This window comes from Lutjanus erythropterus, chromosome 11 (assembly GCF_056507025.1).
Source record: "Lutjanus erythropterus isolate fLutEry1 chromosome 11, fLutEry1.hap2, whole genome shotgun sequence".
Taxonomy (NCBI): Eukaryota; Metazoa; Chordata; class Actinopteri; order Lutjaniformes; family Lutjanidae; genus Lutjanus; species Lutjanus erythropterus.
The window spans coordinates 31,302,840-31,374,928 of record NC_139327.1 but is presented as its reverse complement, the minus strand read 5'-3'; the positions used below and the strand labels follow the sequence as shown (position 1 = coordinate 31,374,928).

General features: G+C 39.8%; 1 protein-coding gene across 2 annotated transcripts; it reads right to left on the bottom strand.

The window, feature by feature from the left end:
- Window positions 1–41,594: 41,594 nt before the first annotated feature.
- macroh2a1 (macroH2A.1 histone) lies at window positions 41,595–66,295 on the bottom strand. 2 transcript variants are annotated; one of them, XM_084729956.1, is made up of 9 exons: window positions 65,951–66,295; window positions 63,474–63,674; window positions 62,911–63,017; window positions 62,525–62,716; window positions 60,787–60,891; window positions 55,249–55,348; window positions 49,590–49,679; window positions 43,847–44,021; window positions 41,595–43,153 (listed from the first exon to the last, which is right to left on the bottom strand). In XM_084729956.1, the coding sequence occupies exons 2-9, from the start codon at window positions 63,643–63,645 to the stop codon at window positions 42,988–42,990; spliced, it is 1,107 nt and encodes a 368-aa protein (XP_084586082.1). In that variant the 5' UTR covers window positions 63,646–63,674; window positions 65,951–66,295; the 3' UTR covers window positions 41,595–42,987. The 2 variants fall into 2 exon arrangements, with proteins under 2 accessions (XP_084586082.1, XP_084586083.1); XM_084729957.1 differs by lacking the exon at window positions 55,249–55,348 and adding an exon at window positions 52,970–53,060 and having other exon boundaries at window positions 65,951–66,290.
- Window positions 66,296–72,089: the final 5,794 nt, after the last annotated feature.

The window sequence follows — 72,089 nt, the reverse complement described above, 5'->3', positions numbered from 1 at the left end:
ATTGGTTGCTTCCTGAATATACAAATTCCACTCTGTTTCTTATTTAAAACAGATTCTGGACACATGCTTGGTAACAGCTGCTGCACTATCAGCACTGGATAATAAACCTGTGGTGAACTGGTGCCCCATCAAATATGCACAAATATGGAGAAAATGTTAACTAAAGGGGTTAATGTGATCACTTGCATGTGTGCACGTGCGTACGGTAGCTAATCTCGCAAACTACTGGACCGATCAACCCAGTTGTTTTTGTGCACATTCATGACTGTATGCTGGAAGACCTCTGCGATTCAGTTTTTTAAAGACTTTGAAAAACTTTTTTTTATGGCTCCACGCTGACGATGGCTGTGACCACAGACATTGTGTTTTTGGGTTGTCCCGCTCTTGTGAATGCCTTGAGGGAATTTCTTCAAACTTGACACAAATGACAACTTGGACTCATGGATGAAGTGACTAGATTTTAGCGGTCAAAGGTGAAATATCACTGTGACCTCGCATCCATCCCACCATCATTGAATGCAATATCTCAGGAATGCCTGGAGGGTATTTTTCTAAACATTAATTATGGCAAAATTATCACAAATGTCCAATAGGATTGCTGATCATGAAACTTAATTACATGTAAATGAATTACAAAATAAATGGAATTGTAAAGTAATTACAGTTACTGAAAAAATATGTCATTAAATTACAGTTACTAATCAAAATGTCTAGTTACCTGGACTCTATACACTGTACTTACAGCAAAGACCACAATGTCTTGGATTTAATTACAGACTAAATAATGATACAAAAGTTTGAACATTACTTTGATTACACCCAATACAACAGCACTTGTGCTTGAATACGGGACATTTTAAAGCAAATTTATCTAGAAGTAACTTTTTGTTATATTTGCTGAAACAGTAGTGAATCAGACAGATAATATGTGAAAGAAAATCAGGTTCCTCTGGCTCCTCCTAGTGCTCCAAATAACATTTGCAAGAATCCACTGCACTTTAAAAAAAAACAAAAAAAAAACGATCAGAGCCCGTTTCCAAACCAAAACTTCTATATTTGGCTACCTGGAAATGAGACTCAACAGTCAATACATCCTGAAATGTTCTGAGAAGGAGAGCCAACAATCAGCTATTTTTTTTTCCAGATTCACTTACCTCAGCTTTAATTGCTCTCCTTTTCTGTCTCTGCATCGTGACAATCAGGCAGATAAAAGCCTCTCATTCTCACCGATGACATGTGATGGATATCTGGCACTCAGCAGAAAAATAAAGAGCATTTTCTCACACAGCTCAGGACTCGTGCACAGACCTGTTAGAGCTGACTGTGCTGTTTTAGGCCACATTTGCACAGGATCAGAGAGCACATTTAACTATTTGTAGAGCAGATGCCACACGGAGGATCTCAAAAGAGGGGTAGAGATGAATCTGTGTGGTTTCTGTCTGAGACGTTTGGATCTGTGCCGCCAAAGAGATAATAATCTGATCTTTTGTTTCCTACACACCGAGCGATCTGTTTCATTTGTTTAGAGATGTCTAATTAAGTTAAATTACAAATTTACATTAAACTGCAATTTTTCGGTGCTTTCCAGCCTCAACACTGAGAATTGCCCCTGTGGTGCAAACATCATCTGAAACAAAGACTCAAATGAAAGTCTTCATTTACCAAGAAATCTTCTCTTCAGGTTCAAACATGTTTGATCTTCAGTCGAGGGTTGCAACTAATGATTATTTTCATTATCAATACATGCAGGCCTACCTTTTTTTTTTCTTTTTGATCTAGCAATTAATCATTTGGTCTTGTGAAAAATAACATCACAAGCTGTCATCAAAACTTGTTTTGACAGTACACTGACTTGTAATAGGGAGAATTTTGCCCCTGTTGTTCCCAATCTGCACCCCGATCACCCGTTCTTGCACAACTTTAAATTGGTTTGCCAACAGAGGTGAAAACTTTTACTTACTTACTTTTACTCCCTGCATTTTAAAACAAATATCTGTACTTTCTACTCCTTACATTTTCAAAACAAGCTTGTCACTTGTAGCTAGTTTTAATGTGTCTGAGGGGAATTAGTGATTTATTTTATTTTATTATTTCTTTTTTTTTTCCTAAATGAAAGGGACAATAACAGATGGATGGGACGTTACAAAATGGCGCAAAAGACGTAACAAGACGAAACAGATCGGAGTTGAGACCTGACCATGCAGAAAAGGTGAGGCTCAGTTAGCTTTGCACAGAAACAGAAATGTCCTTCAGAGCGTGATATTTTATCACTTTATGGTACTAAGTCTCACACCACCAACTATGTCACTGATTTGGTTTTGGTTCTGGTTTTCCCGCTGATGTCCTCCATCTGCTCTGTCTTGTCTCTGTGTGACTTATAGTTTCCTGATGGACAGATAGTTTTACTGATTGCTGAAGTAACCACTAACTGCTAACTGTAGCTGCCCTTAGCTCAGACATCATGGCAGAGGAAAAGAGACAAAAGTGGACACTGACAGAGGAAACTAAGAAGAGAAAAGAATGACTGAACAAGAAGAAAAGAGTCAATTAAATGCCGTCATTGCCAAGAGCTTCATGAATTAAAAAAAGGTTTGAGTTGGTGCATAGTTGTTGCACAACGCTATGATCATAAGTAATGCAATCATAACAAATGTATGTGTACAGCTGTCTATATTTACTCCAGGGGTGTATAAGTGAAATGCACTAAGAAACTAAGTGGGCGCCAATTTGTAAAAAATGCCAGTTCTTGCATAAAGTTGTTTTAAAACCCAAATATATTCAGTTTACTATCATACCAGACAAATAAAAACAGAAAATATTTTGATTTGTTATTATTTGAGAAGCTGGAAACACTTTTTTTGCCATTTTGCTTAAAAAATGACTTAAACTATTACATTATATATATCATATTTTATTGTATTATATTATAAAGATTAATTTCCTTTCAATCAACTACTAGTTTCAGCTCTACTTAATCATAACTGAAATAGGTTTATATCTGCAAGGTTTGTTTTGTCCTTGTCTTCCAATCCATCATCATCCAGTGCTGATTCATCTTTTATCACAATGAAAATAACATTTCTTTTTATCTCAGACATGGAGATCAAGTGAACTTTTTATATTAACGTTACAAATCCGAGAAATCTGCCCCCTCAGTGCCAAATAAAGACGTCAGTGGGTGATTTTACTGAAACTTTTAACCTCTGTGCATGAGGTGACACTTCCTTTCGTCCTGCGCTCCACGCCTGGTTTACACAAGCAGCTGCTGACAGTGGGTTGTTTCCTCCACGTTAACATGCAGATCAGATAAGAACAACAGTCCCGCCCTCACTGAGACTCTGGGAAACAGCAACTCACAAATCCATCCACTCAGACAATGACAGCAGGGGGAAGCCACAGCGTTACACAACGTCTACCAGCTCATCTTCAATTTGTGATGTGTCACTGTGACACAGCAGCTTCTGTTACAGAGATGATGCCAGATACTTCAGAAAATAAGCCAGTTATTGGAAGTTGCTTGTCATTTGATATATTAAAAATTCTGTTTTTAGAGGACATTCGAACTGACAAATCAACCTCAGTGACCTGATTAAATCCTGATCGAAGCGAGCGAGCATTTTCTTCTCTGTTCCACTTTAATCTCACAGAGTATCTGGCTGACAATCATAACCTTAGGCTGTGCAGTTCTCTTACATCACATTAAAGGATTTTTGGGTTCTGGTTCAAGTTTTAATCGGTTACCTTTGTGCTGCTGTTCAGAGCTGCCTGTGTGTAAAGTTTCCCCCTGCAGCTTTTATTAGTTTGAGTTTGGATGCGAGTCTCGGAACAAACAATTACAGACCTGCTCAACATACTGGGTCATCTGTAATGTCAGTGTTACATCATTTGAATTGCATGACGTATACACTTTACATTTCTGTCTTCTTAAGGCAAAATAACTTGAGTGGTAGCCTGGCATCACCAGACTAATTCAAATGAAAACATGAGCTCAGCAGACTCACCTGTTTTTTATGTTTCTCAACAAAAAATCAGATCTACAATTGAAAATAAATATCTACGATATCTTCTATCTTCTTGCCATCGCTCACTCTCTCGCTGGAGGTTCACCATTCTGCATTACCCTTATTTGACTGTTGTGTTTATTAGATTAAATATCTCAACAACTATTGGGTGGATTGGCCAGAAATTTGGTGCAGACGTCCATGCCCTTCTCATGACGATTTGTAAAAACTTTCATGATCTATTCACTTTCCTTCTTTGGTTTATGACTCGACCTGCAAAACAAAAGACGTTACCATCGGCCTCGGATGTGTTTTCTGCTAATTATAAAATGTTAGCATCATGGACGGTGAGCATAGAACGTGTAGAATAATGCAGTTGTTAAATTCAGGACCAGTTAATGTAGCTTTCGCTTCTGAATGCTAAATAATCAACTGCATTATTATGAAGTATCCGTCTTTAAAATCCCTTCAGAAAACACATTTGGTGTGCAACCAGAAGCCGTGTTTAGTTTATTTTGGCCATTTGTGGCTGTAATGTATTCCATAAATTTCCACTTGGTAAGTATATATACCTTAAACTTTGGAATAAAATTTTATTTAAGGACATAATTTATCTCTAAAAGATATCTGTGGGTAAGCCAAATCTAAAAGCATTACCTTGAAAAACACATTATCAGCGTTAGCGCTGAGCCACCAGCTTGAAATGACTTGAAAAAACATCTGACAGTGACATTATCTGATCAACAGTGAGAGGACCATGAAACACACAGATCAGATCTTAAAGCCTGTTACAGTGGCTTCAGGGCTCCAGATATTTGTTAAAAAAAACATTTTTCTGCACAGTATGGACACACACATACACACTTTCTCACACACACACACATTACAACATCCCATCTGTCACGTCAGAACAATGACACGTAACTCCAGCTCTTGTCTTTAGGTTTTTCAGACGGTGCTGCAGCCGGACGCCCCGGAGCGGTGTCTCCCCCTGACGCCACGCATGTCATACTAACATGTCACCCATGTCAGCTCCATTTTAACACCTTGAGGGTGTTATGGGCGGAAAAGCAGCAGTCCAGCTGACAGACAGCCTCCTCTGACCCGACTTTCACCGCTAACCTTCCTGTAAGAGGCTGTGATGCAGCAGCAAAGTATGGAGACGATGTGAACGCTGAGATTTGTTAACATGAGGTATGTACAAGTGTACAGTAGCTGTAGGCAGTCATGTGGAGGTATTACAAGAAAACAAATCAGATGATTGACCTCTGTGTCGGTGCATGTGTGCGTGCTACTTTATTTTTATTGCTGTTTTGCCTGTTGCTGCTGTACGCCTTACCTTTTTAATCCAGAGGGTCTTGGTGTTTGCCAAGCCGCCACTGTAAATAAAAATCTGTTCTTGAATAAAGGTAAAATAAAATAAGAAATTGGGATGCCTCAGGCTCCTACACGTAACTAGTTACTTGTAATTAAAATTACAAAATAAATTTGATTATTATCCATTACAGTTACTGGAAAAATATGTAATTAATGTTAATGTTAATCAAAATGTTGGTGATTACAAAAGGATTGCATCTGAATATTTTTATGTGGTTGCCTGGCAGAGATCTGCACTCAACTGAGTGACCTCTTCTGGTTGAAATGTTTCCATTTTTAGCAGGTTGCAGAGAGAAGTTGAGCGTGTGTCCTTTCTGCAGGAAGAGCACGGGATTGTTGGTTTAGAAAATGCAGGCTTTGTTGTATCTTTCATGACAAGCAAACACGCCGAATTTCATCACCGTCCAAACATGAGAGCAGGTTCCACACTGCACCGTGACGAGAGAAAACATCATCATCTGCCAACAGGAATCCACTCACACACACTCGTTTTCCCTCTTACAGATATTGTACAAATATCTCCAAATGGAACCGTTTTTTCATGAGGTATTAATGATTAAAGACCTCGTTCCTTGACACGTAGGTCATTAAATTGATCGATAACCAGCACTTGTAACCAGCCTGCTGACAAAAACGCAGGTTCCCCCTCGATTCGACGGCTGAGGCGTTTGTCGTGATGGTTTTCTCTCTGATAAGCACACAGCTTTGTGATCAGGCCGCTGCAGTTCCTGTCGCAACACAACGCCGGGCGGTAACCATTCACCAAGAGTCAACAACCCCCGAGACCCCTCGACAAACACAACGCACACAGGTATGCATATAAAACTACACACTGGAATGTCCTCAGAGAGACAGAGAGCAGGTGAATGCAGGTCGATCCTGAGTGAGGTTTTTATGCCAAACATGTGAAATAGAACAACAGCATTTAATTAGTCATGTTTTAACCCACTTTGTGGCTGTTGGTAGAACTCTTTTAAACTCTATTTTGAATTAGTGTTTATGTCATTCATTGAAAAAGGATAATTTTTGTTACTGATTCAATAGATGGCAACAAACAGGTGAATGGAGAGAACATAGGGAATAAAACTGGGTTTGTTAAAAACTGATTTAGATTTTTTACAGCACACTAGATGATGTATTATACAGTAAGTAATTTGTTGATTACTTACTAACATTTACTAACATTTTCTTTACATTGAGACCATTTGTGAAATCTATTTTAACAAAGAAATACATTAAATGTTTTGCAAAAAGAAACAAAGGAGTTAGATAATTGATCACAGGTCTGTAAATCTTACTAAACTGTTAATAAATAGATTTTTCTTAAAGGTCATACCATTCATTTAAAGCACCTGATTAATTAAAGAGTAGTCAGCTCCGCACTGAAAAGCAGTGTCTCACTGCCCTCTGTGGTTGAAGGTTTCAAAACTGTTTTATAATTTTTTTCCGACCCTGTAACCACACCCAGCATCATCAGTGTGACACACCCTGCAGTGCACCTTTACATCACCGCAGCAAGGTGAGGCACATAAAGAGAAAACTGTCATTTTGCATGAGGATAAACACCAAACAAAGGGATTTTTTTTTAGAAACTGCCAATTCAGAAGTAACTTAGGAACTATAGACCTTTGTAGTGGCGATGTTCTGATTATGTCACAGTGTTAACTTGAGGCAAAACAAAGGAAAAACTGTGGGAAAACACAAATTATCTCAGCGTAGTAGCCCACATAACCCAGTGTAAATGTCATCTTGTGTTACTGGACACCAGAATCTAAGAAGTAATGCCTCAAAATAAGTTTTAGCGCATATCTGCTGCCAATGCCAGTCAAAAAAATCTGAAGACAACTGTAGTTAAACGTGATAAGATGAAGGCTGGGAGACAAAATAAACAAAAAGAACTCACAGGACGTCAAGAAAGGAAATATTCTCACACTTATTTTCCTTTTTAAAAAATAACAAATCAATGACCCTGAAACTTTCTCCCTTTTACCAAACTAAGACAAGCTTTATTTGCCTTTTAAATTCTGTGACAGGCTTCAACTTGACAGACTAAAACAAAATAAAACTCACCAAAACATCTTGCTCAGTCCTTCCACTGGTGGAAGGAAATAAATCCATAATTTACCATGTTAGATGCTAAATCAGCCGGGCTGTTTTCCTTGCACTCATCCTCTGGCTCTGTGCAGCGCCTTGTCATTCTGCCGATCATTAAATTAGCAAAATAAGCAAGAGCAATAAAACAGGTGTTTCTCGTTAAACAAACCTCTCACTGTAATGTGAGAGATGTAGAATATGAGTCTGAGCCTGTTACTGGCAAAAACAAGCACAAGCAAATAAGCAAACCCTGCTGACAGCGTGACACCTGCCCTCCACTCTTCTCCGCTTCCATCAGAGTTAGTTTTGTTATTTGAGATGCCTGCAGAGACTCGATTTGTGAAGTTTGCAGCCTGTCATGCTGTTACATTGTTCTGTGTACAATGACTAGAGAACGAGAGCTAAAAACTTGTTTACCAATTAATTATTTCACCCTCTCTTGTCACTTAACCACCAGCGCAAGTGCACCAATACAGAAGTATAATTATGATTCCCCTAAATTTCTCACTGAAATGTTTTCGCTGTGCATTTTTGTGAGCTTTTCTCCACTTCATCCTGTTACTCTAATGCATACTGACTGACAAAAAAAGGAAAAATAACAATGGTCAGAGCAGCGCACTCTCTCCCAGAGACAGTCAGCAGTGTCATCTGTTTGCCTCCTAATGCCACAGCAAACAGCATGACGTTGAGGACAAAGCCTTCAGCACCTCCACACAGCACATTCAGCCCCGTTATTCATCAGTTAGGCTTTGTTAACCAAATATCACACACACATACTGTACATGGACGCTCACACACACAGATTCCATCACTGTGTTTCATCGCTGTTGCAGAAAATCAGCCCTCAGACATCAGTTTGTCTCGTCAGACGCCATGTGTTGTTAATAACAAGTTAATACACACTCAGATGAATACATCTGCAGATGGATTCCTCAGATTCTTTCCTCCTGTGTGTGTGTGTGTGTGTGTGTGTGTGTTGCAAAGTGTCAGTGATTACCCCGGTGTAATCAAATGTTGAAATTTGTCTTTAAAGCATCCCACTCCGTTCTCTGTCTCTGTGGGTCTGTCAGCGGCCCGAGAGGGATGAAACAAATCTTATAAATACGATCATTGAGGAAGGGAATGCACCTTAACAAGGTAACTCTAGAGGCCGCCTCGGCACAGCCAATGTGGACCAGCTGTGCAGACTAATCTGTTACCTTACAGGGGATTTGGGGCGACCACGTCAAGTTTAATTGAGCATTAATTACAAACAATTTCCCAACAAGATGAGTCTGCTGCGTGATTAGGGGGACCCTGATCTGGATTCACTGAGTCTGAGGCTCCTCTGGTTTTCTCTCTCTTTGGTCCCTCACACTCTGTCTTCCTGTTGGTCTTTTGCTGATCTCCGGTTATATTGAGGACTTAGGTCTCATTATGTTGTAGTTTTTATTTTTCAAAGCTAAAATTTGGAGATGTATTAGTGTTTAGATAGAGTTAAAAATAATGCTGGCAGTGTGGCACTGAAGATGTCCATCTTTGGTCTGGACTGAAATATCTGCACATTAACTCGATGGATCGCCATGAAATGTTGTACAGGCTTCATGGTGTCCCGAGGATGAATCCAAATGACTTTGGTGATGCCCTGACTTTCCTTTTAGCGCCACCATGAGGTTGATATTTCTCCATCACACTGAATTGTAATACCTTTGGTGATTCTTGCAAAACTAATGACAACTGTTATCTAACAGCATTAGCATGCTAACACGGTAAACTAAGATGGCATGGTGAACATTACATCAGTTTAAATTGATGCCATGTCATTGTTTTGATGCACCTTTAATCCAAAACTCTAATAGTCTGAAAAATGTCCCAAATACCCCTTTAACTTAACTTAACCATGATCTTTTCCAAACCTAATCAGACTGTAATGTTTCACTACATGTTTATTATTGTCTCTTGACACATAGATATGAACATGTCACGCTGCAGACACGTTATTAACCACCCAGCCAAATCTGAATGATTAAAAAAAATGCTAAGTATATAAAATTAAAATAATGAACTCTTCTGAAGCACTGTGTGTGTGTGTGTGTGTGTGTGTGTGTGTGTGTGTGTGTGTGTGTGTGTGTGTGTGTGTGTGTGTATGTGTGTGTGTGTGTGTGTGTGCGCTGCTGTCTCCGGTGTCAAACACCAGTACGACCTGAAAACGACCTGAAACATGGACTATCCGTCTAGCAGCTTTATTGTACATGTGTCAATAAAGCTACAGCGTTGTGTCTTTTAATTCACCAAGGTTATTGCACATATAAATTCTAGTGTTAAAGCACAACTAGAACCGTCTCACAGAGCTGCTAACATGGATGCAGTTTGGCTTTTGGTCTTATTCTTTCATTAGAGCAGCTCCAGTGTATAATAAGCAGCTCTTCTCTCCATTTTCTTTTTTTTTTCCCCATACCTTTCTTTATAACCTGTGCTTGTCACAAAATAGTTTTACTCACATTGATCAGCATCATGCTGCATTTTGCATTTTGGACTCTACTTTGTGACTTTACATTCAACTTTATTAACAGGGGGTTGTGAAAATTTGCGTCGGCTGTTAGTAAAGTTTAGTGAGGTCAAACTCTGGGTACTGTGCAGATTTACTTTTTAATTGATTGACAGTTTCATTCGGTCCAAATATTGGCTAGGATAAGCGCTGGTGTGACAGGAAGGAGAAAAGTTGGCTAGTTTTCTTGTTTATTTTATGTAACTTGTCATCATTTTTTGTCAAATCTTCAAAAACTTGGGAGAGGGGCTCAACTTATATTCAATCAGCTATTAAACATTTGTAAAACAAACTGTGGTCTGTGTTGTGTTATGACAGCCACATAGAAATCAGGTATCTACTCAATAATACACACACACACACACACACACACACACACACACACACACACTGTGAGCTCTTATCAGCCTGTTCTTCTCAGCTGAAGTGTTTGTTTCAAATACAGCACTTGACCCAGACCTCTGCTGTATAGTGTATGTGTGTGTTCCTTTTTCCATATGTGTGTCTTAAGCAGAGGAGTGTGTGTGTGTATTATGTGCACAGTCTTTACATACAGGAACAGTGTGTGCGTGTGTGCGTGCTGTATGTGTTTGTATACAATCTGTGTGTGTCTGTGTACATACTATAAACATTTCCAACTGATTATAAGTGTGTGTCATAGAGAGATTTATGACCTCTCACAGTTATATGATAAGACAATCGGACTGTAGTAGCGTCCTCACTGGATCCTGTGGACTCTGCTGTCTCTGCAGCAGCTGTGAGACACTGTCTGTCAGCAGCAGCTGCTCTTCTGTCCACTGCTGCTTCCTGTGGAACCTGCAGATGATCTGAAACACCTTCAGACATTAGCAGCTGATTTCAGACACCTGTTGGCAGCACTTAACAAACTCACACACACCGTCTCTGCAGCAGCAGTAGATTAAGGTCTTACACATACACAAAATAAATCCTTTGTTTTACAAAATATCCTCATATACACGAGGACACGAAAACAACGCTGAAACAAACCTGTAGGTGGTGATAAAGTCTACATCAGTGACACGAACATTATGAGTACGCGTAATGAGTTTATTTCTTTCAGTGGTGGTAACTTAAAAACACAAACGATAGTAGATAATTATTTATTTAGAGTTACCTGACACTTATTTCTTTACCCTTTATTTATTTAACACCGTTCTGGCACACAGCCTAGCAGCGCTAACCAAATATAGACAAACTGGTAGTCTGCCATTGTTGTTGTTTCACATGTCCACACAGATACGCAGAGTCCAACGTTTTTTAAAAAAATATGTTGTTGTTGTTGTTGTTGTTTTTGCAAATATTTTTAGTGACCCTGAAACTTATTTGCATGTGGACAGGAGACCAAGAGGTAGAGAAAAATATGTCCTAAAAAGTAGTCGGATACGTGGAGACCTCAGTCACATTTATCCTTTCCCAGACCTGACTTTAGGAATTATAGATAAGAGGACATTTTCAGTTTGCAATAAAAAAAAAAAAGAAGAAGAAGTAAAATTAATGACAAACTGTTTCTCAACACAACCCATTCTGTGTGTATTTATTGTGTTGAACACATTTCCTTCCTCATCAAACATATTCAGGTGATTTTTATGATTATTTGGAAACATGCATTTCTTCAGCATCAGGGCGCAGTCTTCCTCTTTTTTCGTATGTTTTGCTGGAATATTGCTCATTTTATTGGCATTACCGTCACCGTTTATCATCATTATTTGTCTTTGGAATAGCGTGACTTGCATGCATTCACATTCACTTCCTCTCGGGTGACAAAACAGGGACCATCAAAATGTTGCTCCTCTCTGCCAGTAGCGGTTAGTGCACCTTTGAGTTTGTACGTTATCTTCCTCAAGCCAGCTTTGTTACACTAGGTTTATTGTTTAGGGTTTTGATACTGGAGTTTGTGGTCTGTCTTTAGCTGCTTTATCATGAGCAGATGATAAGCTCCACCGCAGCACTTCCAACCGATGCCAATAAAGTGAGTCAACAACAATTTTCTCGAAGCATATAAATATTTCCACTCCTATATTGTACTGAAGCTGCAAGATGTAGTCAACATAAAGAAATATAAGGGCTGAATATCCACACTAGCCGCAAATGTTTTCAAAAACTTTGAACTTATTGATAATGTCACAATAGTGGAAGAAAAGACAAAAGAAGTTTAAAAATCACTACCCTCTTAGATCGCTTATTTTCATTACTTAAATGCTTTAAAATGCCTGCATTCATAAGCTAAATTCGATGAAGTGACCTGACTTAGTACAGGGTGGGAGGACAGGAGGGTTTGAGGAAATGAGAGGAGGATGAATGGATGGAGGCGCTGGATGAAGGAGAGTAGGGAGGGCAGAGGGAGGAAGGCAGTGTTGTTTTATCTTGACTGGCTCTGAGTGGTCGCCCCCTCAGTCAAATATACACGTCTGACCCCGACGCTTTCATCTGCGCTCGGAGAAAGAGACGGAGCCACGCTGCTGGCGGAGGATATACAGTGAAAAACAAGCTGTCCTCAGCTAAAACAGGCAGGGATGGCCGGCTGACACGAGAGAGGGGGGAAATGGGAGGGTGTCATAGTGTAAACACAACTCAATCCTCCGAGGCCATGATGTGAGGAGGGAAGTCAAACGGTGTTTCGTGTTGGGGTTTTTCTCTCTTCTCAGCTGGGCGGGAGCTGCATAGAGAGTTTAACATGGTCCTTTTTTGGATCACAGCACCAGCGGTGGTTAGATTTTCTCCGAGAGCGGTGGAATACCTCAGAATTAAGGTCACACCCAAGATGGAAAACTTAAACATGTCCTGTAGTGTTTTCTTCTAAACAAATAAAAGTTGTGTTTAAATTCTGTGTCACTCACCAAACCGCACTGATGTCTAACAAAAGTGTTGAATGCATTTCCTCATAAAACATGAAAGGCCAATTTTGTGAACGTTTTAATATTGTTTACGTCCATCGCAGTCTTTTTCTTGCCAGCCTTTGTTGGTGCATTGTTTCACTGCTTGGCTCATCATGACAACCTGCTGTACATCAGTGGAATAGTATGAAATGATCGGATGGAATGTATTATGGACATAGACTGTATAAAACCTGGATGTAGTCCCTGTAACATCACCTAGATGAGCCATCATGAAGCTCAGCTCTGGCTGTTGCCATCTTGGCATGACTCCACTCCAGTATCCTCCGGCTAATCTACAGCGGCTGAATGAAGCGGGCACCTAGTGGCTGTGACGTAGTGATGGAATCACTAGGATCAGTTCATTACAAAGATTTGTTCGAAAGATTTGTTCACCAAATTATTCAGCAGTCAAAGTGTTTGAGACAGAAGAGCTCAACTTAACTGAGAACGGATCATTTCAAGAGGTTTTGTTCCTTCGAACAAAACATTCATAAATGACACAACACCACTGTGACTGTACCTTCCAGTCACTCAAAGTAGTCACATCCTTAATTATGTATAACTTTAAGCCTTAATACCAGGCTGTAAACGTGTTTATTTCTGCTGTAAAGATGGGCATTTTAATATGGATGTCAATGGAGATTGATATTTATATTTATAATATAATTATTTATTCAGTTATTTAATCGTCGTTATCTGACACCTGTTTCTTTAGCTTTATTTATTTTACACCTCTCTGGCACACAGCCTCGCTGTGCTAAACAAACTAGCAGTCCTTCATGTTGTTGTCTTTCCATCTTCTCATTCGTTGTTTATGTAAGCTGCCTTGCTATGCATTGTGGTAGCAATGTGGTGCGTTTCAGGAGACGGGGTGTCATGCTGGCCACTACTCATTTACATAAAGTTGAGGTCTAGATGACTTTGATCCCTTTTGGCATTTCTGCAATAGCTTCATTTTTCAGGCCTCGATGTTGCTGCTTGATATCATGTCTCCTGCGTGTACACATCCATGTGTGTCCTCTTGTGTGTGCACGAGACAAACGAAATGGGAATCAGCTCATAAATAAAGGGCTGCATAGCGCTACTACGGGTAAAAAATCTCCACAGGTTACCTTTAACGGGAGAAGCATAGAAATGTTGAGACTCCATCCACCATCACACAAGACCCATGTGTATTCTTGTGCGTCTGTGTATGACCATGTGTTTGCATAGTAAAGAATACTGTATGTATTGAAATAAGGATGCCTTCACAAAATGACACTTACTGTGGAAGATGTAATCTGACCTGGAAGTGCTACTATTCAACCCCGTCTCCACGAAATTCAGTGAATATATTACTAACTTATTTTCCCAGTTACATTGTGGTGACGTTATAATCACAGGAAAACCAATGAAATATGTTGCCAGGCAACATTTTCTGACATGTTTAGTATCAACATGTTTCAACATGCCAAATACATTAATCAATAACATTTCCTCATCACATCAATAGAAAAAGTAATATGCAATATGCAGATCTCTATCCCAAATCACAGCAGAAAGACTGATTTCAGAGCGACTTGCAACAGGTGGAGCATCCCAACGTCCCAAAATGGCAGCATGTGAAGGATTTTCCTGCGACTGTTTAGACAGATCTTGTATTTTGCAACAAATAACTTCAAATGTTTGATAAAGGAATACTTAAAAAAGCGTCCCTGGACATTTTTTCATTTCTTAATCCTCAATGTACTGTTTTAATCTTCTTGGTTTTATTTTTCCAGAAAAGAAATCCTTCTTCTTGTCATACAGTAGCCTTTCTTTCTTTATGACAGCAGGTCTGTGGCTCAGAGGGTTTGGTTACAGACTGATGATGTTCACCAGAAACAGATTCATCTCAGAGCCACAGCCTGGGAGAAAGAGAGACAAAAACCCAAAGACAAATGACACACATGTTACATGGCTGAGATGGAGAGTCATTTCCCCATGTCTGACTGTCATACCATCTGCCCCTCTCCTGCCCTCCTCTCCTCCCATCATCCCTCAGTGTCATGTCATAGACTGAGCCAGAGCGAGGACGAAAAGATGATCTGAGGTCGAGACATCGCTGACATTCTCTCCTCGCCATGTGTTTCTGCTCATCAACATTTTTAGTCTTCGATCAATTTGATTTTTTTTTTCCTCCAACGCTCTGATTGTTTTCATGAATGTGTGCAAAGCGGTTTCACTTTGAAGTGGAAACTTCAATTGTAATAAGTTGCTGACATGAGACCATCTGCTCCTCCACCATGAGAACATACTTTTCCCAGTGACACGTCCCTCAGTCCCGGTTATGTTTCAGATGTATTTTCACGTAGACACTGGCAGCAACGGGGTCCTCGTGTGGTTTCATCTAAACCACAAACCAGCTGCTGAAGATGTGGCTTGTTCCCAGTTTTTTCACCAATAAATAAAGTTGTGATTTACTGATTTTTATTTCGTTATGTAGAGGAATCGGTTTAAATGAAAAGCTGTGAAAGTTTTGTGTTATCCTGCACTGGATCTCCGTCTGTCACAGAATTTGTGTAATATGAACATACTGTATACTGGGTTGAAAAAAAAAAGCCTCTACTTGTTTTCTGTAAAAGTGCTTTCAGCCACAGATGGGATGTGGCACTGGAGTTGGCAACGCTCGTCCATCATTTTGGTCCAGACTGAAATATCTCAATTATAAAATTGATTGTTATCAAATGTTTTTACAGACATTCATAAACTTTAGAGGATGTTCATACTGCAGGCAAATGTGGCCCAAATCTGTTTTTTTTTTTCCTTTTCTTCTTTTTGTTTCTCAAAAATGACTCATCAGATTTTTTCATGACAGTGCGAACAGCACCAAACACAGGAAATCTTTTCTTTTCAATTCTGAATTAGGCCACTTCCCTATGACCTCAGTGTGAACAGTCAGATCAGAATTCATGTAACGTTCATGCCTGAGGTGTTTTGCTCCAAGGATCTCGTAAAACAGGCGCAGACAGATGTAGCCCACGACATCCTGAATGTTTGGATGAAATCTGTTTCTGTGAAGCCATTCGTTACCTGCTCACGTGTTTGCTGACTTCTACTGACTTCAGTCGTCTCCATGTTTACTTTTGTACAATAGCGTGCTGTGTGTGAAGCCTTTGTTAATGTTATTTCGCGCAGGTCGGTTCAGGACTGTGACCAGTTCACACTGGAATCTGATCTTGGTCAAATTTTAAAGACGATGTGAGCAGACTTGAACAGTAAGGCTTGCAGGATGAATGGATCCTACGAGACTCAGATTTGAGTTTTTCAGTGAAGTCTTCAGAGAACTACTGGGTGAACTGCCATGACATTCGGTGCAGTCATTCATGTCCCCTGTCAGGGTTAATTGTAATAACTTTCCTAACTTTTTATACAGCACCATCATGAGGTCAAAATTTCTATACATCCAATACTTTGTTTTAAGGCTGAATACCTGTGAAATTCTCTTCAGTTTTAGCCGTGCTTTGTGTTTTGTGCTAATTAGCAAACGTTAGCATGCTAACACACCAAACTAAGAAGTTAGTTGTTTTTGCAATTGTCTCTAAAGTGGACAGTCAGAAGTGGACAGTCATACACCGCTGTGGCAACTAACATGTACAGATGATGCCACAAGTACAAAGTAATTCTCAGTTACCATCTTTGTTTATTTGTTTGTTTGTTTATTTGTCTAAAGCAATATAAAAGATTGGTGAACTATTTATGAAGCTAGTATCATGCTAGTATTAAGGCGGCTACAGGAGCTGCTGTCTGTTGTTGAATGTCTGTTATTTGTGTGTTTGTGTTTAATGGATGAGTGTTTGTGTTGTCGGGCTGCTAACAGGAGCGACAGCAGTGGACGGGCGGGCGGGCGGGCAGCTCTCTGGTTTCAGATTGATTCAGCTGCATGTTTCTGAGGATTAGAGCCAGTAGCCAGCCAGTCTAGACTGGTCTCCAGTTACACTGGACGCACACAATGACTGGGACGCAGACAGAGGGGACACCATGGACAATGCACTTAACGGGTGGAGGGGGTAGAGATCTGCATGTGTGTTTGAGTTAACAGAATATTTTTAATATATTTTAAGGATTTGCTGTTTTATTGTTTCATCTAGCTGTAAATTGAAGATTTTGAGGTTTTAAACTATTTATGTTTTTTTTTTTTTTTTTTTTTAAAGGCAATTTGAAGACATCAGCTTGGACTCTAGCAATTTGATTGTGGAATTTTTCATTATTTTATGACGTTTTATAGATGAAATGACTGACGAGATTAATCGATGATACAAATAATTGTGATGATAGGGCCTCGTTGCTGACTGGTCAACAAGGCTCTGAGTTTTCACGTTTTTGGACAACGCAATGTCACTTCCTGTCTCCACTAGTCCACGAATCATGTTGTTCCAGCATATGATGTGTAGACCACACTGAAAATTCCATGGAAGCCAACGTGATGCACTGACTATGACTCCTGATTGGCTTGTAGATGTCTTCAGGTTCAGGGCTCTTATCAAACGTGAGATGTGGGCGGGGTTGGACAACATACACTGAAAATCCAACAACTTCCTGTTTTATGGCAAAGCATCTAACATCTAACCAACTTAATTAAAAATGGCCAACTTCCTTTTGGGTTTGGACTATGGCTCCAAGAGGCTTTTTCACACATCTGAGTGTGACACATGTGCCCACCGATTTTCATGCATGTAGGTGAAACATGCAAACATCAATCGAAACCAATATCAGACATACATCTCAACCACATTAAAAGTTCATGCATTTGGAGAGTTTTCATGTTCAGTCCCTGATAAATGCAAAATTCCTTCAGTTTTGGGTCCTCGCACCGCCTTTAGGCCCCTATAATTAGATGCAGCAGTGGTATCAGTGTTTATCAAGGCAAGAGTGTGAAACAAGTTGTCGCTCATTAAGGCAGAATTTAATTAAATAGTTTGTCTGCTTTTCATTGCTTTTCTCCACATTGAGGACATCAAATGAACTCATTTCCCCCTGGACCTCTAAAAGTAATCATCTTAATGGGAATCAGTGATCCCTGCCTCTCCACACAACTACAACACTTCCATTAACTCTGATGAACTCGTCTCTAATAGCCATTATTTCCTTTCTAAAGCAGCTTCTCTCTTTGGTAGAGAATATAAAGCAAAAGCAGAAATAAACAGAGACAGACAAAGAAGAGACAGACAGACTCAAAGAAAGACAAGAGGCAGACATTAATAGAAAGACAAAGATTTTGCGTGTGCGTCTCCGTCAGTATCTGCTAACCCGGCAGCAAAAGGCCCAGATCTCCTCTGTAAGCTCCTAATTGTGTCTCATTGTTCTGATGGACTTTGAACTCAGAGGAGGAATAGATGACACTCAGGCCTGCTGTCTGCCCATGTGTGTGTGTGTGTGTGTGTGTGTGTGTGTGTGTGTGTGTGTGTGTGTGTGTGTGTGTGTGTGTGTGTGAGGCCTCAGGTCCTGTCTTCCTGAAGGTATAAAGGGAAAAGGCTTAAAGCGTCAAGACCCTGACACACCAAGCACGCAAACAAAGACATACATGTGTGGCCTGAGCTAAACCCTGTGTTAAAATACACACACACACACACAAATACACACAGCCATATGTTTACATATGCATCCAGGAACACACTTTTTTTTTTTTTTTGGTTCAGCCTCCACCCCAGCTGAAGACCACCAGGTTGGCTCCACCTGTCCATCTTCCTGGATAGATTTTCTCAGACATAATCCGTCTTCAGGGGTGTTTTCTTACCTCACTGGTGCTCATCTGTCTGACTGCGCTGAGATGTCTGTGCGACACATCTAAGCATCAAGATGAACGGGAGGATGATGTGGTAGTTTTGATCTTTTTTTTTTTTTGAGGTTCTAATTCGATTGATTGTTTTTAGAATACCAATTCTCGTGGAGTTTGAAAGATGTAGACTGTTACCAGGCGTGGAACAGCCTACGCAGACTATAAAGTTATATTCTGGAAATTGTAAAATTAGGGGGTTTTTGAGCTCAAACCCTAATAATCAGACTGAACTGTCAAATCGTTACGCTTCATTTCTATATTCCCTGACCAATCACCAGAGACCAAAGTCATTTTAAGTCAACACTGATGCATTTCCATGACAGCATCAGGGGTGGAATTAATTGATTACAAATACTCACTTATTTTTTTGGGATACTTGTACTTTTATGAGTAGATTTCCAAGTCTGTACTTTTACTCATACTTAAGTATTTATTACACTGTGTAATCTACTTCGTTATTTTTAAAATCATGGTTGAGTACTGAGTACAATTTGAAGTATTATCCAAACCTTTGATCTGCATTTTTGTAGTCGATCAGGTGATCTGATCACAAACGAGCCAATGAAAACCAGGAAATACAAATGAACAGAGACCAAATGCTGCAGCAGCACACATATGGAGCAGGGATGTTAATGATTAATCATCATCATTAAATTTAAAACGTATTAATCAATATTTAATCAGTAATCATGGCTGTAATTGCACCACATTATCATTGTTCTTTCAGGCATAAACCATTTGTTGAATTAGGAAACTTGAAGTTAGACTTTGCAGCCCCCTAGTCATGATGCATTGAACATCAGCGCTTAAAAAGTAACTAATACTCTGAGTAGTTTTTGAGATGAATACTTTGTACTTTTACTCAAGTATTTTTCTAGCACCAGTACTGCTAAATTTTAGCAATGTAGCAGAACTTGTACTTACACCATGATATTTCCCTAAACCTAATTTTGTTAAACCTAACCAAGGAGTCGTTGTACCTTTATTTTGAAAGTCTGCCCTTACCTTTGCATATTTATTATTACTAACTTGACCAGAGAACCCTGCATGTCCAAAACTGATGCTAGTTTGAATCATATGGCTTTAGGTGACTATGAACATGGTACAGCATGGACGACAATGGATGAAGAGTTTAATTTCTCTTGCAGTGGAACACAGACTTAAATATTAACATAAATAGAACGCTGTTGGATATTTTTTGAGGAGGGGTTATTCCTGCCTGCCGGTGTGTGTCATCAGTGTGTGTGAGGCCTGACACGTCTCAGGATGTCTGAGGATCAATGAGCTGACAGGTCACGACTTATGTGGCATCAGGGAAAAGCCGGGCTGAGATGTTCTGTATTGTAAAAGTCTTCTTTACCCACAGGCTTGGATTTATTTTTACACACCTGAGTGTAGATCCGGAAAAAAGCAGAGTTTGGCACCGATTAGGCTTTTTTGCTTTGTGTGAACGTCGTCTGTCTGCGTCTTAGTCGAGTCATCGGTGGAGAAAATCCTCATAGATGTCTTGGTTACAGTTTCTTGTGCTTGTGTGGTAAAATTTGAGCAGGTCAATCACTTTTGTGGCACGAAGCATGAATTTGTAAGAATATATACAATGATGTGGGCTATAATGATGTTCTGCTCAATAACTTGTCTCGTCATTAAAGCAACATTATGTAACTACCTTAAAATACCTTAAATTAACAGCTTAAATGTCATTTTGAGGGTCTTGCACTATTTAAGTCAAACATCACCAACTATTTTCGTGAAACTGGATCATACTTTATGGAGAAAATGTTTTTTGGTTTTGCTTCTGATGTCCTTTCAGCTGCTCTGCTCCCAGCTCTCTGTGATTTACAGTTTTCTGGTGTAGTAAACGGCTGCAAAATGTAGATGCTGTTAGCCAGTTAGCTCAGCTAGCCGCGCTGCCTGGACTTGTAGTTCAAAGTACCTGGGGAGCGTTAGCGCCGTCGTGCCAGAACTGGAGCCAGGCAAGTGCTTGATCTTTGACAGCGTCAGCTTACGTGGGTGTGTTTTTCCAGTAAGACTCATGTTTTAACACCTTTCTTCATCATCTGTGATGTAAAAACATCCAATTTTCACACAGTCAGAGAAAATTAAAGCGTGCCTCCTCCTATAGTTCATTGATAAATGAACTGCTGCAGCCACCATCCGGCATCACCTGCCCTTCACACCATGAGTTCAGGATTTATTTTGACCAAACCAGATCTGGCGATTGTTGCCACAGAGGAAAGATGAACCAAGATGTTTTTGGTGAGTTTTATTTTGTTTCTGTTGAATTTGAAGCTGATGATGATAATGTTGAAATTACAGTTTTTCACAGGGAGTCTGGTTATTTTGGCAACAGCAATAGAAGTGTTACCTCCCCTGCACACAACGCGTCACCTGCGTCACTCTTCTCCACTTCCATCGTGGTTAGTTTTGTGGTTTGTGGCAATTTAGAGAATCAGTTTGTAAATGTCATGCTGTTGCATTGCTCTGTGTAAAAAGATGCAGCTAAAAAACAAGAGTCGAACTTTATTTTGTGCCAGCTAATATAAAGATATATTTATTTCCTTAATTTAGTCATTGAAATGTTCTCCCTCTGAGTCTTTGTAAGCTTCTCTCTGTTTTATCCTTTTATCGACAGAGGGATCTCTGACTAATGATGTGAATCTTTAACTTTCAGGGCGCAGCCTTATTCAAGTATGACAAAAAACAGAATTTAAAGTCCAATTCATTGCCGGGATAAAAGCAATGAAGGTCAAAAACAGGAGTTCCTGTGGGATGATCTCGTAAGTTAGCATGTCTACACATAATTGTGTTTGTTGGTGTCTCTTACTGCCAGTAGACTTCGGATATTAACATGAAGGTGCCAGATTAAACAGCTTTGGCTCCAGATGAAGCCCATTACAGATTTGGTCGACTCTCTCATTTGGTCCATGTGGAGATAAATCTGACACCGCTTTAATGCCAATAATATTTTTTTCCATTGTGTTCACGCCGTTTAGTGGCTTTAACGATGGTGTAAGGCCATAAACACTGAGCACAGGCTGAGATGATCACACATCGCCCGCTGTTTGATCACAGGCGGTTGTTGTTTGCTTTTAAAACAGGTGTTGTTTACCCGCAAAGATGGTTGATCTATGAGATAATGTAAGGATGAAAACTCCATTATATAACACCGAACCTCCAGCATTAGCAGAAATCTGCTGTTATCTGCTGGATACCAAACCTCATCTGCCAATTTCATTACTTAACCTGCCACACAAACCACAAAATAACTGGTTACACACTGAGGGAAAACAGTAGCACATATTAATATAAATGTAACCACAGCTCATAAATTTTCCCCCGAGTAATAATAAACGTTTTCATCTCTCAACACCACGATATAATCTCTCAGTAAGTACCACTCTTCCTGCTTTTAAACCGCACAACAAGAAAGGATTAATATTTAGCTACAGTTCACCCTGCAAGAACAAGATAGAAAAACCCACATCACACCCTGCAGGAGTTCTGCAGGCACGTAAACCAGAAAGTGAAATATTACAATTTCTTGGAGTTTTTATCCTCTCTCCTCTCTCTCTCCTTAATAAAAAAACAACTCCAGTCAAATAGAAACTTATATTTGCATGGCATTGTTCAGATCTTATCAGATCTTAAATGCATGTGTAAATGTGTTAAACACCTCTTTTTTTTTAATTTCTACATATTTTCTTCACTTCAGTTCCCCACCTTTTCACACTGGTCAAATAAAGTTTTACTGGCTTGTGTCAGGTGTGAACTGGGACCTGATCCACACTGTTTTATATGGGGCATTGATGAGAGCCAGCAGGATTCAACTTTATAGACCATGCAACAGAAATTCTGGTGACGGGCAATACTGGTAACCCTTTCACCTCATGAGTCATTTGGTATTAGCCCATTCTCTTCAATCTGTGCACAAATAACACAACTTCAGACTTTAAAATTGTGTGTAGTGCATCTGCCAAGCATGCAGGTGATACGCCAATTCTTCCCATTAAAATAATGTCAGGTCACATGGTATAAAGAGTGACTAAGTCCATGTATGGAGGAGGTGGGGTTGAAGATGGGTCTTTCACCCAGGAGGCCAGTTTCATGTTACACAGCGTTACATGTATGACAAGACTTATTTAACTTACATCAGGTGCATTACTTAATGTAATGTAAACCAAAACATGATCTTTTCCCACATGTAACTGAGAATTTCCGTTGCATAAACCATTTCACAGCGTTAACCACACGTATATTTTTGTTCTTGTGACGACAAAGGTCACCTGACTATGGATCTGCTGTCCACGGAATTTAATGGAAAGGACAAGAATTGGAATTGCACTGCAAGAAGTTTAACATTGTGCAGTCTTGTTATTTGTGCGCAGATTGAAGAGACTGTGTTGTTTGGTTTTGGTGCTGCACCCAACTAAAGATTTTGGACCATTAGTTGTTACTTAAAGCCAATAGTCAGTTTGTTGTTGTTGCACTTTTATGATATTGATTTAATTAGTTAAATGTCACTAATTTGGTTCGGTGGCTAAGGGAGCTAATGGCGGTCCATGGTTAGCTACTTAAGCAACAAGTGAAGCTATCAGGATGCTCAAGAAAGCAACTCGTTAAATGACCTCGGTACTGTATTCCCTGTCGGTCCTGGAGGCTACGTTCGGTAGCGGTCCAGCTTCCTTCACTAACAGTTGCTGAAACGTTCACCCCGAGTTGAAGCTGAGCAGCCGGAGGACATCAGAGGGAGAACCAGAAAGCATTTCCTCCATAAAATATGATCCAGATTCACCCAAATCAGTGAAAAGAGTCATTAAACTACGTTTCTGTACAAGTTAAAAAGTTATAACGTCAGTTGTTGAAGCAGTCCACCATAAAATGTCTTATACATAATCTGCCGTCTAGCCAGCAGACCCTTATCCATGGTATTTTGGGAGAAAGAGAACAAAGTTTGAGGGGGCAAAAGTCTTGGAGGACACACTGATTTACGATACTGTTGCTAGCTAGCTTATTAGTCTTAGCCTTAACTCTGCACAACTAATATTTGAAGGTTGGTTGACAGCTGGATGTCATGAGGTTATTGGTTGAAACTGATCAATTCTGTCTTGTGTAATCTAGCATCATATTCTGTTTTACATTGAGAAAACTATTTTTTGATATAAAAATACAAAATAGATTGATTTTCGTGTTTTTGGCATGTCAGATAGGTGCACAATAGGACCAAGGATGTGATCTAAAAGGTTTAAAAAGACATTTTTCATTTCATTTCGACTTTAACTAAGCAATCTCAGCATGTCATCTAGCTAATCATAACAACAACCATTTCACTAATGGATCTATATGATGCTAACATGGTTGCCAGGGAGACCGGTGATGCAACTGAAAATCCCCTGTACCGTGGTCCACATTTATCTCCAGCTCCCCATCTGGTGCCATCTGACTCCTGGCCTCTGATGTCTCAGGAAATCAGCTGGATGAGGATGGCGGCGTCGGCGGCGGGGCTGCGTGGCTCAGAACGGCCCGAGCGGATTTAGGGTCACGCCCAGCGTTTGAAATGAACACCAGCCTAACACCAACCAAATGCTGATAGATGTAATCTGCAAATGGTCTCCAGCTTTTTGATAATATTCTACTTGGAAGAGGTAAACCTTTAATATTGTCTGTCTTCTGTCATAAAAACGATTTCATGGCGTGGGAACGATCCTGAATAAATAATGAAATTCCATTTCTTATGAGAATGAAATTTAATATGAAAAAAAAACACTGTTTATGTAACATATTTTATTCATTTTGTCAATAACACATTCAGATCAAGTAACACTTTAAGCTTATGTGAATTAGTTTACAACATAATGAAGAATTACTTTATAATTAAGTTATTATGGATAAGAAACCCTATCCTGGAAATGTTCCATGGTGCTCTGTTACATTACAGTATTTTAGACTTTTGTTCAGATTAATTTTACATATTTTGTATATGGTCAACACAGACTTTATTCAAATGAAATACCCATTGAAAAGGCAATGAAAAACATTAGTGTAATCTGACAACTATAGGCCTATTTTTGTCAAAACAAAACATTTATTTACTTTATTTAAATTTGTTGTTATTTTTTGTTTGTGCTTTTGAGTAGGACCTGATGAGTTGGTATAAAGTGTTTAAAGGCAGGGCCACACATCACGACTGTGGAGCTGGTTATGAATTGGGTGTGACGACTGATTTGACCATGATGTACCCGGTTTGTTCCAGTCCAGTCTGGGTCAGTCTGCAGATAAAATCATCAAGCCCAGTGTTTGATATGTAAATATTCTAAAGTCTTCAGGTCCGGTCACTGCCCAGTCGGACTCACAAAGAGTTTTTTTAAACTGTATTTGAATTGAAAAGGCCCAGATTAGAGGCGCATCACCGCTTCCCGGGAGTGACAGTTGCTAGGTGTGAATTCATGTGAATGAAATTTGGCCTTTTCAGCACAAATTGCATTGCATAGAAACAGTGTAAGTGTCTGGTTGTCATCTATGTTTGTTTTGGGACAAGAACATGTGACAGTTCACCCTTCCTAAGACCCTGAACAGTTTAGCAAGTTTAGCTAATCTACATTCATTGTTAGCTAACAGTAGCTAACTTAGGATGCAACTACTGTATATGTCACTTTTACAGTCAGGATGGGAATTTCGCAATAGTGGCAAAGTTTGGCATTAAGCTATCTATCCTGCAAGGCAAACTCAAGTGGCACTGGCCATCATCACCTCTCCAAAACCTTCCAAGTGGATCCGTCCATCCATGTAATGCCTGAGGTCAAGCGGGAAACAATCAAATGAAATTAAGACAGAAACAGCAGGGTCTGATTTGAAACACATTTAACACATTTATTATTAAAAAATAACTGATGCCAGTGTGGAGGATGGGACTGGGACTGGTCCAGATGAAAACTGCAGATTTTTGCTCTCAGTCCCTCCCCGGTGGTTTGTTTTTGTAAGTTTCCACTAGTCTTCAGGTGTGTCCTGGCTGAGCTTACGTAAACCATTCATGATTGTGTCAAGGGCATGTTATGCATTTCACCAAACCATATTTAAAAGGAATTATAATCGACCTCTATGTAAAAAAAAACAGTTTGTCATTGTTGTCAGTGTTTCATGTAGTGGTCACACCCTGTTACACACCCTGCTGAATACCTGGAATGAGCACAGCGGACACAGAAAACACACACTCACCTCACTGTGTTCGACCTGTGCAGGCTTCCACATGTATATGCATGAATACACACACACACACACACACACACACACATTGAAACACAGGTAAAGCAACATTCACGCACAGACAACCTGAGTCACGGCGCCAAAGCTCGCCCTGAGGTGCACCCTCACCCTCCCTCCACCCTTTAACCCCCGCACCCCCTCCTCCGTCTTCGTGGGTGGGGGACACCTTGGCGTCACCTGTCTCCTTCTAAAGGTGTCAAAGCACCGAGGTGAGAGCCCTCTCACGCCTCTGAAGAAGATTCGGATCCCAATTGGCCGGAGGCCGACCTCAGAAAGAAAGAAACAGGGAACGAAGAGGCTGCGGCGGCGAGTCCTCTTTCAAAACACCATCATGGAAACTTCACTTTTTTTTTTTTGCTTGTTTGTTGAAAGGCTGCCCAGCTGCTGCTACTACTTTCTTTTCCATGCTCTTATCTCTCCTACGCTTCTCCTTGTACCTCTTTCTTCTGTTCTCTTCTGGCCCTTCCTCTATGCCAAACCTCTATGCTTTGATACCCTTCATTTAGCGTGTCAGCAGCGATGACACATGGGCCCATTCATCCGCCCCTGTCTACTTTGTTAGAAGTGTATTCCAAATCAAGCAGCAACAAGCACGGCCTTTTGCTTCCCATTGAAAATTTTCTGCTTAATAAACCCTCCAGACATTCAACTGGCTGAATATTTGGCCTTTTCAAAAGGATTCCTTCGTGGAGATCCCTCACACACAAAGCAGGCGGGGAGTGTAATTTGCATGGTGTGTTTTCAGCGAGATCCCATCCTGTCAGGGGTGAAGGGTCCTTTATCTCCAGGGGTGTCTTGAGTGGCTCTCATGTCTACTTCAGAGCGTGCAGAGGCTCAAAGCCGAGCGACAGAGGAACGTCAGCGTGAGTGGCAGCGGAGTCGACGGCAACGGCTCGGACAAATCCCCCTCTATCTGGCCCAGAATCCTCCGGGGCTGCTCGTTGAGCTGCCGTGAATCACCTTGAGCTTAATGATTTGCAGATATACAGAGAGAGAAGGGGGGCTGGACACTCCGGGGCCAGAGTTTATCTCCTGGACCTGACCCTTTGATCTGGCCCTCAGATTAACCCCGCAGACAAAGAGACAGAGCCTGTGTGTGTGTGTGTGTGTGTGTGTGTGTGTAAGAAGTGACAAAGATCCTGTGCGCATATATCTCGTGTGTGAATATGAGCGTGTCTGGAGATGCTTGAGCCTTGAATAACCTCAGTCTAACCCTGAGACCCTGGCAAGACCAATAAAAGCAATTTACAGCTGTCCAGTGATGCATTACCTGACCTGTTGTCCTGTTCCCATGAGGAGAAACTCACCCGTCATTGTTGCTGTCCATCATTTAAACACCTAATCTGTAATTCAGCAATATTATTACACAAAGAGTCTGCCACATGTTGTTATTTTGGTTACACTGGCAGGGCAGATCCAGAGGAATATGTTGCATCTCAACTCGAACTTTGATGCACCTGTAATCACATCCAACACTGATGTCACAAGGTCCTGAAGTACACCTGTACATCAGCAAGCTGAGAAGTTTAAATCACTGGATGTCAGCGAATGGCAAGCTTTAAAGGGGGTGGTACATTTATCGTTTATCTTCAAATAAACAGTATTGTAAGCATCATACTTGCGGACAAAAACTTTTTTTTTAATTACAACAATATGACATTACAATATGACACCGTCAAAAACAAATGGCCAACATGCAAGAAAATTGTCATATTTTTATCCTAAACCTCTTTTATGGCTTTTGTCCATATTTTTCTCTGGCACAGGGGCAGTTCTGGGAGGGAACAACAGGGGTCAGTTTTGGAGAACTGTAGGGAATCTCCAGAGAGGCCAGGTAAGAATTCTTAAGTAGATTTCTGATTCATTCAAATTTCATGTTTCATGTTCAAAATATATAAATTAAAGAGGTGAGCATGGTCTCAAATCAACGGATTCAGACAAGCTGGTAACCAGTCCTGTTTACTGAAAGTGTGGCCCTATACTCACCAATGCTCAGCTTTCAGGAGAAGATGGATGTAGCTAAAACAGATGAGAAGCAGGTGAAGCTACTTCTGCCAATTTATCCAGAAAGTTATACTTCTTTGATAACTAGACTAACAAAGGAAGATACAGTGAGCCTGGCAAAACAGTATTAGCTGATAAAGGTGTCAAGCTGAAAGCTTGATATCTGTGAATTTGTGTTTCTAATGTACAGAGTGATACATAAAATACATTACTGTAACACAACATCACCATTCTGATGCGTCCACTTCTTCAGAATCAGTCTACGGCTTGAACATGTAGAGGAGGAGGAAGAGGAGGAGGAGGAAACACCAGTGAGTCACGCTGATTTAGCTCTGATGCAGACTCTTTTACTGGCATGAGGAGTTCAGAGTTTATGTTTCAAACTTCTGGGATTAAAACGTGAAACCATCTTCACTCTCGCTTGTCTCGCAGTGAGACATTGAGGAGCAGACCTCGCTCAGTTGTCTCGCTGTCAATGTTGTCTATCAACCAGAGGAGTAATGTAAGTGACTTTGTGAACGGGGTGGGGGACAAATCAGGCGTCTCTGATGAGTGCTGTGAGGCACACACACCGGTGCCTGCTGGCCAGTGCTTGCTAACTGTTAGCATGTTGCTCATTAGCTTAATAGCTGCCTGTGGAGTGAATAAACACACCTGCACAACATGAATAACTACAAATGTTTCCAGAATGATCAGGTGAATGAACTCTTACAAGTAACGTGAGGCGATTTGATGAGGAGAGTCGATGGTCAGCAGGTATGCAGTGCTGTAGGCGAGCTGAGCAGGGGTGGGAGTTAGGTATAGGGGTGGGGGTGGTGTGGAGAGGATAGGGACTTTTTGTATATTCATGAATCCTAGAATACTAAAAGAAGGCAAGGTGTAAAGCTATATATAAACTGTTTTAACAGGGCATTTGAACTTGTTTTTGAAAAAGAAAATTAGAAACAACTAAAGCAATTATAACATGAATAGAGGTGAACTTTAATACTTTTTACATTTGTTTTGAACATATGATTGTGTTTCAGTGAAGCGCTGTGAGGACGATCACCACAGAATGAGGCTGACCAAGTCACTGGAGCTGCCAGAGGCCACGGGTAATAAATTACTCATACTCTCCAGTGGATTCAATTACAGTCAGTCAACACTTTCTAGTGAAACTGGCTGATATTCATGGTATCCAGAGAATTAATCTCAATGTTTTTAGTGACCCCGCTGACCATTGCTGCACCATTATCCAACTAAAAGTTTTGAACTGAGCACATCGTTGTTGCCCAGAGAGAAACTCTTTCCAGTTCTGAAACTCATTGGCCTTTCCACAAGCACCACCAACAGGACAAAATGTCGACTTTGCACACAAATTTGATCTCTGCTTTCAAAGAGATAAACTAATGACCCCACGGCCTCTCCTGTAGCACCACCCTCAGGACGAACGCTACATCTTCGGTCCAAGTCCTAATAAGCCTCTACAAATAGCATAAACGTCATTATGTTTGTTCCAAACATCATGGTGTCTCAGGGTGTAATTGGATATCGGTCAGACTGTTGGTCTTGTTAAAACACAGTCAGTTACTCAAGTGTTTGGTTGCAAAATCCTCAAGTGTTTAAAACCTTTTCAAAAAAAAACCTGCCACAATTTCAAAACCAGCTGTGTGTCGAGAAAAGAACATTTGTTCATTTACCACATGAAAAACATCCATATATAAGGTTTTTTGTGATGTGAATACAGCTCTGGATTACATCTAAATGAGACGGTCATTAATGTAACCTGCTCAAACAAGTGCTAAAACTGAAAGGTTAAACTAATTTGCTCAATGAGGACGCCAGATTTGTCTTAACTGTGTATTAACATTTAAACCGTGTTAAAGTTTATGATCCTCAGATTGTTATCAAATGGGAATGTGAAGTAAAGTTTATTTTGGAAGATCCAACATCAAAACATGTTTTCTTTTAAATGATTCAGCGTATTTTAAAAGCATTTTATTGACCCTTTGGTTATAAAACTGCACCCATAAAAAAAAACAGTGAGGAAGTGCAGAGATACTACAACTGGATATACAAGGTCAGCGCTCTCCGACTAAAACTCAAAGGCTCAATGTCCTCCGTGGACATAACCGGTTTTTGCTTTATTCCACTGTAATGAAACTCTGTTCCGGTTTGACTCCTCACCAAACTGTGGATGAAGACACGGCAGGGACCACCCACCGCCGCTCGTGTATCTCACAGGAGCAGCACGCAGGCCGTGTTTGTCTGCTGGTGACAGATGAAAGAAAGACAGAAAGACAAAGAAAGAACGAAAGACGGAAAAACGTCTCCGCCGACTGATTTGAGATCGACGTTAGATGACTCATTTAAATTCGTAATTGAACGTGTCTGGCTTGGACTGTATTGTAAATTTCCTCTCCTGAAAGCCACATTATGCAACAGTTTCTGATACACCCTTCTTACCACAAAGACGAGCTGCATTACAGGACGGCTTCCTGTTCCAGCCAGAGATTCACTCTGCTTACCAAAATGAGATCCTGGTGTCTGACATGGCAGGACACGGATGATTAAGAGAGTCAAACAAGTTTTAGGACCGTTCTTGGTTTGTGAAACGTGTGAAACATTACAGACTGACTGTAATGGTCGGTGACTATCATACTGATGACTGATGATATATTGATGACTTACTAAGGAACTTTTTGCAAGAGGAAATCATTTAAATTCAAATCAAAATAGGTTGAGATGTTGGGCAGCATTTTTTTGTTTTTGTTTTTTTTTTGTCAGCGGTTATAAAAATGGTGTTCCTGTTTGAAATCAATTTCTATATTTGGCGCGTTCGTCAGCACAGATGCCACCTGACAAGCCAACGCTTCCTCATACCTGAACGACAGAAAAGGTCAACTGACAATGGCTCCCAAAACAACACGACAGGTGGAAAGTACTGGCGATTAGCACTCATATTAAAAATAACAATACCAGCACCAACACCACAACCCTTAAAGTGAAACCAATATCAACAGAGTGCTTCATTTGATACCTTTATTCCTACGTCATTTGACGTCCATCATGTGACTGGAATCATTCCTGAAATAATCCTTAAGCAGTTTAACCATTTATTTTATCAGACACCACAAGCGTGTATTAAATACAGCGCTCTCATCTTCACCACATCACAGACTGTATTTGTTGCAACTTTAGTGGGTCAAACACACGTTGCATTAAATTGATTTTGCAGTGATTGGCTGCTAGCAAAAAGATGCCACTGTGTATTTCCTGTAATTCAACCCAGCAGCCATCTACTGTTGGACTTCTTCTGTTTGATGAAAACTCTCAAGCCCCCCTTTAACCCTTTAGACCCGAGATGAAAGAGAATCCCAACCGACCCTTCGCTAAGCCCCACCCTCCTTAGTTACTGTTGCTAAGCCTGCCAAACTTTCCATTCTCAGACTACATTCATGCAGTTTACAGCAACCCACGTGAAGTCTCTGCTCGTGCCTGCATTGTATCGCCCTCTGCCCATACGTTCTTATTTTCTCCTTATTTTGTTGTGATCAGGACGCTTCACCAACAAATTTGACGTCCTGGGAATGAGACTCAACATTCACCTGTCTTTCTGATGCGTTTACAAACAGCAACTGATAAATCCTACTTATTCTACATTAAATGGCAAAGAAAATGCAGGTGTGCACACTTTGCTGCCATGATCACAATGAAAGTCCAATTATTTTTATTATTATTCCATTATTTTTTTTAACTTTTGTGCACTTCAGCATCATCTTGAGCTCTTCTTGCTCTGTTTCAGTCACAGTTGTGGAGCTACAGCAGTGGCATTATGCAGCTTTATAAACATGTATTTAAGAACAGGGATGCCTCCTTGTTTCATCATCCCTCCAAATCTCGACACAGCTCTGCCACTGAGAGACAGAGGCGACACTGACTCTCAGATCAGTAGTCTAAACACATATTACCGGCTTGTCATCGCTGCTCGGCCATAAGACTGGTGGCTCTAGTTAAGCCCCTCACACTGCGACGGGGCATCAGGGATCAGGACTGAATATTCTGAACCTCAGACTCTTGAGCCCCTGGGTGACACATCTCTGTCCTCTGGCTCCTCGCAGTGACTGACAGCTGTGCTGAGGCTTCATTATGGACAAGCAAAAGCCATATTTTAAACCATATTCACCATTTTCTTCGATGGGGCAGGGGTGACAGAGGAGGGGTTGTGGAGGGGGAGAGCAGGAAGGCAGGGAAAAGCTCCCCAGATGAAAATCCTAAATCAGCATGCCCTGCCGCTGCAGCTGAGGCCTAGGCGGGGATTGCATTTAATTTATTCTCCTAAGCCTGGGAATCAGGCCATCAAAAGGAACCAAACTATCAGGTTTCCTGCACTAAATGGCCCAACAGTGTGATGTGGCCAGCCCGGGATCCGACTTAACCCTTTCGAGGTGGCAGGCGAGCGTCAGAGGCAGCGGCCTTCCTCGTCGGACCGATTTACCTCCTGACACTCTGAGGCTGCGGGCATGGAGACACTCGGGCTCAGTGAGGACGTGTGGACTGAAGGTGACACGGTGAAAACGGGTGGCACTCCCTCCCAGTGTTGGTAGATGTTGGATATCCCGTCTTTAGCCTTGTTTAATGGTGGTGGATCATAGGATTAAGGGTCACAGGCTCATAGCACTGCAGCCTAACTTCCTTTTTAGTAACCTGTTGAAATGGCAGCCCAGTCTCTCTAGGAAATATGTTCACATTGGATCAATCTGCAGCATATTATGGCCAGCATTCAGTACCAGTGTATGAAGTACTGTTTTCTTAATGTAGTGAGGTAAGAGGGAACAGTGTGGAGGTCAGCGAGTTTGCATTCCAACCATAACTAGCAAAACCTTCCCTGTTACGCTGCGGAACACTAACCATATCCTAACCATAGTTTCTTTACAATAATCATTGCACCCAAAATCATATTCTATGCACTACATACTCAAAATATATACCATCATTCCACATACTTTAGTCTAAACATGTATCACATCACTTGTCAATTTGATAACCATGTTAACCCATGCCGCTGACAAATTAATTTAAAATTATGGCTAGCAAAGTCAAACCTCACTGACCATTAAAATGAAGTCTTATTGATCTTGTGCCAGTTGTTGTCGTCACTACTGCATTGCGGGATATTCGCCATTAATTTGAACTCTAATTAACGTGAAATGAGCAAAAATAAAACGGTCATTCTGACCCAGAATGGAAATTTCAAAGGAGGGCACTGCAGTTGTATTGCTCTAATACAACTAATTACAAATACTCAAATTACCATAATTAAGTAGTTTTCTGGGATACTAGATTTTCAAGTCTGTACTTTTACTTGTATTTAAGGATACATTACAAGATGTAATCTACTTAGTTACTCTTAAAATCATCAGTTGAGCACTGGGTACTATTTGATTTAATATGCAAAGCTTTCGTTTGCATTTAAGTAGCCAATCAGGTGATCCGATCACGAACGGACCGAAGAAAACAAAGACATACAAATGAAAAACAAAACAAAATGCTGCGGCAGCAAACGTTTGGAGTGAGGGTGTTAATGCTTAAGCATTAATTGATTAATTGCCATTAAGAATTTAACCAATTAAAAATGTATTCATGCACCTCATTTGACTGTGTTTAGTCTGGTGGAGCCATTTGTTGAATAAGAAAAACTTAGAGAAAACTTTGACTTAAAAATGACAAACAAAAACCAGACAAAAATTGGAATTGAGGAAAAAACATGTTTTGTATCCTATAAATTATTATTGATTAATCGATTGTTAGCATTTCCAGGAAAACACACAAAATTTGTAACCTTAGTTTGGAGAGGTGACAGTGACATCAACAGTTAAAAGTAACTAATACTCTACAGAGTACAGATTTTCAGATTGTCGGTAAATATATTACAGATTTCTCCTTTAACCACACTGTATCTGCCTTGTGCAGATATTGCGGAAGTAAGAACCTGAAAGCTTTCAAAGGTTTCAAATTGTATTTCTCTACGACATCACATATTCGTGGCTAAATAAACAATAATAAAACCTTCATAACAATGTAATAAATTTACAAAGCACTTTTTAGATCATTTAAAACATATTTCATAAAAAACTAGTTGACGAAAAACACAAGAAACCCAGTATAGAGCAAGATGCAGCAGATTAGCAGAAAACAAAAATAAAAGATTTTAAAAGATTAATTTCAAGAGACATGTTGAGAAATTGCTGCAGTCCCAGATGTGTTGATAGGGAAGGTTTTATTTATTTAGACTTTAACAGTGAGAAACTGCTTAATCAGGACTGCGTGGGTTTCAGGTTTCAGGTTTGACTGCAAGTGGCATCTTACGCAAACAGCAGACTCTGATTCATATCACAGACATCGGACTTTTCCAACAGATCTCTGCCGAGTTCAAACCGGTGAGAAGAGCAACGTCAGAAAATCAGTTGTAGTTAAATTCTGATTGAGGAGGATTTCACTGTCTTTTTTTTTTTTAAACATACTTGATGGTGATTGCGGTTTGGCAAAATCAGCCAAAATCAACGCTCTGTGTAGCAACGTGGTTGCAAAATGCAGAAGAAAAGGAAATTATGGGCCAAGAATCACAACTGCTTCAAAAATTCAGTTGACACATTCTCATAACCTGAGACTGAGACAGATGTTGATACATTACATTTGCTGTTGCTGTGGAGTCTCTGATGTTATAAAAAGGCTTTTAGTCGGGTCCTGAGGAGAACAGAGACAACTATAGCTACAGCTGCCTGTGGGAACCCCAGGTAAAGTGCTGCAGCTTTAGTTTTGATTGAGATTAGATTCACCCGTGATGCCGTGTTGGCAGGCGGCTGCGGAAAAGAGAAAAGCGAAATATGTGAGACGGAGGAGGTGAAAAGGGTTTACAGTTTTTCTCTATTTAATGATTTGACACAATTTGAATGTCCTAATTTGGTTAAACTGGGCTCATCCGGTTTATGAGTGACTTATTCTCGTTGAGTCAGGTCTAATTTGAGCCCAGATTCCACGGTTTCTCAAAATACCCAGTTTGGGTCACATGAGGTCAAATCCAATATTCTTTTGCTCATGTGTAAATCCATCTCTCAAGTCCTTGGAAATTATCGAATTTCCCGTTGCGACTTTGTTCTCGACCACATGAAACGCGGCTCTGACCAAAAAACAACCAAAGGCTACTGTTTAACCATCGCTGAGAAGCACAAAACGCCGACCGCGCTCGCAAATATACTTCACTGAGGCTTTATTTCCTGCTCAGCCTGAAAACCAGTTTCACTGCAGATGGGTTTAGGAGGATTTCATTAACTTATTCTAACATAAGGAGCAGTTTGGTGCGCTGGTTTCCCAAAGTGAGGTCTGCGGACCCTCGGGGGTCACTGTGGTGGTTAGAGGAGACATAAGCTGTGTCCCAATTCCACACAACATCTGAACATGTTGTGAGTATGTAGCCTGTTAATACTTAAAAAAGCAACCAAAAACAGCATCCCCACACCTCCACTGAACAAACTCAAAATGAAATATAGAAATTAGAATCACTTATTATTAATATACAACCCAAAAGACACATTTTTTGTAGCTCCACTCTTTCCTCAACCACACTGAACTCCCAGACTATCCAAAGAGCAGGCCACCATGTTAGACCAACATGGCCAACAACAAATCACCCGGTTCAGAAGAACTTCATAAACAGTACTGCTAACTCATATTCCCCCTCTTTAACAGACTGATCAATGAAATCAGATCACCAGGATCTATACCCCCACACATGAACTCAGAAACGTGACAACGACCCAACCCTCACCTCCAGCTGACAAGACTGACAAGCCTCATCAACTGTGACCTGAAAATAATATTTCCCAACAGATTAGAAACAGTCATACCTACAATAATCCATCCAGACAAAGATTCATAATAGACAAGACACTCACCACCGTCTATTCAACCTCATCAGTCTGTCTGGATGCAGAAAAGGCTTTTGATATGATTGAGAAATTTGGTTTTGGGGAGTCGTTCACTCGCTGCATCCATTATAACCAATAATTACTCTTCTCAATGCTTTTCACTGCAGCGGGACACAAGACAAGGATGCCCACTCTCTCCATTACTATTTACCATCTTCACTGAACCTCTCGCAGCTGCATTTGACAAATCAAATGTATACAAAGGTATACAAACAAATTATTTCCACCAAAAGGTTAGTTTATATGCAGATGACATGCTACTTAACCAACCTCTCAACAAGGCAACTGACAATTGAAACAATGTTTAAAAGAAAAAAATAACACATCAAACAGCCTGGAAACAAACCCACTGCTAAACCAAACCAGACTTATTAGCCACTCAGAAAAAACATTTTCAAAACTGTGCAAACTGCTTATAAAAAAAAACAGACAATAACCTCCTAAGACTGGGAGGACTGGGAAAAAGATCACCGACTCCTGGATACACATCTGCAATAACATCTTCTCAGCGTCCAGTAACCCCCAACTGCAAATTATTCAATACAAAATTTTACATAACGTGCATCTCACACTATAAATTGCACAACAATTGCAATTGCAATGCAAATTGAATGCACCATGATGCACAAGAGCTGCAAGGAGATGAAAAAGGAGGAGAGAGCAGACAAATGGATATATCTGCCTGTTTTTTAACATAGTTCTGTCTGCAGCGTAGCTCAGGTCATACACTTTTTACATCACGTCAACACTTGTCTCGAGTCTGCATCACACTTTTTTTTATCAGCTGACGTAGCGAGTCATGTCTCTCAGATGTGAACGACGTTCACATCCATCTTTAAACTGATCCATTTAGTTCACCTTTCACCAAAAACATGAGCATGTTCATGAACACGCACTCTTTTAGCGCCTTCATGCACAACACTGCTCAGCCCAGCATTGTGGGAAAACTAACCCCGCAAGAAAATCTCAGCAGCGTTGTTGGACTGATGGCAGATTGGACACCACAGTGACTCACTATCGCCTTTTACTTTTACTTACTTCAGTAGATATACCTACAAACAACACAATACAAGATGTCTCAAAGGCAAAACAAACTAACAAAAATCACATTCTGTTCATAATTTCAGCTAAGTTTTGAATGTTTTAAACTAAAACTTACATAATGCGCATTTAAAATCAAAATGTATTAGAAAAATTTGCTGCATCGTGCAAATGACGCAGGTTTTTGAGTGTTGGAAATGAAATTCTCCCCTTCAAAAATGCTACACTATCACTTTTTGATGCCAGTTTTCTGAAACACTGATAGTGATAAAGTTTTGAACTAACATGAACTCTTCTCGCGCTCTCGTGTTCGACAGCACTAAATGCCAACACTTCTGCTGGAAGAATAAATGTCCGACATGCGTAGCCGTCGTAAACAGGCTGTTGTTGTTATCAGGCTCCAGAGAGGACTGCGAACTATAAAGAACATAATATTACTTTGCTCTTATGAACACAGTGGAAAGCAGGGCAGATCTCTGATGACCAGCTCCTTACCCCTCATCTCCTCTCCTCCTTGATCTTCCCCCGCTGTTTGCTTTACTTTATTTTCTGTTTTTTCTCCCCCTCCCCCTGTAATTTTTTCGTGCAAAGAATAAAATTTCATCTGCGCGGGCTCTGGGAAAGGCGGCCCTCGGATTGGCCCTTGCCCGTACAGATGCTTTGAATTTACGGGGCTTTTCTGCCTCCGAGGAGAAGCGGGGAGGGATGGAGGGATGGATGGTGTGGTGTGGTGGAAGGAGAGGGATGGGAGGGGTTGAAGCGGAGGGGGGGGGGGGGCGAAACCTGCCTGTATTTCCTGGGGATTAGGCATCAGATGGGCGCCCTCAGAGGAGGTCTCAGGTCCCGGCCTCCCTGGATGGCTGGGAAACTGACCCCCATCTGACTCCGTGCTCTTGTTTGTGCCCTGCCAGCATGTAGCCTCAGGACGGGACCGAGGCCTGGACTCTGTCCCACGACCAGGACGCCTCTCCGTCTCCTGCACGGACGACTGAACCTGTCACATCTGTACCCTCTACAGGCTGCATACATTAAAGCCTACACTCTAAAGGTGCTAACTAGAACCATACAGGGTTCTTTGGCTTGTTCCCATAGCTAAACCCTTTTTGGCTCCTGGTAGAACCTTTTATAAACGTTCCACCTGGAACCCATTCAAGGGTTCAAGGGTGCTAACAAGAGCCAGTTTCTAGCAAGAACCCTTTCATGTTCCAAGGGTTACATTTAGTACCCACCCATGGAGTTCTACCTTGAAACATTTTAAAGTCCCAGGGTTATATCTAGAACCTACCCATGTGGGTGGGGGGTTCTATCAAGAACTTTTTTTTACCCCAAGGGTTTAATCAAGAACCCATCCAGGGGGTTCTACTGTGAACCATTTTATATCCCAAGGGTTTCATCTAGAACCTATTCTGGGGGTTCTGCTATGAATCCTTATATAAATCCAAGAATTTCATCTAGAACCCATCCAGGGGATTCTACCAAGAACCATTCCATATCCCAAGGGTTTCATCTAGAACCCACCCAGGGGGTTCTACCAAGAACCATTCTATATCCCAAGGGTTTAATCTAGAACCCACCCATGGGCTTCTACTGAGAACCCTTTTATATTCCAAGGGTTATATCTAGAACTGACCCTGGGGATTAGACAGGCCCATATGATCTAGAAACCAAGAACAATTTTATATTTCATGGAGTTCTCTCATAATCCCCTTGTCTTCTGAGGGTTCTAACCTTGTCTGGGAGTTCTATCCAGATCCTTTCCACCTTCTACTAAGAACCAAGGGTTCCATCTAGAGTTTCTATCTCTAAGGTACTGAAACATACTGGTGCCTTCATACAGAGTCTGAATTGTCCTTTAAGTCCATATGTGTGATTCACAACTTCATTTAGAAGTAATTTTCTGATTGTTCACCGAGTGTATTTTAAAAAAGGTTTACAGTAAGCGAAAGATGGTCTTCATGTCTCCTCCTGGTTCTGATTGGCTGTTTTCATTCAGGCTCAATTTCCACTCAGAGCAACGACAGTAACCACATTCTCTCACATTATTAGTCTCAGTTACTACAACCAGTATATAGTGACAGCTTCAGCAAATATGACAAAAAGTTATATTTTTAATAGAAGTTACTGAACTTTTAACAGGAGAAGGGATGTGAGCCATGTCTCCTGTGTCACACACTTCGCACAAGAACAAGAACGGTCATTATTCACATGACCACAACAGCTGATTATGTCAGGATGTATAAATACTTTATGTTTTAATGCAAGCTTTTCTAATTCTTCTTAAATTTCTGCAGGTTACAGACAGGAAACAGAATTCTTCACCATTTTCAGAAAAGGGAACTGGAATCTTACAAACAGGTACAGAGCAACATTTTCACATGTTCAACTTCAATACCAAAGCATGTTGAGTACTTGATAATTCACATGAGTACATGCTTGTAACCCTCCCGATCTTCCCGGGAGGCTCCTGTTTTTCATTGGCCTCTTCCTGTTTCCTCCCAGGATTAAAATTCTCCTGTATTTCTGAGAAATTTTCACACCTTTTTTTTCTTTTCTTTATAACAACCTGTCTCTGTATAAGCTCTGTGCGACTCTGAAAGTCCACTGTTTCCACCTGGACAGCAACAAAAGCTGCACCAAACCAGACTTCTAAAGAGGAATTCTTGCATCAAACAGGAGAGTTTTAAAGGATAGGGGCATGCATTTTTTTTTAACATCTGCTGTCTTGATTTTCTTTTAGGGGCAGGTGCAAAAACTAAATGAAACATTCCCTGGAGAAAACTTAACCCACTTGTATTTTGGATTCTGCTGCCATGAATATACATTATATACAGGGTTCCTACACATTTTCAATTTCAAAATTATACTTTTCAAGACTTTCCAGACTCAGCAGATTTTCACATTTTGAATCCTTAACCAATATGTCTGTCAAGAGCCTTTGGAAAATGTATGTTTACCTACTGTGGCCGTTGTCTCCTACACATAAAGTTTCACAAAAATCTCTGCCCAAGTGGTGCTACCTATACAGTTATTATTTTCTCTTTCGTCTCCCTATATATTTTGGTCTCAAGAACTGAAAGTTTGTCGAAAAAGGGTAAATAACTTAATTTTCATGACTTCCATGCAGTCTTATTTATTCGCTCTGTCCATGGAGACGATGATCAACCGTATCATATGGTTTCCTTATGCAGAAAAGATGAAGAGTACGTTTACTTTTGTGATAACTTCACCACTGAAAAACTTTCACAACAATATGGAGCAGCCAGCCAGTGGAGAAAAGCAGTAGTGTAGTCAGCTCGGGAGGTCAGGGGACATACGCCGCTGTAGACACGTTTTGGCTGTAAAAGTCAAGGTTTTATCACATACATTGATCTTAATTATTGCATATTTGAATGAGTTCGCCCTCCTGCAGTAACTTATTATAAAGGAGAATTAGGCTTCTTGTTTGTTTTAGCCCACTGTAAATAAATAACTATTAAAAACTACTACGATTCCTGACTGATCAGAACTTTTGTAATTAAGGAAAACTAAAACATGATTTGAGGCATCTGGCGTTAGTCAATGGCAAAAAAAAATACAATCGTATCGTAGGGCATTTTAAACTTTAACATTACAGTGTGAGGCCTTTCATTTTCCTCATGACAAATCCGTCTTACTCTGAAAACATCTCCTGCACTGGCTGCCTGATCCAAACACCATGAAAACACTGTTTGATCTGTTTAGTTTTAGAAATGAGGAATTTTATATTTTAGAAAACAGAATGGAGGTATTAGTCTGGAAACAAATATTTTTCCATACTGTTTTCTTTTTTTCTGTACTTATCCAGACCTGGAAATGACTGAAATCGAATTCCATACTTTTCCACACTGCGTAGGAACCCTGTATATACATTTTGACAGTTATTTATGATGTTACAGTATTTATATAATCCTACAAACGGACAGGAAAAGTTTGCATGCTTGCTTTCTGGGGTTCAATTTCCGTGCCGTTGAAAGTGGGATCAGGTGTGAGGAAGCTGTATGCAAAACAGATTGGAGGCTGGAAAATGGTTGGTTGGTTTCACAAATGTCATCGATGGGGAATTTGAAAGTTGTGTAACGACAGCCTATCCCATGTCTCTCTGCTCCATGCTCATCTTTAACCAATCCTAACATTGTGTGACCCTAAAAATCTATCAGAACTGATAGCTCATCAGAATGTCTTCACACTAATAGTCTGACTCTTTTCTCATTATGAGACCATTTGGTCCTCATGAGTTCAGTACAGAGACACACACACGCTCGTAGAGCTGGAGGTTGAGCTGGGGATCCCGAGGCTTTGAGTGAGGCTTTCTGTTAAATCAAATAAATGTTGCATGTCATCCTTCTGCCATTTGTTCTGCAACAAATGTGCTCACTTATTATTACATTTAATAGACACACTTCTGTCCTTTTACAATTGAACTTTCACACACACTCTCTCTTAATGTTATGAGGCCCACAGTTCCTAGCAGCATCCTCACGGCCAGTATGAAACAGACAGTGATCTCATAATTTAAAAAGGAGCAAAATGTTTTTTTTAAAGGTATTTTATTACCGGAGTGTGTACAGACCTTTAGTAGAATCATTGATTGTAGCAATTATTTAGAAAGCATTTTACATCTTTTTTTTTTCCATAAGAAAGTTAGGCTTTTGAAAAGTCCAAATGCAGCAGAGCAGTCGGTTTCCTCGTACTCGTCCCGTCAATCCAATCAAGTCAAATCCAACTCAAATCGACTCAAAGCGTCTGTGTGTGAAGAGGCCTGCTGCTGCGGCACAGAAAATGGCTGAGATGAAAAATCCAATTCTTGATTACAGGGAGCCATCTAGTGGCGGCTGAGTGAAAGAGCAAACTGAAAGTGACCGCAGAGAGCCTGTAATTCCAGCAAAAATGAGTACATTTTGTTTAATGGCTTAACAAAGACGAAACACACACACAAAAAACAATTACTTTTTTTTTTTTTGCTTGCAAATCACCTGCGCCTTTTAGAGTCAGTGTGAAAATTAAAATATAAAATAAAAATCTATGTTACAGTCCAATATTTTACTATAACATTTCAATAACAAATACTCCATCTATATAAACACTCATAGGAACACACAATATAAACCATTCGTGCCCTGCAAAAACCTCCAATCTCCACTTGTACCATTTTATGTCAGAAATTGTTTGTTATTTTTTTACTGTAAATGACGACCGACAGGTGTTCAGTTTACAGTCGTGATGTATAGTATATAATATATGGACATTTACATGACAAGTTAACTGATTTTTTTTTTTTTTCAACTGAAGTTTTTTGGAAATTCAAGGTCTCTGCAGCACACAAGGAAACAAAATTTCCTTTGCAACACAGGAATTTGCAACACACAACACAAAAACGAAAACTCAATCCATAGTTCTGTTATGTTAGTCTCCTAAAGACCAAAGTAGAGCAAACTGAACTTTTCTTTATGCTTCACCTTTTCATTATACAGTACTATTAACAACAGAGATGCTCCAAAACGCACAATCGATACCAAAAAATACACTGAATTAAGTGTCTGGTGTTTTTGAGATCAAAACAAAGAGGATAGCCGTTTTTACTGCCATTACATGCATAAACCCGTATTCATCGGACTTCTCTGGAAGCCTTGTAGGTAATTGAGGTGTAGCTCCTCTCATAACATCTTTTACCGTAAATACCATGAAAATTAAATCTTGAAGTGAGTCTTTTCACTTGTTGAATCTGTTTTGTGTGGCACCGTTTGTATTAAAAGACCGCAGAATGAACAGTGCACTTTTACATTTAAACGCCAGAGGTGAACAAGTAAATAAGAAATTAAAAACAATATAGGAAAAATACAAACATAATGCAAAAACAAGTTCCCGGCCTATAGAAAGATTCTTCTTTTTCTTCTCTTCATATTATTCATAACAAATCACTAATAAACACCTTCCTATTTCCTCGCAGGGAAAAAACAGAGTGAGGGGGAAAAAACAGGGAGAAGGAGGTGAAAACTCCAAACTCTTAGCTCGTCTCCAGCTTGGCCATTTCCTGCACGTAGATCCCGATGCTTTCGCTGTCAAACAGCACGAAGTAGACGGTCTTGATGGTGGAAGACATGGTGGCCACAAAGTAGCTGGAGATGGCCTTAAGGATCAGCTGGGCCGCCGTCTGCTTCGGGAAACCGTTCCTGACAGGAAAGAACACACTTAGTGAAATGTGGTCAAACGCTGGAGAGACTTGTCATCTTTTATTTACTTGATCGTAACTGTGGTAATCATTATTTCTGAGCTCAGCATACAAATATAGTTTATTTACTGGACAGTATTATGCTTAGTCTGAACTGGAGGACCAGCTCGGTTAACTGGGTATTTTTCTTTTTTTCTAAAATTGTTGGGATGTTGTGTAAAACGTAAATAAAAACAGAATAAAATGATTAAAAAAAATGCCTGCAAGAAAGTTGGCACAGGAGCATTTTTACCACTGTGATACATCACCTTTTCATTTAAGCATTTGGGAACTGAGGACACTACTTGTTGAAGTTTTTTAAAGTCAAGAATGCCACTCATGGTGTAATGAAGACATGAGAGAAGACATTTATCCAGTCAGGTTTCTTGGTCTGGAAGCAGGTTTACAAAGTGTTCATATTACCACACTTTTTAGCAAACGACTTCCAGTTTTGGACTAAACTAAAGCCAAAGTGAAAACACTCTCAGGATGATATATGGTACGCTGGTGATCTACAGGATGGGTCGCAGTCTGAACAACACAAAATCAACAGCATCTTGTTTTACAAGCACCAGGAGTGGGACAAAAACACCTCAAAATAAGGGACTGCATGACGCATCGTTTATCATTTGTGTTTCTTCCAGTGTTTTCTTACCTTCCGCTTCCGATGGATGGGAAGGCCACAGACTTGAGTTTCTTCTCGTCGGCCAGAGCCAGGCAGTTCTTCACCGTCTTGTCCAGCAGCTCCTCACACTTGTCGGAGCCCCAGCCTGGACTGTTACAGTGGATGACGTACTTAGCGGGCAGACCGAAGCCGGCAGTCAACACAGCTGAGGGATGGAGAGCAGAGAGGATGAGGAACGGTTAGTGAGGCGAGAAGGAAAGAGGACAGGACATAAAGATAAGGACAGAGCAGAGGAGGTGAGGGACCAGAAAGGAAACGTAATTCAGATAGAAAAGCAAAAAAAACGAAAGGCCGTATCTAGTGTCAATGTTTGGTTTGACCGTTTCGGTCGGCTGTAAAAACATGGCGGTGCAACATGACACCCTCCATGGCAGAGGACCCACTCCCTCTGCAGATATAAAGGGCTCAATCTAAGGTAACAAAAACAGAATGATTCAGGATGTTTTGCGAAATTAAATTATAACATCTACCAAAGTGTTGACAGTTTAAATACTCATAAACACAACAACACAAAATGAGACAAGAAACTGGATGACATTCATCTTCAACTGTCAGAAAAAACCATGCTGCCATTTCTAAACTTACAGCAAATAGAACTTCCTGGCACAACATTGAAAACAATAATAAAAGAATGATGTCTGTAGTCAGACACAGCTGCCCAGCTGCCATCTGCATTACTTAGCAAAATCCTTACCTCAAACCTACTTTTCTAAGACAAACTGTTGAGCATCATGTGCAAGTTTTGTTTAGTCAGACAGTGCGTGAACTTGTTCACCTGGATTTCCTCATCATGTCCATCGTCTACAGTCAAAAACTGCTTCATTAAACAGTTTTGTCAGAAGTCAAAACCCACAAGTTGAGTTTGGAGGCCTGAGATGCTAAAATAACACTTTGCCTTGTGGAAACTCTATGTAGCAAATCTCCAAGAGCTTAAAACAGTTTGGCCGGGGTATTACATCGAGGTGGGCTGGAGAAATCACTTCTCCAGAGCGCTGGAGAGGAGAAACTTAAAGGAGAACAGGAACAAGGATGAGAGGAAGAAGAGAGGAGGAATCAGAGAGAAGAAGAGAAGACAAGAGAACAGAGGAGTGGAACCAGCAGCTGTAGACAGTCAGGGTGCCTCAGCCAAAGCCCCTGAACTCTGTGAAGAGAGAAAGTCTCGTCAGAGTTTATTAGCCCACAGCGAACGTGTGACTGGACCCGAGTCAGAGCTGAAGACGAGCTGATTTCCAGATGGCACACAGAGAGAGGATGGAGAGACTTCACACAGCAGAGCAAGAGCCGCTCACACCACATGTGTGATCTGGTTGTGAGGTAAAGTGTGTGGATGTGGATGATGATGATGATGATGATGGGTTTTGTGGTGTTTTACGCTTTGGGAAGGAGGAACAGTGTGTGGTGGTGTTCGTGCACTGCACATCTGGAGATCAGCTGTCAATCAAACTATGAGGACAGCACTGCAACATTTCTGTTGTTTTTTGAGCTTCTGTAGACGACGTTCTTTACTGTCAAGTCAGCCATGTTCCTATAGCAGCTAATGACAACCTACTTCTTTTATTCCAAAAAACAAAACAAAAAGGTGATGTTCCTGCCGGAATTATGAATCTGATTACTTCTTATATGTGCAACAGAACTGTTTGTACAAAAGACCCACGAGGTGTCATTCTATATTTTTTCTTCCAGTTCCTTTCAGACCAGAGTGACAAAGTAATTGCTTCTTTTGTCCAGCCAACAGTCCAAAACCCAAAGACTCTTAATCTATTATCATAAAAGACAAAGAAAAGCAACAAATCCTGACATTAAAGAAGCTGAAAAAAGTAAATATTTGAAACAGTAAACATTTGCCATCAAATGGATGAAAATAGGGATCATTTTCTTTTGATCACCTAGAAAGATCTGGCTTCACAAATTATCTTTCTGCTACAGTGGAAAAGCACCAGTGTCGTGTCTTTTTCTTGTCTGGAGGTGAGCTCTGGCATAAAAATGGCAAAATCACAGCAGAAAAAAAGTTAACAGCTGCCAGCTTTTTAACGTTCACACCGTTTGCAACCCTGGTGCTAATTTGCCATTTTTAGCTTGTAGGTTGTTGGTGTTATTTAGGGACTTTGAATACAAGCGTCAAATAGCAGATGTAGATACAGACGAGGTTTTGGTTTATTCATCAGATTTGTTGACAATAAGAAAAATACAGAATGTCAGCACGTGTACCAATCAGCCAGTTATCAATCAACAAAGGTTTTGTATTAAGTGTGATGGGGGTGGTAGTTCCTCCCTGTCTTTTCCTTTTACCCAAACCTTTTGGGATGGTTTTCATTGAGAAATAATCATGAGGTGTGGTTCAGCTGTGTGTTGTGGAAATAACATCACTGTGATGTGCACACACATCCACTGGAGTTGTTAATCATGTGTCGAAGCTCAGGTGTGAAAGCGAGCAGCAGCTGAATGAGTATTACAGAGACACCAGCTTTAGGAAAGCTTCACTGATGACACACTTCAGCTTCCCCAGATCAAGGACTTTTCTTTGAAAACCGGCTTTTTTATTTCAGGATTCACCCAACACCGACTTTCACTGAACTGTAGAAACAAGATGGAGCTCAGCGCTCACAAGAGCAGGGACCAGCGCTGGCGAGGCCCGGTCCGAGGGAACTGCTGACTGTTAGCTGGCTACTAGGTAAGCTAACCCACATCCCAGATGTTTCTCTGTTCTTGGAAATCAGTCCAGTTTCCCTGTCCACACACTCTAGATTAGGGCTAGTATCACATACTTGTGAGTACCACAAAAATAAAATTTTTGAAGTTCTGCTCACGTGGCCTGCTACTCGACCTCAGCCTCTTTCTTCCCTGCACGTCAACACTGCAGTCCTCTACATCAGAAGAGCACAACACACAAAGTCCTTCACAACTTTTCTTGCAAAGCAACAAGTAAACAGGCCTAACAGGCAGTGAACAGACCAGGAATTCACACCGGTATTTATAACAAACACCATTTTCTGAATGGAATCAATAGATCCATTCATAGAGGGAAAGTAAATCTCTACAGAGTATTTGTGTCGAGCTCAACTTTGGTGAACTTTGGCACAGGAATTTGCGCTATTGATCAATTCTAAACCACAGTGAGAGTGTTGATCTTTGAAGGATCAGAGTCAAAAATAAAATTAATCCTGTTTCAGTAGCTTAACATCATTTATCCTTTTATAACCATATTTTACCTAATGAGAAGTAATTAATTAGTTAGTGTTAGTGTTTGGTCTATAAAATGCTAAAAAAAAAATGTCTGTGACAGTTACCTAAAGCCCAAGGTGATGTGATCAAATTTACTGATGAAACCTAAATTTATTGATGAATCTTAAGTTCTACCTCACGTTTAGAGTATTAAAGCTGTGGTAGGCAGTACTGTTTTGGCAACAATGGACAATAATTCCATTATAACTCTTCAGCATACTGTAAATCAACTGGTCTGAGAGAAAACTATTAAGACTTCTGTATCTCCTCTTGGCTCAGTTTTAGGAAATCTGGACTGTAACAGCAGACAAATTGATCACAGGTCATCTTAGCGTTCCTATTGGCTGTTCTACTTGTGCAGCTGTGCGTGCACGTTCCTTTGGAGAGACCCTGAATCAATGGCGGAAACTCCTGCAGGAAAAGATGCTGCAAAACTGAATTATCAGAAGGAGAATCTTAAGAAGAGTCCAGCTAAAGAGCAACATGCTCAGCTACTGTCCACGACCGCTTACGATTGCTCCTGTAAACTATTGCATGCTGTCGTCTGATAGGAGGGGCTCAGGACGGAGAAAATGAAACCTAACTGACGTCCTGGAGATGAGACTCAACAATCAATCAACTGATTTTAAGTCCTCTACCTACTGCAGCTTTAAGTTCAACTTGTTCTTGAATAACTTGGTGGATAACTCCGGTCCCTGCCTGGCCTCAGAATTGGGAAGTTTGTTGGCAAACTCCAGGTGAGCAAATACTTTTTACAAGTATTTTAAACATCCTGAAGAATTTGTTTGACGGCTGTTCTGAACCAGGTCTGGTCAGGATGACCGTTTGGCCGATCCAGATCCCCAGAATCCCTGACAGCCTCCACTGGCTCGAGGTTCAGTCACCTGGTAATCTATTTATGAGCTCCGCACAGAGACCGGGATTATGATGCTGAGCTAACTTGGCTGAATGTGAGACAGCGCGGTGGTGAGGGTGGGGAGTGTTTGAGAAAGTGAGTGTGAGTGATGAATAATGAGAGAGAGACAGATGGAGAAAGAATAAGACAAGGACAGAAAGACGGAGTGGAGACAAATGGACTGAAAGATAAAATAATCTGTAAGGGCTCAAATAATATGGCTCTCAGAAGACTGATGCCTTAAGTCGCCAAGAACAGACATTACGTGCCAATACTAAATGTCTTTGATCATTTTCTTGACAAAAATATCAAAGAGTCTCTTAAAAAAGTTAAATAATGAAAAGGGAACTCTGGCAACATTTAACCTTTAAGAAAAGACTGAATTAGTCAAATCTGTGTGTTCATGTCCAAAGGGCTGATCATTGCTGCAGTGTCCTGACATCATTTGCTGAGTGTAGAAGCAGACGCCAAAAGAACTCAGCCCTGTTTAGCTTGGTGTGTGTGTGAAGAGAGATTTACGGGACACACTGACATCACTGTCATAGGAGCCGGGTGGTGCTTGAGTAGATCAATACGCACTTTGTAACTCCTTCAATGATGACATTGGAAGAAAGTCATGAAACCTCAGTGTTTCTGGGGCAAAAACAAACAGAAAACTGCAGCGTTGCTATTTGTGATGTGAGCTGAGGTTTACCTTCACACTCAATAGGATACGGAAGTTTAACTATTGAAGCAAAGCGAAGGTATCTTCAAGAAGAATGCTCCCTGTGTTTCATTAGTGGCCCCACTTCTCCTCATTCACTCAGCCTTTAGCATGATGTAACAGCTTACGCTGCACAGAGGCCACTTGGAAAGCAGTGGGCAGGGGAGCTGCATCAGTTTATGACTGATAAAGTTCTGTTTTGTGATCAGTATCATGATTATCAGAGCCATTATTCCCGCAGGTTTATAATATCTTGCAAGACAAACATTTTTTCCCCATGCGCGAAATGTAAATAAATAAATTAGGGATTATATACATTTATACATCAGTAGGATTTGTCCGAGCTGTTCGTGAGGACACCAGAAAGACCAGGATGTCAAATACCAGTGTTTTTGGTTGGTAAAGCGTCCCAAGCACAATGTAATAATGAGGGGAAAAAAGTAAATATAAGCAGAGGGCAGTGTCTGTGCAGATACAGACACCACCGCACCCTTCTAGTGGATCATAAGTGATGATTGAAAGTTATGATGTTCATATGCATCTATACATTGTTTTTGGGGAAAGATTTGTGTATTATACCTTTAGTAAAGAAAATGTTTAAAGTCATCTTTTTTTTAATGTAATATGTATAATAACATCAGCCAATGCAGATTAATCAGTCAGACAATTATCTGGAATTCTGAGGTAATCAGTCTGTTGCTAATAAACAGTATTATTTGCATGTTGAATACAAGCAGGTCAAATTAAAATTGTTTGAACTTTGTGACATCTAATTTAAAGTCATGCCAGCAAAGCCTGTCTTGATGCAGGCTGATCCCAAACTTGGCAAAACCTTCTGGCTCCTCGGTCAGAAATGACAAACTCTGACGATATTATCTGTTCTGTGCACGTACCGCCAGCCACCTCCAGAGGGCCGTTTTTCTTCTTCAGCTCCTGCAGCGCTTCAGTGAACTCCTTCCCTCCCTTCTTTTCCAGGGCAGAGCCTGTAAATGAAACAGAGGATTGGAGTGATTACATCCTCACGTGGAGCCGACAGACAAACAGACAGACAGCACGAAAGAGCAGAGGTGATGTCATGCAGAAAGACAGGCGAGCAGGCAGACATGGAGACAAACAGACAGACAGGTAGGCAGGCAGGCAGACAACGATGCTGTCAATCATTTCACCTGGCTTCTCTCTGAACCTCTGAGCTCTCATGCAGAACACTGAGCCTCTGTTACTTTATTTGTGAGACTCAGGAAAAGTCTCATAAATGAAGCACAAAGTTTCAAAGCTGCTATCTGACAAGTGACTCATTGTGAGTAAGTTAAACTAATGTATTAAAGCCCCGGTCCGTAATTACTTCCCTCTGTCCTCACATAATGGCTTGTTTGCAGGGCGCTGAGAGTATTTTCTTTCACTCGCAAATTACAGAGTGAAGAGTTTGTTTAAAAAGGAAAAAGGGCTAACAGCGTGTTACAAATGAAAATGTAAAAGCATTGCCATGTTTGCACACACATTTGAAATAACACAGTGAAGGCAGCGATGTAAATTAAACCCTGGAGAGAAGGAATATACATTAAGAACTGAAGAAGCTACTGAAACCGTTTGTTTCCTACTTATTTTGATGGCTAAAGGAAGTTGATCCCGCTACTTCAGATTTACTCAGAGCTAAATAGAGAAGCCACAAAGAAAAACCTGAGAGGAGATTCAAATCTACCAGAGTCAGAGAAATCAATGTTCTAGCTACAATTTCATTAAAAACAGGCAGGAGAGAAAAATACAATAAGGTTAAGGTCAACCTCTTAAAGAAAGGTTAGTGGAATAAAGCTCTTCAATTTATTTAACAGCCAATACAAGCAGATAAAAAACAATATTTGTAGTTTAACAGCTTGTTGTATAGTCACTAAGAGTTACATTTATTTTCTTTTTTGATTCAAATGACAAGTGATCCAACACTCTGGAGCTTCAAGACATGAATATGTCAATCACAAATTTTGTGGATTTTTTTTCTTTCTAAGCAGCTGAAGTGACAGCACGGCCGAGGGGACGCAGGTCACAGGAAATGAACTGAGTCCCAGATCGTCCACACTTCAGCCGAGTGGAGCAAAGCAACGATGAGCAGCAGCATGATATCAGAATTACACTGACAGAGAGATACACTCATGTATGCATTACACGATGCATTCAACTGCTCCGTGTAGATCACATTTCTGTTAACGCTGCATCTTCCATACGACTAACAGCACCTCAATATTTGATGACGATTAAGAGTAACATATAGTAATGTGCAGCACACTGGTCATCGATACATCCCTGCTTTTTCACATCTTGTGAACATCATCATCATCATCATCATGTGAAAATAAATCTGCACAGACTTGAAAGTTGCTTGAAACAGAACCTTTACTGTGGTCACTTTGATGTTTCTGGTAAAGTTAGATAAGCATCGTGTAAATAATGCATGGGTCTGTCTCAGGAAGCAGGATTACTAAGTTTCTAGTTATCGGGTGTTCAGACTGAAAGGAGGCCGCATTGGTGAGGGCGTGTTGATTCAGGTACCACTAAGTCAACAGTGAACTACAATCCAGGAAGACCGGTTTAAGTGGCCGGTACAGATCCATTAGCTTGATGGCTCGTCAAACACAAAACCTCTGCCCAGCCTTTGTAATACTGAGACAGGATTATAAAACTCTGCAGCATTTATTTCATCTTTTGCCAATTGCAAGAAAACAGTAGAAATACTTTTGCCTTGTTAGCTGACAGGATGTCGCATGGTGGCAAAAGTTCAATGTCTTTAAACTTAAACAGCACCCCCACTGAGCTACTCTGTGTAAACAGATATCTGTATATGAATGCAGAATCAGTGAGCAAGAGACAAGGTTTTGGTATCAGAAGTGTTTTGGTTTCCATTTGCAGTCTGATTAATCTTGACAAATCATTTTAAAGCAGGCTTTGGTTGAATGCAGATATATTTTGTGGAGAGCAAAGGAGGTGAAACACTTTGAGTGAAATGCAATGTCAGAACCCATCACTAGCTTTTCATTATTGTTTGGTTGTTGTTGTTTTTTTTATTTATCTGCATTCAAATGCAATAGGGATGGCCCAATCCGATACTCAACATTTTAATAAGAAGCTGTAGTATTGCATAACTGAGTCATGTTGTAGGCTGCGCATTTCTTCCTTCATGGGAGTAGAATATTTGTTTCACAGGATGAGCATGGTGTTTTGGATGGCAGGTTAAGCAAAGTGCCTCCTTAAAAATGTATTATTAACACCTTAATTGCTCATCAGACATGATAAAGTGGTATCAAGCCATCCCTAATATGCAACAAACAATCCAGTCGTAGACATCATCCCTAAACTCCAACTCCATTCTTGCATCTAAAGTTGCCAGTTGGATTACAAACAATGACTGGCGCATGAAAAGGAAGTCTTGGCCGCATATCTGCTATCCAGACATCTGATGGCTACACCAGAAGCTCCAAAACATTGGCCGTTTCCCCAAGAGGCTAAATCGTCGACGAGAGGGCAGCTTCACAGATTCTGACATGGCCACTGAGCCAACGCTGTCAAATAAATGAGAGGGCTTCTTTTTCTTTTTCTTTTTTTTTTAAAGCAGTGCTGTTGTCTGTTCTTTCTGCTTCCATCCATGATGTTGATGTTCCAGTTTATCCAGCTAACTTCATCAATCCTGCTTTGAGAGACAGACCTCAGTTGCAAGCAAGAACTGTTTTGAAAACGCTTCATTTGTGGTGCAGAAAAATGCAAGAAAAATCAGCTGCCAACCAGCAGCCTTTTTTTTTAATGTGGTAAACGGCTCAATTCAAATAATCCTTTTCACAATGTCTACATTGAGATTGTCTTCTGGGTGAGGTTTATTGAAAACATAGCGTGTGACTGCAACGCTCTTTGGCAGCCGACTTTCTAATCTTGGAAACTGGAGTTTCCCACAAGCACTTAATTGCCTACATAAAATAGTCCCTGCTTGCACATTTCAAGCCTCTGCAAGTTAATTTTCACTCATGATACAATAATAGTTCTTTCAGTCAATGTTTCACCAAATTACACAAATACTACAATGAGGCATTAACAGTGAGAACGAGCAGGGAGTTGGGTTATGGGTTGAAAAGCTTTTCTTCAGGCTGGCTAAATAACAAAGCAGAATAAAAAGTGTGCTGATGCTGCTGCTGCTGCAATGTTTGTCCACAGACTGCAGTGAGGACTATCTGGAGTATGCAGACAGAGAGCAGACAGGCACTGGCGGTCTCCGCGGTGTCAATGGTTCCTTTACCTACTTCACCACCTGTATAGAGGGAGGAGTTGGTCGGGTGAACGACAGCGTCGCTCTCCACGATGGAAATGTCGGCTTGGACAACTTGCAACTACAGACGACAACAACGACAAACAACAGGCAAACAACATGGTGGTAAAAACACAGTGAGTGACCAGGAGCAACAAGATGTGACCAAAAAAGTAGAAAAAAAAAGGATGAGTGAGAAGAAAAAGAAGAAAAGAGACAAGTGAGCACGCTCCTTATTGGCTGAGGACATCACAGGAGACACGGTGGGTCACATTATGTGATTAGGAAGCAGGACTACACAGTTAGACAGATTTACTTCAAAGTAAATAAATAAATACTGTAAATTACCCCAAACTGTCTCTTCAACACACAAGATTACATTGCTTGAGTGCATTTTAAAATATTCCAGTTTTATTTCATAGTTTTTAAATTGTGAACATGAAAAAAACAAACATTTTTTCAATCTGTTTTCTGACTAAATGTGTCGTCCTGACTTCTTGGCTCATTAAAATGAGCAGAGACTTTTATGACTGCACTCCAGGCCACCGACCTCACAGTCAGGCTGCAGGGAGCAACTAACAAGAGGCTTTCTGTCAGTTTTTCTTTTGCAAATTGGTGTGTTATTTCATTCTAATAACCATCCTAAAAAGACAGTGAGAATCAAAAAGCTCTGGCAGCCATCTGAAAGGAGGACGACCTGGAATGAACCTCAACACATCTACATGATGGGAAGAGCAAGCAGGTTTGCTGCTCTGAGGAGCTTTGATAAAATCCTTGAATGTTTCCACAGAAATTCATGTCTTGCTGCTGGTAATTTTAATTCATGTATAATTTTCTACTGATCTGTAAGAGAAGACCCTTCTGATTTCTCAAAGAGGAGAAAAGGTCTTCACCAGGTTTTCCCACTGCGAGCAACAACACCAACAAATCCTTTCATTTCCTGTGAGATGACCAACCAGGAGTCATCAACAACCGCTCCTGAACAGAACAGACGGTTACAGATGAAGGTTTCCAGGTTGGCAGACATCAGTGGCAAATCATATAACTGTAATTTCACTGACGCACATTCAAAAATGATTCAGAGGCAGTACTCGGAGGACTGCTGCACCTTTCACAGAGGCTTTAAGTATCTGATTGAGCTTTTATTTACACTAAATCTGTCTTACTGAGATGTTTAGAAGGCCAAAATTTAAAGAAACAAAACTAATATTTGCCTATTAAAAGTTCTTTAACTGCATCAAACCTTAAGCTTGTTTTCAGCAAAAATATCAGTTGTTTCAAACGTTGGTTTAAACTGAGTTTCATTTAATTTCTCCTGGTATCCAAAATGTGTATTTCCTGCTACAAGAGGACACTGATCTCCATAGATGAATAAGATTAGGATAAACTTCCTTTTCTGAGTTTACAAGGAGCTCATCAAATAAAGGTTCCAGGAATAAACCGCTTTTCTGTTACTAAACATTATGACTTTTTTTCTTTCTTGGACAGATCTTAAGTGGAGGCAAAACATTTCTGTAAACATGATAGCTAGCCTGAAATGAGTGAATTAAGGATTTATTTTGACCAAACCAGAGTTGGTGATTTTTGGAACAGTAGGAAATCTGGCCAAGACGGTTTTGGTGAGTTTTATTTTTTTAGTTTGAATGAAGTGTGTTTTACAGAGTTAACATGGCAAATAAAGCTTGTATTAGTCCGGTAAAAGTGAGATCAGTAGTATTTTTCGGTTTAACGAAGAAAATAATTGAAATCGTCTGAGAGCAAAAGCTCGCACACATCCCCCAGCTTTCGACTTACCGTATTTAAACAAAGTTATCTTCCTTTTTTTCCACACACAACAGAAGGATGACATTTTTGCTTTATGTGGACTACTAATCTGAGGTGATTCCATTTTGCCTCCAGTCTGTTTTGTTTTGTTTCCTCTAAGTAAAAAGAACAACAAATGCATTTGCATTAGTATTTTTTATTTTAAGTCTGAACTGTTTTTCAATAGGCCAAATAAATGTGAAGAAATTTGTGATTTTTTTTTTCCCAGAGAACTTAAAATAAAGAGTTGTAGTGAAGCCAGACATAATTTAATCAATATCTCTTCCACTGTCCAACATCCTAAATGATCACAACGTTGCCCACAGTGTGAATGAAAAGACCTGGTGGAAGAAGCTACTTCAAATCAGTGGAGAAGTAGTCCAGCTGTTGAACATTCAAGGATTTTAAATCTCAAACCTCACTGGGACCAGCTAGGATGGAGGAAGCAGGGGACAAGGGGAGCTCACCTAGATCATCTTTAAGTTCAAGTTCAGCATTGGTGGGGTTGATGACCCCCTCCACGTCAAAGCCAGCCAAGTTACTGACCTCGCTGTGGATAAGGTTGAGCTGCGGAGGGGGAGGCAGCGAGGGGGGAGGCATGCCGAGGAGGAGGGAGAGCAAGAAGGAAGAAGCAAAGCCATTAAAACCAGATTCACACCACTGCTGACAGGGATACCTTGACTTTTTGATCATTTATAGATCTGCAAGTAAATGCAACATGTGTTTGTGTGCACTGACATGTATAATTTAATGCCTTCATGTAGACTGACAATCTTCAATCAATGTGCAGAGCCATATGAACAGGAGTATAAAATCACCTCCTGGACATATTTTACATAATAATGCCGAAATATCAACATTAATCAGCAGTGACTCAGACCTCTGGATCATCACTTTTATAAATATGTTTTGAAACTGTGACGACTCAAAGAATTCGAGAGAGGACAGCAGCCCTGCTGGTGCATTGATTGAGAAATGCTAAATTATTTACAATGTCAATGGAAACAGCCTGGATAATTAGGGCCACCCTGGTGAAACACAGACAAATGTCCACAAACAAGACGGATGGATACAATATGTGGAGGGTTGACAAATACGGCTCAATCGGTCATTTTGACTTGTGCTACTAATAACATAAACAACAGTTCTGTTCAATTCAAGTGCCCCGTTAAGTCCCAGAGCCTTGAAACTGATGCAGTTAAATAAAACCCATCCATCATTCACCTTATTACATCTGTGCTTTTCCTACTGTGACATGTCATTATTGTGATATGTCATTTTGTTTGCATCTAACAAACACTCCCGTTCAAAAGTTTGGAATCATCTGATACAAAAGTTTTGAGTTTGTCGTTTTGAGCTTGCAGAAAGTTCTCTTTACAAAGAAGGGTTTACAAAAAATTCTAGTTATGTACAAGGAGAGAGAAACACTGTACAGTGGTTCAACCAAGGGACAGAAAGAGGTAAAGATACCTCTGAGTGGGGCTGGGTGATTAGCTGAAAAATGAATACAACAAAATGTTTCATTGCAGTTGTTACTGGTAATTATTGACTGGGCACATCTTCTCACTCCATGCCATACTTGCCAACCTTCCCAATTTCCCTGGGAGGCCCACATTTTTCATTGCCCTCTCCTGGTTTCCTCCCAAGGTCACAATTCTTCTGCTTTTGTCCAGATTTATGAAATTTCCGCAGCTTTTTGTTGCTATGTAAAGGGGCACATTTTTTTCTAAGAGTAACCCAACTAACAGAGCCTTAGAAAAACATTTGTAAAATATTCACATTCTGAGCTAACGTAATCAAATTCAAAACTGAAGGCACCAGAATGCAGGAAACTAAGTCTATGAAGCTCAAATCTCCAAGGACAACCCTCAACTTTAGTTCCGAAATCCTCCATATTTCTGAGGTCTCAGTGTTGGCAAAGTGTGTTTCTCTTGACTGTTTCTCTTGTTGTGTCACGTCTCAGTGACACCTGTTAAATAACTGATTGGTTGCTTGTCATTCCAAGCACACTCCATTATCAAGGGACAGTTAATTATAAGCTTCCATGGCAGTTTGCTTTCAATGCATTTAAGCAAAACTTCTGAACATTATATTGAATAATTTTCTTACTACTGTTGATGAAGTGTCTGCTTCCAATACACCACATCACCATTTTCTTTTCTTGTCCAGGCCTAACTCTGAGCAACAGTTAAATAAGAATATAAAAAGTGACCAGTCATTGGTAACATAAATTAGAGAACTGTGCAGATTTAAAGAGGAACAGCTTCTTTACCAGTCCAACTGCATGTCATTCAGCATGATCTAGGGTCACTTATATACTTAATTATAGCAGGTGATTCCAAACTTTTGATCAGTGGTATATATATTCAAAGCAAGCTAAGACTGAAACATGTCAAAATGCCAAGGTATCCTTCTAAATGAAAGAATTATCAATGCACAGGCCAAACCCTATTAGTATCTCAGAGTCCAAAACTCATTAATCATCTCTTATACAAACACATTTAACCTCTAAGCATTTAATCTTGATAATAAAAGGCCCAAATTGTCACAAAATGAAGCAGTGAGAGTGAAAGCAGTGACAACAGAGCAGCAATTTAAAGCGTGTGACTGACTGAGGCGGGAAAAGCGCAGCTACGATAATTAAGTCTATAAAACAGAAACGGTCTCGTTTTTCTGTTCATGGGTTCATTATCTTAATCAGTGGGAGGTTAACTGCATTCATTTGATTAATTATCATCCACTGATTTGAGCAGCTGCTGTAATCTGTGGTCAGCGACAGAGTCGAGCACCGAGCCCTTTCACTAATGAAGAGGGTCGGACGACAGCAGACTACCGAGTGTTTAAAGTCAAATTTCACATGAATGCAAAGACATCTAGGGATGTGTATTAAAATAACCATGAGCCAAGACAGCGTGTGTAGAAACTCTAATATTCCAGCCTTAAGAAATAGGCAGAAAATGTCATTTTTAATGCATTTAACATGTTTTCTGACACTACAGCCTGCGAGGTTCAAATAAATTAATTAAAACAGCTAAAGATGACTAAGAGAGTGTCATTATGCTTTAAAGAAAGAATGTGTAAATAATTAATGCAGAATCAGAATGTGTGAGTTACTACATCATGTCAGGATAATTTGTCAGTATTACACAATATAGGAAATTAGTATTAGCATCTGCACGGTAGATCAAAGCATGAAGTGCCATTAGCAGCAGTTAAAGTCACAACTGAGCTGAACCGTTGAGCTCTGGAAGTAAATTTCCCACATTTGTTCCTCTACGGAGGGTATTTCATTTCTTTTTATTAGATGTTAACAGTGTCATAAGAGTTTTCGTGACTAGGAAGATTGTAAAGAAAACACACTCCAATCATTCCTATCCTAACTGTTCTATGTTGTACTACACTCACTGAGTGTTCAGCGCATATGTTGGTTTTAGGGTCATAGTTTGGCATGTTTTCAGTACATCAGGGCCACCAAAAATATACAGAAAATAACATATTCATTTAGAAAAAATTCAAACATACGACAGTGGCTCATTGTCCATAATTCTTGCTGTAACAGTTAACACACTTAACACTACAAATTTCTGTTCAACATGTGATAGAAGTAGATATAAATGGACAATTTGTAAAGTAATTGGGCACAGGGCATACCGAACCCAGGAAGCTGCATACCAAACCAAATCCTGAACGGTTCAGGACAAATACACATACCGTTACATCCCTAATAATATAATAATATATATTTTTAATTGCTTTTTTCAGCATAATGAGTGTGCACAAGAGCGCAAATCACAGCAAAATAACAATTACTATTAGCTATTAGCAGTGTTTAAAATGAGGGAACAGGGAATCAGTGACACTTCTTGCATCATCCTTGAGTCATTCATTTTCCTTCTCACAGTGTCGTTCCCCTGCCTTTCATGTTTTCAAACTCAAATCTATTTTTATAAACTTCTGATCTTCATGATCTTGTGATCTTGGAACTTGATCATTTAAAAAAAAAAAAAAACTCTGACAGGGCTTAGATGAGACTCCGGGCAAATTTACTTCCATGTCTCAGTTCAATAAAAAGGGTTAAAAAGAGGATTGTTTTTTATGCCCAGCAGGAGCAAAGCGAGGGGAGCTAACAGATCTAACAGCTCTACAGCAGACAAGCAGTTAACACAGCATTCATGCTGCTACTTTAAACACTTTAAACTTAGCGCGCTGCTCTGTTGTGTAGCAGTATAAGCTCATACATGAAGTCTGGTGAATCATAGCAGATTTGTTGGGAAGTACAGCACGGTGGAAACGTACATCTATAGAACAAAATATCACAAACAGATCTCTTTCTATAAAGCAGAGCAGGGGCCTCATTTATAAAACTGTGTGTAGGATTCACCTTAAAATGTGGACGAATCACAGGAAGTGCTTATGCACAAAAATATTCTGATTTATAAAACAGGGGCTAAGCACGTCCTACACTGGTTTCCCTTTTTAAATCGCGCGTGCAGCAACGTGGCGCACATTTTGCAAACATCATGAAACGCCCATAATTGCCTATAAATGGTCCATGAAACGCTCCAAGTTAATATTAATCCAAAGTGACTCCATGAAGGCGATCGTGGTAAACACAGACAGAAAGGCTAAAAATATATTTCACAGTCTGAATCAAAGTCTTGTTGTGCAGGTTAAGACAAGAAAAGATGTCAGAGTGGCAGCATGTGGCGAACGCTGTGAATGATTCTGCCTCACAAGGTCAGACAGCTGCAGAAATTAATTAAAAAAGAAGTCGTCCGACATAAAAGAAGCAAAAAAAATAGTTACAGGCAGTGTGTGTGAGTGTGTGTGTGCCACAGGCAGGGAAAAAAAAGAGGACACCTCGCTCTTTTGATGAGAAACTGGCAGTAATTATCGGGGAATCCCTCCTGAGTAGAGCGTTGGAGGGGGACACAGAGACAACGGGTCATTCAGGTAGCCTACATTATCTGTACTCCCCTGTTTGAAATAAGAGTAACACGAACGCACCAAAGGTACAGATTAATGTACAAAAATAATCAGAACTCGAGTCCACACAGAAATAAAACCATCTAAAAGCCACAGAAAATAAACGCATTATAAAACACAGTATATCTGCCCAAGTGAAGCATAAAAGCGGCATCAGCGTAAATGTAATTTCTCCTGATATTCCCTTTATTACTTATGAGAATAAATTTCAGAACATGCAAGTATTGTTCAATAATGACAAACTGTTTGTATTCATTATCCTAAATCATGTTTTTGTGTGTGTGTACTCCAGGGAGCGTCAATCAAACAGGTGTTTGTTTATTAAGAACGCCTTTTATCCAGTTTTGTAAATTAACTCTTCACGTATGATAAGCCTCAGGCAATATTTCGATTTACTTCACACAGCGGCATCGATGCCACGCCATTTCTCAGGCTTCATCCTCCTGCCCTCGGAGCTGTAGTATCTCCTTCCTCCAGTTTACGAGCATACGCACGAGTCAGAGTTACTGTTGAGGCCTGCACGTTCTCACGCCAAGTTCATTTTTCACAAATCTCAAAGTCTGCTTAGAGAGTGACATACACCTTCTTTTGTGCATATGCAACATTTATAAATGAAGCCCCTGATAACTAATAAAAAAAAAACCATCATATCATCTTTGATTGATTCCATCTGGCTCAGTTATGATGGGGAGGTAAATATAAAAGACTGAATATAAAGATTTAACTTAAGTCTCCGTGCAAGTACTTCTAAAGGGAACCCTGTAGCTGAGCATGACTGAAAAGGTCATAAAATTTTCTTATTTCTTTGAGTTCAGAAATATAAATAAATACAGTACATCGGCCTTGGAACTCCATTTTTGAACAAAAAGTCTTGTATTAGCCTCTTTAGTCTGGCATGAATTAGGTGTCAGTTTATCCTGTACTTCGATCATTCAACAGAGACTAAACTGTAGTGTATAATATATTTAGCTTTGGCCTGGGGTCGGGGTTTGGTATATTTCTAGAGACAGAAAACTGACCTTCTGACCCAGGAAGAGGCTCTTGGTGGAGAGCACGGTGAAACTGTCTGGAGATCCCTCTGTGGTGCTGTCTGCTGACGCTGCCTTGCTCACCTCACCCTGCTTCTGTTGAGGACAAAGAATACACGTTGATACTGTGAGACACTTCAATTTTCCCCAAAGGGAGTGTTGTTTTCTGTATGGGACCGAAAGGCTTCAGGGTTAGCTACAGTATCACCGCTACCTGTTTTACTACAATTTTGTCTCAGGGCTGTGCTGTTAGTTAGATTTTACTTGGTTCTGGATGTTAATTCAACTGTTCTCTAAAAAATAGTTGCTAGATTGTTACAAAACATGTTAGCCGTTTCACCTGTAACATCTTGGATGTGTGCAGTTTATTGTGAAGGAACCCTTGAACATACATATGCAGACAGAATAACCTGTCCCAAGAAAAAATAAATCTGACGTCAGTACCTATAATTTAAGCTCTACTTTCTGCACATCATCACTCACTGTCTTAGCACAGAAACACAGGAAATAAATGAATATGAGCATCAGTCCACATCTTATTTTGTTGTGTTAATATTTACAAGTTTGAGTAAATACTCACTATCGGTACAGGTGGGGGAAAAAAATGTAATAAATTCTCAGATGCATTGCGATTCTCTCTTGAAAGGTTATGAATCGATACAGATTACTCAGAAATTTCTCTAACAGTCTTGCAAGACGTGGCTGTACCTTCTTTACGTCTGAACCAAGTGGATGGTGAAACATAACAGACATGAACGCAGGATATGGCAAAGCATGAGCAACTGTACAGGGATAGCAGCACCCCCTGCCTTCTATAAAGTTGAAGGGAAAAGGGACCGGGACAAGAGCAACACTGTATTCATTTCTCATCGAATCACACCAAAGTTTGCTTGTAAACGGACCGATTTTGCATCGCTACTTATTTCAGTTGAGTTACTTGCTGTTGTGAATGTTGTTTGTTTGACACTGTTACTCAGATTACAGGATTGAATGCTCAAAAGATGCTCTATCACTGGAGTGACGTGTCCATTGAGCTGCACTGTAAAATAATACCTTGAATTTTCCTACTTCCATCTACCATGTAGGTAAATTTGAATAAAACCCCTTTGGAGTTTGAGTTCCTGCTCAGATATGAGCAGAACTGCAGATGCGCTCGACTGTAAGATGATACCTGGTGGTTAATTTAACTAAAACATGTTTACTTTGTTTCTGAGTTCCTGCTCAGGGTATTGGGTATGTTGTCAGAGGTAAACAAATGTGCATGTTGTTTTTAACTTGATGTCATGCATATAAATCGACCAGCATAACGAAAGAACAAAATTAAGTGGTTAAACAGGTACAATTAAATATTTCTGGTGCGCTTAAGATGCAGCACACGATTCTGCAGAAAGATAGTTGAACGCTGAGTCTCATTCATGGGTTGTCAAAGTAGTGATACTTCTAAGAATGACACTGACAAATCAACTATCTTACCAACCTATGACTTTTCTAAAGCCTGAAAACAAAGCCACGAGGAGGAGCAGAAATCTAGTTCTCTCTCAGACCATGCGAATTACAACATGCCAAAATATTATTATGGAACTTTTGACACCAAAAATAAACTGCCTACCCAAGTTTAAACAGCCACACAAACTTAAACGTAACTCTTCAGAATGAAACTTTCTCCACAAACAGATTCATTGTTAATCACAAAACACCAAACTTGTGGTCTGTTCATGTGAAGCACTACCTTGGCCTTCCCTCCCGCCTTTTTCCCACTCAGTTTCTTGGTCACTGATTTCTTGACTGGCTTGGATTTCTTCTCGGGGGCAGGTGAGACGGGTGTCTCCAGTTTTCCCTTTGCTCCTCTCTTCTTAGCCAGCAGCTCTGGGTGGATGTTGGGCAGGACTCCACCTGCTGCGATAGTCACACCTTTCAGCAACTGAGACAGGAAGACAAAAGTTACTGGAGTTCACACGGTGCCACACTGCTTGGAAGGTAAGAAATCACTGATTCTGTCCTTCAAGTGTCTGATTCGAGAACTTAAAATTAAATGTGACGTAATTTCAAATTTATCTACAAGATAAATGTCATGTCTAAAATGTTTTATTTTTCCAGATATGTGCAGCAGCTGACCTGGTTCAACTCCTCGTCGTTGGCGATGGCAAGCAGGATGTGTCGTGGTGTGACGCGACCCTTCTTGTTGTCTCTGGCTGCATTTCCTGCCAACTCCAAGATCTCAGCTACAGGGGTGAAAAAAACAGTTATCAGAGGAGTCCGTCAATAAATATTGCAGAGAAAAAGCAGTTTATGTCTCTAAATGTTTAGGTAAACTCAATTAAAGATAACAGACTAACTTTGACGGTTTTTTTTCCTCTGCATAATTAGTATAAAGTGGAAAAATTAATTAATATACATGAGAATGGAGCAAAAGCCCACAACTGGACTCAAAGAGCATGTGTGCCTCCAAATGTAACCAAACAACTTTTTTTTACCAGGAGATTATGTCTCTGAATTTGATATATGAACAGCTTTGAAGTATTTCCTCAACAGTATCTTCAAACTGTCAATTCTGAGCGCATATTACTAAATATAATTATTCTGTAAACATTAAGTCAACAGTAAAACATCTGTGGTAAGTAGTAAACTTTCCTTTGTATTCAAATACACCTTCTCTCCTGTCCAAAAAGAAATCTCACCAGTGAGATACTCGAGGACGGCGGCCAGATAGACGGGCGCCCCCACCCCGATTCGATATTTGGGCAGGCCCCTCTTGATGTAGCGCAGCATGCGGCCCACGGGGAAGATGACCCCGGCCTTAGTGGACCGAGACGTCTTGGTCGACTTCTTCTTTCCTCCTCGGCTGGACATGGTGCTGAGAACGCTACCAGTGTTGGGCTCTGCAGAGACACATCAACCAGGATCCATTAACAAATCTGAATGTGACAGAAGTATCTAAAACCATGTTTAAAACAATAAAATACCAACTTCTGCCAGTATTTTTTTTCCTTTTTATTTATTTATTTTATTTTATTATTGTTATGCACAGCAGTCTATTAATCACCCTCTTTCAAAGCCTCCAGAGGTTATTTCTTTGCTTTCATTAACTTAATAACAACAAATTTCCTAAATGCGTCTGCATGAGAAAACCACAGAAGACAGCCCGCCTCCAGTTCAGGAAATTTATTTTGACAGACTTTAATATTTTATATATTTATATTAATTACCCGAGATCCACATTAGGCTTTTTGTGTGTTATTCAGATCACCCTTAGGCCAAAGAACAGCCTAAATGTCACACTAACTGTAGGAAGACTTGGATTATCTTATTATAAGAGCAACACTGCTGTCAGATCACTGCTGCAAACGGATATTTTATTAATAACGCGTGCTATTAGCATCCTGGGACTGGTAAATTATTAAAGGGATAGTTCACCCAAAAATGAAAATTCAGCCATTATCTATTCACCCTCATGCCAACTGAGGGTTGGGTTTAGTTTTTAGTCCACAAAACAATGCTGGACTTTCACAGGAAAACAGTGTTGCAGAATCTCCAAAAACAAGGTAACTGAATGGCGAGGTTTAGATTACACCAGACGAGCATTATCGAGGTATTTTATGTTCTTTTGCTGTTGTTTTTTTATTTGGGAAATTCTGCAACACTGTTTTCCTGTAAAACTCGATATATAGCTAAAAAACCTATCACGATAGAGAAGTTTCTCATTGGTCCATATTGATAATTATTGATCATGTAGGTAGTGACTGACGATATGTTGTGATCTCCACTATTTTAAAGGGCTGCAACTAATGATTATTTTTACTGTAGATCAATCTAATGATTATTTTCTCAATTTATCGATTAATCAATCCTGTCACAATCTTGTCGGTTTGAAAAAAAAGGCCAAACATGTGGCGCACACAGATGTACTTTATGTAACGATTATCCTCAGTACTGATGAATCTGTTGATCATTTTCTCCACTAATTGATTAGTTGTTTGGTCCATAAAAATGTTGATTAGTGTTTCCTACAGTCCAAAATGATGTCCTCAAATGTCTTTGTTTTGCCAACAAATATTAACCCAATGATATGTTTTTTGATAAATAATCATAAGTAATGTTGATATTATGACTAAGTAGGTAGAGACAAACAACAGAACACCTGGAACAGTCAGTTAAGTTCAGAAAGACATCCCATTACTGTGATGTCACCTTTAACACCTGATTAATTTATGCCATATCACAATATAATAATATCAGAAATCTATCATGATGTCTAGTCTCATATTACAATACAATATAATACTGACATATTGCACAGCCCTAGGATGAGTAGATAATGACAAGATTTTCATTTTTGGGTGAACTATACCTTTAAATGTATATATGCATGTGGCTATGATTTTTTATATTAAACTCAAATAAAAACTCTAAAATTCCAAGTCGAGCTCGTGGATAATTTTATGACAAGTAATTTTTTTTAATGATTGAGGTCCTTTTTTTTTTATTGTACCAGATGCAGACACCAATTAGCGGTCTGTTACTGAATCAATTAGCCCCACCAAAGGCCAGGCTGCTTCATAAACCTGCTCTAATGAAAAGGATTTCACACATATTATTTCAAACGTAACGATAACCGTGTCAGTAACGGCGTTATTATTGAGCGGCAGGAAGAAGAAACCACATCTGCAGCGTTCGTGCACTCCGGTCAGGTGTATGTTATCGTTAGTAGGTGGGTTTAACCGCCACACTGGGCATTTCTTTCTGCTGGCCAACGACAAAACACCGATTTCCGCATGCCAACAGTCCGCCGATTGACTCGAGCCGGTTCATTTGTTAAATCCACACACCGAGACACCGAACTAACGACTATGATCGAGCTGTCAGACGACATGATGACATTTTCCCGTTCAGGTCAACGGGCTTTCGGGTGGAAATAAACCCCGGCAGAGGAGAGCAGAGCGGCGGCAGGCAGGCAGCTGCCCGCTCCTCCTTCCCTCCCCTCCCCGCCTGTCAGCTCCCTCCAGCAGCTCGGTCTCCGCTGTCGGCCTCCATTGCCAGGAAAGCACGAAATGGCAACGTTAACGGCTCGGTTCGGCGAGAGGAGACCGGCTCGGCCGACGAGAAGCGACCGCACTCGACCCGACACGACGGCGTGTAAACCCGGCGAATTACTTACAAAACAAGGGCACGGCGAAAAAAATGTCTCCGGTTCTCCGGTAACAAGCCTGGGCAGAGTCCTCGACTCCCACAATCCACAGCGAATTGAAATATCGGAGCGAGCAGCGCTGCAACTGCTGGAGAGCTGAGAGCAAACCTGCTGAATGTGAATCTGCTGCCGAGATGATCTTTAACCCTTTACACCTTTATTCCGTGCAAGAAAACACGTGGTTTGAGCCGAAATTGCTGACTGTTTCCCCGGCGGATCGATCCTAATTCTCAAATTTAAGCTTTCTTGCAGTCGCATTAAAAATAGCGTGAATTTACTTGGTACATCAAACTCTTTGACCAGGGGCGTCACTAATTTTCGTACCTTGGAAAAATAGTCCCCCACCCTCCTCAACTACATTTTACAAGGAGTCCTTGTTTTTTTGTGACCAAGTTTTTTATTTATTTTTTTTAATTCATTTCGGAGGTAAGAATTCATATTAAAGTGCCATAGCATAACATATTATGGTAGAATAAAGTGAAATAACCAAAAATAAATAAGTATAAGTAAATGGTGCATAAACCCATATAAGAATGTAATTCACTTATTAAAAGGACAAGAAAAACAGATCATTTTTTTATTCTTTATTTTTTTTATATATATGTACAAATTGTCTTTTGATAGTGAATCAATCAAAAAGAATGACAGGGCAACAATGTGCCATGTAAGGAATAATGTACAGTGAGCAGGTCATTATGGCAAAATAAACAGTGTTGCAGGGTGATGTTGGACTTATTGTGCTGGATTTATTTTAACATAACAACCTGCTCACTGTGCAAATCCTACTTATTACACTTATACTTACCAAAAAAAAGATTTGACACAAAATATTAATTTAAAAATGATTTAACTGATTTAAAAAATATATTTTATATCCTCTGCCAGGTCCTCCGCGTCACACTCAAATTAGCAACTGTAATCAAGGCATAATGTTACTGAGTGTCAGGATCCCAAAGTTTCCCCATTCATCCTGCTGATGCTTTGACAACCCCTGAAACCCACAATGGGCCCTTTTCCACCAAACTAGCTCGGGTTCTTGAACTGGTTCCATTCAAAATCCTTGGAACCTTGGTGCCATCTAGTGAACCAGCCCACATTTCCACCAGTTGTGAGTGGAACTATTGTTTTCAAGGATGTCATTAACAGAGATGCACAGTGCACAATGACGTATAGAATAGGACACACCCACTTTGGTTCCCAAGGAAAACCTCCTATTTTTGGTTCCAGTTGAGAGCCAACTGTTCAGGTTTTGAGCCAGTTTCTTTTTGGTCAAAAAGCTCAGAATGGTTCAAAATTAGGTGCTTGAATCTGAATGGGGCTGGTTCCATGTTGGTGGAAAAGGACATTCTTTAACTTGAATGGGGCTGGTTCCATGTTGGTGGAAAAGGGCATTCTTTAACTTGAATGGGGCTGGTTCCATGTTGGTGGAAAAGGACCCAATGTGGCCTGTATTAGAAACTGGAAAGCACATGCTGTAGGCAAGTAAAACAATGATGGTTAAAAAATATAAAACAAAACCGCTCAAGCTATTTGTGCAGCCCTCATCATGAAACAGATGACTTTCAAATTCTAAATTAATTCACTTTAAAAGCAGCCAGAATAATTCTGACCAGTTTCGAGAGAGCCTGCTAAGTTTATATTAGAAACGTGTGCAGTGTTCAGCAGAGTGTTGTTGGACTGTTTGATCAGATGGTCTGAGCCTCTGTCTGTTTTTGATTTAATCATTACACAGAGATCAAAGATTAAGGCAATTATTGGTCCACTTTGTTCTCAGAAATGTAGCCAGTACAGCTGCAGCTCAGATTGTAAATCCCAGAGCAGAGGTGGGGTGGATTTAATTCACTTATTGACTGGGATTGATCTCTATCTCACCTGGGTAAACCTTTTCACCTTGACCTGTCAGCCTCACACCTGGCCCTGCTGTTTCCACTTTACAATGATTGGTCTCTTTAATAGGGTCAGGACTTCTGCAAGGGTTCTTCTACTTTTTGTCCATTTAGGGACATGTGGCAACCATTGATGGATTACAGCCACCTACTGTGCTGAAGTGTGGCCCAGAGTTACTTCTTAATCAAAATAAATCAATTAATTTAACAAAAAAAATATTTTTTTATCAGCCAAGTTTCTCTCAAGTAATCAAACACATGTCCCAAGATTATATTCTCAAACTCATTTCCTGTGTCTCTTTCTGCAGAGTATTTTTGGAACTGATTCCTCTGTCAGGAGTCACAAGATAGATGCTTAGAAAAGCACAGGTGTTTCATCCATTCATCTATCATTTTTCTTTTATTTACACCTGGAGTTTTCCTGCTGTGGCCTGTCAAAATGTCTGCAGGGTTCCTGCACCTTTTCCAAAGTGATAATCAAGCACTTTTCAAGCATTTTCAAGATGCATGCTTTTCCAGCAAATTAGGACAAAATGACATATTTATATGTGCTTTATGTGCATATTTCACTTCTTCATCACATTAAATCAGATGTAATTGTGCTGTAAACAATTAAAGCAAAAGACAAAAGAGTTTCTTGTTTCAAAATGTGTCACCTGTCTGCAGACTTGTCATCATAAATTACCTAAAAAATACCTGTCATCCTGAGACCAATATAAAACAACTGTGAGGCAAATGACTTCAACTTCAGTTTCAGATTGGAGTCATTTTTATTTTGTATGAAAGACAAAAACAGGTAGGGTCTCCCCAGCTTATTTTCCTTCTTTATCTAAAAGAATATTACTGCTATTCAGTCAGATATAGCTTTATTGTGAAAGTATATAGTAAGTATAGTAAATACTACATTAAAATTCAAGCGTTTCTAAAGATCTCCAGCAACCGAAATAACCCTGAAAAGGCCTTTTATCAACAAAGACCAAAGCCAAAAAGGAATTTGTTCCACTAACAACTATTGTCTGTATGTGTCAGTGAGAAGTTGTTCACCAAAAACTATTGAAAAGGTCCTTACTGTGTCATTTTAATCATAATTTGTTGATAATTATGAAAATATGAAACACTGCCAGACCTATAGTTTGAAGTCTCACATATCAATTAAAAATAGAGCAGTGCCTTTCCTGATGTAAGGTTTAACTTTAAGCAAGATAAAATGAGTCACCTTCTCATACATAATCTTTTATTTCAGCTCAGTGTCTTGTGATCACAGGACTGAAGACGACGTACATCTCTATTATTAAATTCTGATTCCTGAAACTCCTCACTCTAGCATCCAAATCACAAAATGTGTCATGACATATCCGAATCCAGACAAAGTCTGTTCAGGCTTCAGTGTGTCTGTGAAGATAACTGCGTGTGACAGATGTGTGTCAGAACCCTTCAACGCACTGATGCAGTGACGACAGACTGACACCAGAGGTCTGACCTGAGCTGAGCATTAAAGAGACCTGTAACCTTTGTCCTTTACTGCTGATTCCTGGTAAAAGTGAACAAACTCTTTCATTCTGGAGCTGAAGTTTGCATGAAAAAGATAAATGAATCATTTAATGTTTCAACTGATATAAAACTATGCCAAGTAGGTGTTTTTTAGTTTAGTTTTTCATTGAGAAAAAGATGGTTCTACTAACTTCACAACTGTGATTTCATCAACTTATATACTGGAAGTTTTTTTTTTTTGTATGGCATGTTGGCATTGTTGCCATTAAATACTATGTTTTTACAGTACATACACAGAAAAAGTAGTTGTATTGTACAACAAAATCCCTAGTTTGCTGGCTTCTCTCACTGCAACCCATTGATATAACATAAAAACATATATACATTAAAGAAAAATTAATATAAAAGTAGGATTAAAAAAAATAATAAGAAAATTTGGTTTAAAGCAGTTTGGTGCCCCCTCCTGGATGACAATGTACATGTCAAAAATACAAAAAGAATTGTCTATTTTATTTGTTTTGTTTTACTTTACTTTATCATGGCTACAGATGAGGTGCAACATTAGTGTGATATTTAGCTGGTATGACATAACACAAACATAATATGATATAAAATAATTGTCCAAAGGTGCTTTGATATGACTTGCTTAAGCAGATTCCACTTCATTTGTGCAGCATGTGTCATAAAATGTATCATAAATCTGTAATTATAGCAACAATTTAGACTTCAGACAATAAAGACAGAAGATAGACGGATTAGAAATTTATTTCTTTATTAAAGGAGGTTTCCAGGCCTGATTCACACACCAGTGTTCAAAGTCACACTAATTTTACGTAACGATGATGGTGGACCGACCCCCCTGTATGATAATAAAGAGAGATAGTGGAGACACATGTTGCAGCAGCAGACGAGCCTGGAGGTTATCTGGGTCAAGGACTGTTGAGTGAAACCTGATCAAGATGATGAGGAGAACTCAGAGGACAGTGTTTGTGTACAGCCTGTAGTCATCAATATTCTCAGTGTGTAAAGCTGCAGTGGTCGTACAGTGTACTGCAAGTGTTACCAGACAGCAAGAGGGAGATGTGTTTGAACATGCTTTGCAGGAAGAAGTGCTCAGCAGGCAGAAAAAAGACATTTAGGAAGGGTACAAGGAAATATGAAACCTATAAAAGATAAAAGATACACACCTAATGTTAGTGGTTAAGTAAATGAGAGAAAAATATAAATTTCTTCCACTAAATTCCTGTATGATTCTTTCATTGTACAGAATGCCCTCACAACTGAGAAGCTGCAGTCAGTGAATTTTGGTGCTTTTGCTTGAAAATGACTTAAAGAATCACTCAATTATTAAAATGCCCTCGGGTGGATTAACAGTGCACTGCAGGCAGCAAGCGGCCTGGAGGTCTGCAGCCATGTAGGTACACATGCATTTTGGCAGTGAAATGTTTGGTATTGTTACTTATATTTCAATATGAAGATTTATTTTAGTGAAACAACTTGTATCTGCTTGATATTTTGTACTTTATTTTGTAGCGAAAGCATTTTGAAAATGTGTATCATATATGATACAGTCAGCTTGAAAAGATCATTTATTTGTGAATCTGTCAGTCATTATTCTATTGAATTTCATGATGCAATATGCATTATTCATACCATTATCACAAAGACACTCTAAAACAAACTAATTTAACCCTCTATGGTACACATTATGATGCCAGTGTGGGAAAAAATGTTTGGAGTGTTTTTATGTCTCAAAATAGACTAAATAAACATAATCTGAAGAAATTTTATTTTTATTTTTATTTTTGGAAGTTTTGGGGTTCGTTGCCTGTAGGCAACATTGTACCATAATGGTGCATAAGTGAAAAAGAACGTTCCTTTTCCAATTTGAACATTGTTTGTTTCATAAACATATGCAAAAATATTCAATAACATCAAGAAGTCACAATTCATTTTAAATTTTAAATTAAAAAGAATTATGAAAAGAATTTAAATATATATGTATGTATGTATGTATGTATGTATGTATGTATGTATGTATGTATGTATGGTCATATGTATGTATGTATGCTCATATGTATGCATGTATGGTCATATGTATGTATGTATGTATGTCTGTATGGTCATATGTATGTATGTATGTATGTATGGTCATATGTATGTATGCATGGTCATATGTATGTATGTATGCTCATATGTATGCATGTATGGTCATATGTATGTATGTATGTATGTATGTATGTATGTATGTATGTATGTATGTATGGTCGTATGTATGTATGTATATATGCTCATATGTATGTATGCTCATATGTATGTAGGTATGGTCACATGTATGTATGTATGCATGGTCATATGTATGTATGTATGTATGCATGTATGCTCATATGTATGTATGTATGTATGTATGTATGTATGTATGCATGGTCATATGTATGACCATATGTATGTATGTATGTGTGTATGTATGTATGGTTATATGAATGTATGCATGGTGATAAGTATGTATGGTCATATGTATGTATGTATGTATGTATGTATGTATGTATGTATGTATGTATGTATGGTCATAAATATGTATGTATGTATGTATGTATGTATGTATGTATGTATGTATGTATGTATATATGTATGGTCAAATGTATGTATGTATGCATGGTCATATGTATGTATGGTCATATGTATGTATGTATGTATGTATGTATGTATGGTCATATGTATGTATGTTTGTA

Excerpts from the sequence above, each read along its gene's own strand:
- macroh2a1 (XM_084729956.1), bottom strand. The coding sequence starts at position 63,645 with ATGTCCAGCCGAGGAGGAAAGAAGAAGTCGACCAAGACGTCTCGGTCC. Across the intron at positions 55,349-60,786 it reads GCCTCTTCCTGGGTCAGAAG|CTCAACCTTATCCACAGCGA; the intron begins GTCAGTTTTCTG and ends CCCCCTCCGCAG. Across the intron at positions 49,680-55,248 it reads TGAACTTAAAGATGATCTAG|GCTCTGCCCTGGAAAAGAAG; the intron begins GTGAGCTCCCCT and ends TTTCATTTACAG.